The 72,089-nt window shown below is 44.9% G+C and overlaps 2 long non-coding RNA genes across 2 annotated transcripts; both read left to right on the top strand.

Annotated features, from left to right (window-relative positions):
- The first annotated feature begins 13,089 nt into the window (after positions 1-13,089).
- On the top strand, positions 13,090-15,800 carry LOC115069318. Its single transcript, XR_003848590.1, has 2 exons — positions 13,090-13,178; positions 13,515-15,800. It is a non-coding gene; the product is annotated as an uncharacterized LOC115069318 (long non-coding RNA).
- Positions 15,801-35,280: 19,480 nt separating this feature from the next.
- LOC115069317 lies at positions 35,281-49,877 on the top strand. The gene is made up of 5 exons (XR_003848589.1): positions 35,281-35,360; positions 39,934-40,019; positions 40,271-40,456; positions 41,279-41,504; positions 49,498-49,877. It is a non-coding gene; the product is annotated as an uncharacterized LOC115069317 (long non-coding RNA).
- The last annotated feature ends 22,212 nt before the right edge of the window (positions 49,878-72,089 follow it).

Raw genomic sequence — 72,089 nt, 5'->3', positions numbered from 1 at the left:
ATGGGTTGAGGGAGCCTCAATTGGGGAATTGACTCCATTGGACTGGCCTGTGGCCATGTCTGAGGGGTTGCTTCTTGATAAGTGATGTGGGAGGTCCCAGCCCACAGTGGGTGGTGCCACCCCTGGGCAGGTGGCTCTATGTAGCATAAGAAAGCAGGCTGAGCAGGGGCCAGAGGAGCAAGCCAGTAAGCAGCGTTCCTCCATGGCCTGTGCTCCAGCTCCTGCCTCCAGGTTCCTGCCCTGAGTTCCTACCTTGGGCTCCCTGATGATCTGGGAGATGTAAGCTGAATAAACCCTTTCCTCCCCAAGTTGGTATTGGTCAGAATATTTTGTCACAGCAATGAAGAACAAACTAGAACACACCACATGCATTTGGAGGTCAGAGGACAATTTGTAGGAACCAGTTCTATCCTTCCACCACATGGGTACCAGGGGTCAAACCCAGAGCATCAGGCTTGGTGGCAGATACCTTTACCTGCTAAGACATCTTGCCATCCCTGGACTATATTTTAATCCATTTGATATAATAAGGAGCAGGGTTTCCAAAAATGGGTATCCAAGGTCCCCAAAGTACTTAACATAGATCCCCCATTCCAAATGAGGAACCCGTCATTAATTCTAGATGAAGATGGGGGTATGGTAGGGGCTGACTATGCGGTTGGGCCTCTGAAATAACAGGGCTCCCCTGGGTCCCGGCCTGACAGGGGAGGTAAGGATGTAGGACAGGAACTCAGAGGTGGACTGGACCTTAAGGATGCTGCCTTAACTCTGGCCCACAAGGTGATCTAGCAAGTAGACTTTTGTGGTTTCCGACTGCAGAGTGGGAAATGGAGAGAGAGAAGGAAGCCCTCTCCACTTTTCAGTACTGTCATCTGCATTGGCCAGTCACAGCTATGGAGTGACACCATGGTGTTGTCCTTCGGCCTGGGTACCTCCACTGCTACTGTGTCTAGAAGTCAAGGCTATTCCCATAAAGACCCTAGGTGGCTTTGACCCGAGGTCTGGGGCCAGCTGGAAACCTGCCGCCATACCAAGATGCAGTTCAGGGAGAGCCCAGCAACATCAGCAGCAACATCAGGAACTTCCTGCAAATGTGGTTGCAGGCTCTGTGCCAGGCCCATTGAATCAGGTTTCTCCAGTGCACCAGAGGCATGAGGGATATCCTGAGGTTTCTTGGTCTGAGGAGCCACTGCCAGCACGTCATGACCTGAGGGAAGTCCCTTCCACTCCTAAGGTCAGGCCTAGGAGGATCCTGCAGGAGCAAAGCCAGCTCTCTCTAGGTTGTAAGCCAGCCTTCAGCTTGGGTTCATATGTCCTCAGACACACTGTGCATCAATGTGCAGATAAGAAGCAAGTCAATTCCAGAGGGCAGGTGAGCTCACACTCAGGCTGTGGCGACTCATGCCATGGCAAGCTGCATGTGTTCTTCTGAGGAGGCACCCCATGCAGGTGAGTCATACGCCTATACCTGTCCACGCCTTCATTACCTCAGATTATCTGGATTTTCTTTCCACTTGGCCCCAGAAAGGAACAGCCACACAAAGAGTTTGTCAGATCAAAGTCACTGGCCCTACATTTGAGTTATAACAGTATCCACATGTATGGTGTGTGTGCATGCGTGTGTGTGCATGTATATGCGTAGGGGAAGGCAGTCCCTACCTGCAGCATGATATCCCTAGAAGGATAGGCAGAAATCTGCCTCTACCTCCCGGCTGATCTGCAGGTCAGGGCATGAGAAAAACTTCTCACATTCAAGGCCTTAAACATTTGAAAATAATAGAAAGAAAAAGTTTTGAATTAAAATTTATGACTGAGCCTGCCTGTCTGGGAGGAGCTGGCTTAGTGGGCAAGGCTGATGTCAGCCAGGCTGCAGGGGCCAGAAGAAATCGGCCACCAGCACAGCAGTCAGTGTGGAGGGATGGCTCGCCCTGGGGTGGCTATGTGGCCCCTAGGGTTTCCTTGCCAGTGTGCCCAGTCCTGGCAAGATATTGGGATGCTTGGATGCTTCTGTAAGGGTGTTGAAAGATTCGGGGGCCACACTGCAGACCAAGATGACTCTCTGGGGGTGGAGCTAGTCACTGAAAGATGCTGAAGGCTTGCCAGGTGAGCTTAAGTGATCCCAGGCCCAAGAACAGCCAGGCAACTCCAAAGTCTCAGAGGTGGAGGAAAGGGGGCCGAGTCTGTGGTTTCTACTTCCACTGAGCTGGGAGCCAGTACAGGATGCAGTGGAGTCTGGAGGGGTGACTCTTAGCATTCAGCTGCTCGGGAGTTTTGCTAACCTTTGGGGGCCCAAGACCATTAGGGAGATGCTTCTGTGGAAATCATTCATGGGAGCAGTGCTAGGCCAAAGTTATACCCTTCCCTACTGGCCCCCGAGCCTGGTCAGCACTTCATCTCCATCAGCAGCACTCCATCTTCCCCCAGCGTCTTGCACTGATCTGACCTCATCATAACCTGTGTATTAGGTTTCTGTTGCTGATGTAATACAAAGTTCTACAAGCGTCATGGCTCTGAGACAACAGCAGTCTACTATCTTACAGCTCTAGGGGTCAGAAATGCTGATGTCAAAGCATGGACAGGCTTCATTGCTTTCAGGGAGGGAAGGAGAGATGGAGGGAGGGCGGGAGAGAGAGAGGATTGTGTTTGTCTGTTTCCTTGTCTTTTCTGTCTTTTAGAAGCTGGCTGTATCCCTTGGCTCACAGTCCCTTCCTCAGGTCACTGTGACCTTTATCTATTTCATGTCTTTTGATAATTGAGACCCTCCTGTCTCGCTCTTCGGGGGATCATCCTGTGGTTACATGGTGCCCATTAGCATTATCTTTCCAGATGAAGATCCTTAACCCCACCTACTAAATCTCTTTTGCCATGGGAGAATGCATTCATAGCTCATGCGAATTGCATGAAGACATTACGAGTCCTTCCTCCACACCTTGACAAGAGCTACCTGAACTGTATATGCAATATTGTACCCATTTGGCAAATAAGAGCCTGGAGGTGTAGCTAGAGGCTGGCAGGTCCTGGATACTGGAGGCATAATTCTGTACCTCCTGTCACCCTGTATCTGCCACCTCTTGAGACCTCTGCCCTCTCTCCTCCCTCCCTAAGCTCCACAGGACTCCTGCCCTCCTGGTGGTGGTTACTTCTGTACACTTATGTTAGATGGCTTCTTGCGTACCCAGCTGCTCATATAGAATCGCTATCCCCAGGCCATTCGGGTATCAGTGTGGGCTCAGGAAGTCAGGCAGTCTATCTGGGTTGCTACCCATGATTCTTAGGCTTCTCCAAAGTCTGTGACTTGGACATTTGCCCCACAAACCCAGATGACGGGCACGTCTCTCTCCTCTGTTCAATTTGTCTGAATTCTTCCACCATTAACACTCTTCTACATCCAGCGTGGTCTTTTCTTCTCAACCCCACGAGGACACAAAGCATGCTTGTTTCTCTGCAGTGTCTGTGGTATTTAGGGGATTCTGAATCGAAGAACTGCTTCCCAGGCGCCTGAGGCTCATGGATTATAAGCAGATACTCCCTGGCTTCTAGAAGCTGTGGCTGATTGCATTAATGCTTCCTTCTATGGCCTTTTGCACATTCCCATTCACTGAGATGCTATATCCTTTTGTTCTGGCTGTACTTGGCCACATGACTTGCTTAGGCCAGTGGGATGAGAATGGATGAGGAGCCATGTCCAAGCAGTTCTGAGCACAGTTACACGACTGGGCTCTACTTCTTGTTTTCTTCCTTTTTTTCCTAGGAAAACAATATCTCAACTACAAGGGTGATCCTTCAGTGTGTCTGCAAGTGAGAGGACTCAAGGAACATAGTCACATTTTAGCTTTGAAGGTAAGCAAGATTGCAGCTACTGTTGTAGCAAAATAAGATGGGGGATTTTTGTTACTACAGCATAACTTTGTAAGTTCTGACTGATACAGAAATTATTACCAGACACCTCAGGACACCTTTAGTTTTCTTTCCTCCCAAATAGAGACTGGAGTTGTATCCCTGGCCCTGCTACATGCAAGATGTGATATATTTTTTTAAAGATTATTTTATTTTTAATTGTGTGTGTGTGTGTGTGTGTGTGTGTGTGTGTGCATGCGCACTTGAGTGCAGGTGCCCAGGAATGCCAGAGGTAACTCTGGTGCTAGAGTTATAGGTAGTTGTGAGCCAACTGATGTGGGTGCTGATAACTGAACTCAAGTCATGCTCTTAACTGCTGAGTCATTGTTCTGATTCTGTTTTATTTTTATTTATTTATTTTGTAAAATTTTAATTGAATTTTTGTGTATTTCATATAAAACATCTTTTTAAAAAAACATTTATTATGTTTATTTTGTGTATGCGTTTATTGTTTGCATGTAGGTAAGTGCACCCACTTAGTACAATGCCCATGGAGGACAGAAGAGGCTGTCGGATCCCCTGGAACTGGAGTTACCCTGGAACTGGAGTTGTAGACAGTTGTTAGCTGCCATGTGGGTGCTGGGATTCAAACCTGGGTCTTCTGCAAGAACAATCAATGTTCTTAACTGCTGAGCCATGTCTCCAGCCCCCATATAGAACATCTTAATCTTAATCATCTTTATACCCCCTCCCCCACTGGCTCTGTCCCATAGCTCCCCACTCCACTGGAGTTCATACAGTCTGTCATTTGCGTTAAGGTCTGTTATGTCAAGTTAGTACCCCCAGATGTCCCTCAGTGCAAGTTCATCCACTGGGGTCTAGTCAGCCTATCTAGAGTCCCTCCCCTTAAGATCAGCTCTTCTTTACCCAGCCGGAATCAGCTGCCAATAATTCTTCTACAAAAATTGGGGCTTGTTGGTCATTTCCACAGTTCTGTGCTGGGGTGATGTCTGCTTGAGTTTGCATAGGTCTTGTGCACACTGTATGAGTAAGGTCCCAGCACTCACATGGTGGCTAACAACCATTCATAACTCCAGTTCCAGGGGATCTGACGCCTTCTTCTGACTTCTGTGGGCATTGCATGACATGGATACACTTACCTATATGCAAGCAATACATTCATACACATAAAATAAAAATAATAAAATAAACAGAAAATAGTATGGTGCACATGTCAGTGTTTTGTGCAACCATCACCCTGCCTGAACTTTATCACCCTCCAAAGGAGCTCCCCACCCATCAGCTCTTTCGTTCCAATTCTTCCATCCTCACCAGCCTCCCAGTGTTTCCGACATCCATTCATCTTCCTCCAGTCTCTCTGGACTAGCCTGCTTAAGGTGTTTAATACAACTGGAACAAAACGGTAGGAAACCATTTCTGACTGAATTCTTGCATTGATATTTTCAAGGTTCCTCTATCTTGTAACAAGTAACTGTACTCCACTCATATTATTCAATGACTAAATAATATTCCATTATGTGGAATATTATTAACTAACATACCACATATTAGTTAACCAGTCATAATATTCCATTATGTGGACATACCACACTTTAGTTACCCATTCCTCAGCTGATACACACTTGTGTTGATTCACTTTTGGGGTGATTATAAATAATTCTGCTGTTAAGCCTGTGAGATTTTAATTCCAGTATTTTTACCACTTTCTTTAGAACATCCAAGGTCAGGGTATGTAAGATGCAAAGATGTACAACTCAAAGGGTTTGGTCTGATCAAGATGTCTGATCAAGGGCTGGGGAAGTAATTTCAGTCAGCAAATTGACAGCCATGGAAGCATAAGGACCTGAGTTCAATCCCTAGCACACTTGTATAAAGCTAGGTGTGGTGGTGTGTGCTTGTAATCCTAGAGATGGGGAGGTGGAGACAGGCAGATCCTTGGGATTGCTGGCCAGCTATCCTAGCTTAATCACCAAGCCCCAGGTCCCAATAAGAGACCCTGTCTTAAAAACAAGGTGGGGCCTACAGGGCGGCTCAGTAGGCAAAGGAGCTTGTTGCCAAGCATGATGGCCTGAGCTTAGTCCCCAGAGCCTATATAGTGGAAGGAGAGAACCGACTTCTACAGGTTGTTCTCTGCCCTCCATATGCTCACCACGGCATCACGTGTCCATACACATACCCACACTTTCAAATAAACAGAAAGGAAGGAAGGAAAGAAAAGAAAAAAGAAAAGAAAAGAAAGCTTGTCTTTAAAGAAGAGTCCTACAAGCTTCTGGGACCTTACTCATACAATCCTACAGCAATGTTGTCAGTGTGCACAAGACCTATGCAAACTCGAGCAGACATAACCTCAGCACAGAACTGTGGAAATTGGCAACAAGCCCCAATCTTCGTAGAAGAATTATTGGCAGCTTATTACTGCTGGGTAAAGAATTGCTGATCTTAAGGGGGGACTCTAGATAGGCTGACTAGACCCCAGTGGATGAACTTGCACTGAGGGACATCTGGGGACACTAACTTGACATGGCAGACCTTAACACATACACATGAACACACGAAGATCAAATAATACTGTACTATGATAAATCTAGGGGTTTGTCTTGGGTTGGTTTGAGCCCTGGTGGCCACTAGTCCATAAGCAATTTGAGTTGACTGATCTTGAAGAATCCACACATACATGGGAGGGATGGGTAGCACCACATGTCCCTTTCGGGGATATTCACCATTATGAGTGATGTGTGAAGGATGCCTGCTTTTCCTGCCTAGTCCCTCCTGAGGAATGGGGGCTGGCATTCTCTAGAAAAGAATTTGGAATCTGAGAGTCTCTTTCCGTGAGTGTTAGAAGCTTGTTTACCAAGCCCTCTAGTTCCCGGGTTGAAAGGCTGATCAAAAGGACGTGAGATAGTCTCAAAACAATCCAGGACTCAGTCAATATTTATAGCCAGGGGCTTCAGCTCAGGTGGCTTCATGAGACTGTTTGAGCTCCACTTACCCAGTGTACATTGATCATCTGCAGGAGACCTTTCGCTTGCTGGCTCCTCCATCTTTATTATACTGTGCAATTGGGAATACACTTGACTTTCAAAGGCTCAACTTGTGCCATTCAAAAGGAAAATTTCCACCTTATTTTTAAGCCCTATCTTGTTCTCCTGGAGTCTGAATAAACATTACTCAACAGCCGAAGTTACTTAAGTATCAATCATTCCCACTTCAAGGAGAAGGTAAAAGGAACAAAGATGTAACGGCACAAAAAGATTGAAATTTAACCTCCACTGCTGGGCGAATTCCAAGCTTGTTCAGATTAAAGAAGCCCTAGAGAGCCCGTGTTACCTCAGGTTCGCTGGCGTTCTTTCTCTCAAGGATTACACTTGACAATGAAATGAGGTACCCCGGAAGCCCTAGGCATGTGGAAAGCTCTGCTAGTGTAAGAGTATTTGCTCTCTCTTCATTCCAGAACTTTCCATAAAGCTTTAGTGTTCTGTCACTAAACCCTCCTTTTAATGGTCCAGCTTTCCGCCACAGCACCCTCCACCACAACTTTCTGGTCCGTGACCTTCCACCATCTCTCTCTAAGTCCATCCCTTCTGCGCAGTCTCTGAAAACAAACTTTAAATGCTCTGTGTAGAACATTTGGCCTCTAAGGCATCTAATTCCTCTAATCTCATTGACTTCCTCCTTTGGGACTCTGAGATGTACAAGTTCTCTGCAGAGCAAGGACTGTGTTTTTCTAGCTGTGCCTCGAACTGCCTGTTTTCTAGTCATCTGGGGAAGCTGGTTAAGCACATTCATTTTGAACCCCACTTACCTCTCCTGAATCTGCATATTTCACAAGCTCCTCGGTGGGTCTCCTGTCCTTTGACATTGGGGGTCTGATATGACTGAGAGGGTGGCTTTGGACTTAGGAAAAAAGCCCTTGCTGAATTATGGGATTTGGTCTTTACTTTTAAAAGAGTTTCTTTGAGGTGTGTACACGCACTGTGAAACTCACTCCCATACTGTGTACAAGTCAAAGGTTTCTAGTTCATTCACAGAGGTGAGAAAAGGGCACTGCAATCCATTAGTGTAGCAAACATTTTTACCACCCCCAAAGAAACTCTGAGCGGTCACTTCTGTGTTTGTTACTTTGCTCCTTGCTGTGACAAAAGACCTAACAAGAAGGAAGAGTGTTTGTTTTGGCTCAGTTTGAGGGTACTTTCCACTGTGGGGGACAGGAGTCCGAGGCAGCTGGTCATGCTGCATCCATAGTCAGGATGCAGGGAGCAATGCATGTTGGTGCTCTGCTTGTCTTCTCATTTTAATGCAGTCTGGGACCTCAGCCCATGAATGGTGCTGCTCACATTTAGTGTGAGTCTTTCCATCTCAGTTAACCCACTCTCTCAATGACATGCCCACGGGTATGTCCCCTAGGGGATTCTAGATTCTGTTGTTGATGGTCAGTATTAACCATCACACTCCCCAATTACCCTTAACACTGCCTCCAGCTCCAAAGCAACCACGAGTCTTTCTGTCTGTACGGCTTTGCCTATTTGAAACACTTTCCATCAATGGAATCATATAATATATGACCATTTGTGTCTGGCTTCTTTCACATGGCATAGCATTTTCAACACTCCATGTTATCATGCATCAACACTTCATTGGTTCTTAGGGATGAATAATACTGCATTGTATGAATGGACCACTTTTTAATTTATCCATTAGTCTATTGAACATTTGGGTCATTTCTAAAATGGGGCTGTTATGAATAAAGCTACTCTGAGTATTTGTGTACAACTTTTTGTATGGATGCTTGCTTTCATTTCTCTTGGGTATATATCTGTGCATGGAACTGCCGGGTTCTGTGCTAAGTCCACCCATGGCATTTTGAGGAACTGACACATGTTTTATGAAGGCAGTACACCATTTCACACTGCTCCCCCCCCCGGAATGTGTGAAGATGATAACTTCCATACATTAGAACACCCCCCCCATCTCTTTTTAAACCACAGCCATCCTTGTGGAAGTGAAGAGGCATTTCACTGTGGTTTCCATTTATGTTTCCCTAATGAATGCAGGTGCCCAGCACCCCCTTCCACTCATTGGCCATCCCTGTGCCTTTCTCAGAGTGGCTGCATGGTTTCAGAAAGCATTTAACCCTTCTGAGCTTCATTACCTTTATAGATCAAATGAATGTAATTGACTAGGTGATTCAAGTGAATGGAACAATGGCATTGGAGTTCCTGACACTTAACAAAGATTAACTTTCCACACCATTGATTTAGAAACATACTAGCCTACCCAGGTTGGAACCATGATTCCCAGAATTCCCCTTCCTGTATGGTCCTGGGTTGAGTTTAGCCACAGGAGGTATCTGTGGGGCCTTTGGAAGACACAAGTGGCTTGATAGATATTTTGTGCTCTTGAGCTGGCCCAGTGCCCCAGCAGCTCATGTATGTGGCTGCTGTTCCACTGCCCCATGTTGTTGTTGGCCTGGGGTGTGATGTGCACCTGGAGCTGTGTCAGCTCCCTCAGGATCTGCTCCCTCAGCTTCTTCTGGTCAGGTATGTGCATTTCTGTGGCAAAGGGTACAGTTACAACAGGTCACTCATGCCATCAAAGCCAGATGGGACCTTGGCTTAGGGTCCAGTATGTCTTAGTGGATTCTAGTTCATCCTTGCTCTTCTGTTTACATCCAACTGTTTTGTTTTGTATTTTCTTCTCTGCTCATCTGGCAAAGCTAAACTGACTTCAGGTTAAAGAGTAGAGACAACCTCCTTGCACAGGATTTTCTACTGCCTTCTGGTACTGTACATGGTCAACTTTCTTAAGAAATCTCAGATTCCCCACCACTCAGTTACTTTACTTCTCTTCCTGGATCTGTAATATGCAGTCGCTAAGGGCAGTTACGGTATCTCCTTCTCAGAAACCAAACCAGGGACTCAGGAAATTTGGTCTCCCCAGAGACCAAACATGGCAACTTCGAAGTCTTCCCATATCAGAAACCTCAGTCCCAGGTTCAGGAAGCCTCCACTTGCTCCTCTGTTTATGTTTCCTGTAACCGCACTATCAAGGCCATCAACCACTCATCATCTTACAGTTATAGGGGGTCGTGGGCTCCAAATGGGTCTTTCTGACCCTCAGACCACTCAGTCAGGGGAAAAGACATTTTCTGGAGACATGACTGGGTAGGTTTGGAGGAGGCTGCTAGTCCAGAGCTCAGTGGAATGGGAGCTCCTCCATCTTGTCTTCTAAATTATGTGTGGTTCTTCAGCCAGAACCTTCACTCCCTCTCCTCCCACTGCTCAAGGATACCAGGCTCTTCCTAACTGGATTTCCAGGTGTAAGCCCTGGGAGGGCCTTGTCCCCACTTCGTGATGTCCACACGCAGTTTCACTTTCCTCATAAGCTCAAGTTGAGACCAACATCTCCCCATTCATAACTTCACCCTCTGCCTCTTCCCCATGCTGGCCCCCTTTTCTCTCTCCTTGTCATGTGTAAGCTTAGTCATCTATTTTCTTGACCCCTCTGAAGTGATAAAGTCACCCCTCTGCTCCATCAACCACAGATCTTCCCAACCAGTTCCAATCTACAAGCAGGAAACACTTGGTTTTTAGATGTTCTCATACTGAACAGTGAGCATTACTGCAAAAGAGCTAACTCATGGAGCCACAGAAGGACAGGCTGTTTACTGTCCCAGGTGTTTATCACAAAGGGACATGAAATTGAAGGCTCTGGACAGCCGAGCTATTGCCCAATGTACTAATGGGAGTAACATTTACAGCCCTAATAAGCCCCCAATTTATGGGACTTTTTAAGGTCAAAACAAGGTCAGGGGAGAGTTGACTGCCCCACCGTGAGTCCAAAATCATAGGTAAAGAAGACAGAGAGCACAGGAAAGGGATTTCAGATTTAGTACTTTTTAAGGTCAAAACAAGGTCAGGGGAGAGTTGACTGCCCCACCGTGAATCCAAAATCATAGGTAAAGAAGACGGAGAGCACAGGAAAGGGATTTCAGATTTAGCCTCTGATGTTCCTACTCTACAAACAGGCCACTACCCAGCTCTGACCTTGGCTTTCTGTCTATGTCGTGCAGATGGTTCTAGGCTAACTTTCTAGCTATTTACTACAGATTATCTACTGGAAGTTCCACCACACTGGCATGCAGCAGATTCAAGTTGAATCCACCCCATCCCCCGCCCGCCCAGCCCACTCCCTATGAGCATCTTGTCACCATCATCTCTGAACTATCAGGCCCCTGGTGTCCTCATCTGGAACGCTGCCACAGCTCTTTTCCCCTCACCCTGGCTCTGAAACCCCCAGTCTTTGGCATTCACATCCAATAGATCCCAGCCTCTGCTGCCTGACGCAGCCGATGGATCTCTGCTTCCTGTTCCTGGTCCTCCCTACCCCGTTCTACCTTCCAACCCAAAGACCAAGTTCCTGCTCCAGCACTTCTGTCCTCTGCTTCAACTTGTTGCCATGAAAATGTGGAAAGTGACGTTCATCCTGCACCTGCTTTTCCTTCAAGACCTACTGTGCTCTGGTCATGAATTGTTTGAACAGTGATCAAGACAAGACTCACGGTACCTTAGGGAAGTCACCCTGACATGGTGCTCTAGGGTGAGAAAAGGAGTGACGCCTGGAACCCATCCTATTCTGAGAGTCAAGAAAGATCCCTGGTACTGACAGGGTTAAGAGTAGATTTTGCAATTTGCAAGCGTATCTCTGCTAGCTATATTCCCTGCCTTGGTTGGTTCTTCACACATCCCATGAAGAAACCACAGAGAGTTCTGGCCTCTTTCCAGACAGGTCAGAAGCCTGCTTTAAAACCCTTTTATTCATTCCTCTTATTACCCCCATGATATTTGGTCCTCTCCTCTATCTGTCAAACCCTTACTGAATCTCCAGGAGCCATGGAAACACCACTGTCTCCCTGAAATCTTCCCAGACTTCCAGATTCACACATAATCCCTCTCTGCTGCTCGTATCATTTTCTAAATTGTGTGCTGGAGTAGACTGTATGTGTCTTCTTTGTCCCACTGATCTCAGTGGATACAGGACCACCTTTGCCCATCATTGAGAGACACTTACCAGGAAGCCTTATGTGGAGGTAAGACTGAGGTGAGTTAAGAAAGAGGCCTAATGAGACCTTCTCCCCCAGCAACACTGAAACTCAAACAAGCCACATGTGGCAGACCTGGACATGTGTGCACTGCTTCCTTGTACTGAAATCTTGCCTCTTCACCTGCTCCCTCACCTGTCACAGGCAGGTCACATTCACCTGACCCACCCACTGTAGGTATGAAGCCAACACTTCCTGACTCCAGTCCGCATCTTTCCCTCACCCACATAGAGACGGAATGAAAGCTCTCACAGATTGAAGGCCATCTTTTTCTCTCTTGCACACAGGGAAGGAAAATGAATTTATTCTGAGACCTATACTCTCTGCCTTTCCTTTTGACCTGGCCTTTCCATTTCTCAACCGGCTGGCAAGCCTTCACCTCCTAACTGGGGCTATTTGGACTGGCCGTCAGCCCAATGCACATGACCTTCCACCCTGCCCCTCCTCTCGCACTTGGGCCCCTCTCTTTGCTTTGGAGAAAGTTTACAAGGTTGGTTTCCTTTAATCATACTGGGTTATCTTGATCGGCATTTTAACTTTACATTGTAAGTCATTCTGCCCTGAATTCTGACTTTGTTGGGGGAGGGGAGGGAGTTGGAAAGAGGCTTGTTGATGATGGCTATATTTTATTATGTGTGATGGTCATGGGTTAGACAGGCAGTGCATCAGGCTGGAGGCTGAGAATGGGAGGGGGAGAGAAGGACGCTAAATACTGAGAAATCACAGTACAAAATATTTTTCAAAGAGACATCAAAGTCTTTTTCCGTGGTGTATTGCCTTGACCCCATTTCACACTGGCAAAACACAAACTGAAATTAAAATAAAAATACCAGGCTGGCTCCATGCAGCCAATTGGCCTGCATAGCTAAGTCAACCGATTCTATTAAAGTCACTAAATGCAAACATTCCAAGATTTATTTTCCTTGCTTATAATTTTTCTGTCTTTCCACTGGTGGGCTGTTTATTTCTAATAATTTGGTAGGAAAAGCTTTCCTCATACCAGTGGAGATCTTATATGCCAAGCTACAAACCAGAGCACATTTTATTGCAGAATAAATCCCCTGGAAAACAGGCTCCAGGGGGGCGGCAAGTTTACAAGCATAGTACAATGGACGCCATTATAATTAGTTGCCCCCCAAAAGTCTTATTTTTCAGGGCAGAGATCTGAATCTGTCTCTTAGCACATGAATATCTCCGGACTAGAGCAAAAACATCACGGAGGGTGAGTCATAGACCAGCTTGGGGCTTTAAAGACTAACGCAGATCCTATAAATCTAACCCACATTCTTTTACTGGGAATGACTGACTTTTATGAAAACTGAGGACTGTAAATCAGAAAACTAAATAGCTTACTTTACAGCAGATAAACACAATTAATGCAGCTAGGGAACCCTACATTAACCCATTCCTGGTTCAGGGGCTGTGTTAGTGTAGGGAGGGCTGCGCATGGGCAGCACTGTTCTTCCCGAGCTGTTGTGGGGTGGAGACTGAAGTGGGAGGAGGTGGTAAAGGTGAATTCTCCCGCTAAGTGTGTTTCCCACTGGTCCATCTCTTCTAGGAGCAGTGCCTGCCTCCAGGATCTGGCCCCGGTTATTCCTAAGGCTCTGCAGAAGTGACACGGCAGAGCTGCTCTAGCAAGGTTCTGTGGGGGTGCCTGAGTGGGAGTCTCGGCAGCCTGGCTTCTAAAACCCCTAGATGCCTGGAGAGTCACCAAACTTCTGGGGGCTTGAACCTTCTTGCAAATTGGCAGCTTGTGAGGCTTAAACGAGCAGTTATGGAGTTCTCTCTCCTTGCCCGCCCTCCCTTCCAGCACTAAGGCTCGAACCTGTGGCCTCAAACATGCTAGGAACCCATTCTACCACTGCAGTACATGCTCAGCATCACCCCACACCCCCGCGCCGCCCCCAAATCATTTTTATTTTGAGACAGTTTCACTAAGTTGCCCAAGCCTTGAACTCACTCTGTAACCCAAGCAGTCCTGAAACTTGAGTTCCTTCCGTCTTGCTCCGCCCCCTCCCCCAGCAACTGGGATTGCAGGGCTGCGCCACCAGGCGGTGGGAAGGGGTTCTGCATCTTTAAGGAGTCAAGGATGCTGAAACTGTGGAGCCGCGACAATCCAGTGCTCAGTAACAGCACAGGCGCAGAGTGCTGGAATTTCAAACCACGCCCACATCTTTTCTCTTCCATTCTTCGAGAAGACAAGTTTGCCGCTTTACATGTTCCTTGTTTGAAATTATTGCTGCCATCACCGACATCCTAGATTGCTCAGTCTCCTTCCAAGCGCCCTGCAGCTCCAAGCCGCTCCCTGGCACCTGGATGAAGGCGGAGCCCCGACTCCCCAGTCTCTGTGGCTCCTGGGGCTCCAGTGGCCCTGGCTCGGATCCTGCTGCTGCGGGGCACTTCTCTCCGTGGGGTCCAACCCTGGCCTGGCCGCCTAGTCCTGGCTGGCCTCGTGCTTTTGTGTTTAAACAAGGCAGACCCTGTGTTGTCCACTCAAACTTTTAAGGAATACAGGACCTGGTGACCCCGGGAAGGAGGAAAAGGGCATCTATCATTTTTATGTGGCATTTCAAAGGAGGAGACTCCTTGTTGGCTGGGAGACAAAGGCCCTGGCGGGGTTAATGGAGGAATCCCATTTAATCATTAACGCTTAGTACTAACCGAGCCTAAAAGGGGATGGAGGGCCCTGGGATAGCTCTTGCTCAGCTTTAGGGGGATGGAGACGCCAGGGGGGTCTGGTGGGATCAGGTCAGGTGGTGGCCCTGGGGTTGGGACCCAGGCCCTTTCTGCTGAAGCTAGGGTGGGACCTTGAGGATGGGGGTGGTGACCTAGCCCTTCCCAATCACTCCCTTTGACCTGGGATGATGTCAGCACCTATTCATTTTCTAAGCCAGAGAGTTGACATCCCAAAGCCCTGCACAGCCTGATGGTGTGGTGGGAATTCAGGGGTGCAAAGCCCCCAAAGCCAGCTTCTCTGCTGTGCTGCAGCCACTGTGATGGGCCTGCCACCTCATATCTCCAGTAGTGAGCTGTTCAGCTCCACTGGTCACCAAGGCCACCCAGCCACCTCCTCCCATCCCACACAAAGCGTCCCCAACTCTCCACCTGTGCCTCATTTTAATCATTTACCTGCTGCTGGGAGAAGGTGCCTCCTGCATTGTTTTCCCAAGTGCTGGGACAAAGAGAACCTGAGACCTGAAGAAAGCCACTTCCTCACCAGCCATCTGATGAGGAGGAGCTGAGGGCCAGGCAGGCAGCCTTGAAGCCCTGGGCGTATCTAGCCACCCTCTTCTCATCTGGGCAGCAGGCTTAGGTCCTAAAAAAGGGATTCTGGGTGGAACTGTATAGCATTGTAATGTCTGCTGCGTTTCCACTTACTTTAATTTTTAATGTTTTGTGTGTTGTTTATTGCAGTTTACACCATAGTTACTGCTGACTGGATATTAAATTGAATGACCTTTTCACAAACTGAGCAACCTGGGAAACTCACATTCTGATCCAGTGGCAGAATTTAACCATTTTCAATGTAGAAGAGAGCTCTCTGTCCCCACCTAGTCACTGTCTCCACTCTCCAGGGACTGCCCTCCCCCCTCACTTTAAGCAGCAGGGGCTAGCTGTACCTTATCAATGCATCACTTGTTTCAATAGAATTATGGGGCACCAGCTTCCTCCCCTCACCTGACCTTGGGTGATTCACCCATCCATGTGACTGTGCGGTTGGGGATTAATTGTACTCCTTGCTGTGGAATGCTCAGTGTATTTATATTTGAGTTCACAATCTATATAGAATACCCCTATCTTTATCAATGCTTTTTTCAAATGATTAAATAAAAACATAAATGGCCTCTGCAGGCACTGCTTACATGTAATACACTTACATACATGCAGGCAAAACACTTATATACATAAGATAAAGAAATGACACAACTGTCCTGTGGAACACAGATGTGTGGCAAAGGTCATGGAGATGGTCCCCGTACATCATGATGATGTGGTATCTCAGACCTGCTAGTTTAGGGTGATAGGGTTACTGGCCCTGCACCCATCCCCAGCTTGTCAACTGGGAACTTAACTATACTTCCACATACACCTGTTTTTTTCTGCAATCCTGCAAGTCAGGCACCATGGTGGCGTCCCTCACTTAGACTCCCTGGTATGTTTAGGACATAGGGCTCCAGCAGGTGTGAGCTCCTCAAAGCCCTCCTGTAGCAGAAGGCAGTGAGCCTGCTTCAGGGCTCCCACAACACATAGCTGACCTTTCATATCCCCTGTGGGAAAATTCCACAGTTGGAGATAAGATCTGGTTGTTAGAGCCTTGCAAGGGGCCTGGGAACAGGGTAGAGGAAACCCAGGCAGCTGTGGCTCAAACCAAACAGCCCATCTAGGGCTCACCCATCTGGATTTGGCAGAGCCTGTTGAGGGGAAACCCTCCTGGTAAGGGTACCCAGTTGGGATCCCAGGGGTCTGGAAGCAAAGGATGCCTGGGAGAAACCTGAGCTCCTGCCTTGGACTCATGGAGTACACGTTTCCCCTTTCTCTCCCAGGACAGGAAAAGTAATTAATAAATTCCAAGAGGCAGTAGTTTACCTCGTTTACCCGCAGAGTGCTCTCAAAGTCCTGTTGACTCATTAATCTTAGATATCTGATCACCCTACATCAGGAAAAGTAATTAATAAATTCCAAGAGGCAGTAGTTTACCTCGTTTACCCACAGAGTGCTCTCAAGTCCTGTTGACTCATTAATCTTAGATATCTGATCACCCTACAAGGGATGGTCCCCTCTTGGTAGGTAGAGAAGAAAGAGTTGTATTCTCTCCTAATAGCCTAGTTGCCTGTCTCTTCAGAGCTTGGACTTTTCACAATCCCCTCTCCTCCCTTAATTTCCCTCAGTGTAGCCCTGATGGTGTTACCTGTCCTCCTAGGGTGGTGGAGGAGAGCTGCTGGCCTCTACCTGCCTGCAAAGAGGACCGAGGAAAGTCAAACTTTGAACTCAGTTTCTTGCTTGGTTTCTGACTCCCATGTGGAGTGGGTACTCTTCATCTAATTCAGGCTTTTCAATGGACAGAAGAGAAAAATCCAAATGAAAGCACAACCAGAAAGAGGCAGAGCTCTAGCTTCACCCAAGAAAGGGTACTCAGGCTGCCTTGGGATGGCCAGCTTCACCTGAGTGTGAGCCTCTAAGGGCTTGTTTTCAATGCCGTCTATTAGATGCTTCTGTAGGCCTGTTTCAACACCCTCAGCAAAGGCCTCAAATCTGGGTTGTAACAAATACTGGTGGAGGGTGATGCTTCTGCCCTTTAAGAAGCCTGGCTTCTGGCTCTCAAAGTGCCACCTACTCTACTGTGTGACTTTTCTGTTACTTAGAACAAGATCTGATTACATTCCAAACAGCTATAGGAAACACTTGGGTCTCTCTTCACTCGTGTCTCTCTCTCTCTCTCTCTCTCTCTCTCTCTCTCTCTCTCTGTCCCTTCCTCTCTCTTTTTCCCTTCCTCCCTCCATCCCTCCCTCTGTCCATCCCTCTGTCTCTTCCTTCCTTCCTTCCTTCCTTCCTTCCTTCCTTCCTTCCTTCCTTCCTTCCTCCCTCCCTCCCTTCCTTCCTTCCTTCCTTTCTTTCCCAGGGCCTTGTGTGTGCTAGGCAAAAGGCTTCTTGTCTTGATCCCAGACTGGTCAGCAGTTGCTAGACCTTACTTGCTTGGGGCTTTCTTGAAAGTTCCATATCCTAAACTGTTTTGGTTTTAAAGCAGGAAGTTCTTGTCTTTTTGGTTGTGAGTCTGAGCTTTTAATGAATAAACAAAACAAAATAAAACATAAAACAGGAAGTTCTATGTCTTAAAAAAATACCCTTTGTCTCAAACTGGGACAATTGGTCAACCTACTTAAATGATTGTATCATATTCTGCCCTGGTTATATTCTGCCTCATTCTAATTAGTGGCAGCATTTGTTAGAGGATGTGGCCGTGACTTCACTTAACTTTTCTAAAAATCCTAACAATAATGATATTGATAATAATATTGAAAACAACATGTGGTCCTGCTCTCGAGCTACACAGCACTGAGACACAGCATGCTCTCTGATTTGGGTGCTAAAAGAGAATGGGGAATGTGTGAACAAATGCAACGTCAGTCCAGGGAATTCTTGCTGCTTAGACATAATGCTGCTAAGCTCCTTTCTCCTCAAGACCAAAAACCTCATCAACTACTCATGTCAATGCCTTAGGCTCACTGTGCTCCCCGACCAAGAGAACGCATGCTGTGCGTTCTGCCAGTCTTTCAAGAGCTGCCTTAAAATCACATTGCTCAAAACTTAAAAACCCTGTTGGCATCCTGTTCAGCCTCTACCATCTAAAGCTGCTAAGGCTGAGAAGGTCGGGTGTACTCCATTTTCAGAAGTCTAATACACTTGCCTAGTATTCCTCTTGGGAAGCAGACAGACAGCATTCTGTGAGGAGGTATCTGGAAGCACAGAGGGATCACTGTCTTTTTCTATGAGCTATGAGTATTTACTCCTCTGATAACCTGCTCTGTGCTGGGTTTGGTATTGAGTACCGTATACGGTTGTTTTATTTAATCTTTTTGCTTTTTGTTTTTACACCACTGGGAATGGAACTCACAGCAGTGTGGCTGCTGGGCTAGAGCTCTACCATTGGGCTACATCCCCAGCCTTCATTTCATCTTGATAATGGTTCTAAGAATGTTAACTCTGGGTGTTAAGCCTTGCTTTGGAAATGAGGCTACTGAAGTTTAGGGAGGTTATGTCACTGACAGACAGTGAAACAGCTAGTTATTGATAAAGCAAGGGATTAAGACCTCATCACAGCTGGGGATGTAGCTCAATGGACAGAGTGCGGCCTAGCAAGCATGAAGCCCTAGGTTCGATCCTTAGAATCACATAAGCCAGGCATGGTGGTACATACCTGTAATGTACTCAGGAGGTGGAAGCAGGAGGATCAGAAGTTCAAGGACATCTTCTGCTAAGGGTCACCCACAACTCCCAAGCTGAATTTAAGGCCAGTTTGAGATATAAGAGAACCTATTTCAAAAACAAGCAAAACTCACAAAACCCCACCCCATCCAGCCCAAGAGCCTGAGACTTCCTAACTCTGCAGCTCCACCTGTACACTTGAGGTTTTTGAAGATCTCTAGGCCTGGCCTCTTTACAACTGTATCTCCCTGCAGCTCTGACCCCTCAAGCCAGGCTTTGACAGGCACTAGCCTGAGTCCCAGTGTCCTTCTCCCTGTGATGCCCTCTAGTTTCACCCGAGACTGATCTCGTCAAGAAGACTGTGAAAACCTGGGGCTGTAGCTCAGTGATAGAGTGCTTGCCTAGCATTATGAGGCCGTAGTTCAATTCCCAGTATGCCTCCTGCACCTCCCCAAAAGATTGTGGGCTCATGAGGCCTGGGCACCTCTGAACCCTTCATCTACTGCTCTTCCTGCTTTCTCAGAAGGGGTCTGTTTTCAGTTAGCTATGCCCCTTGTTCAGCTCAGTTCCCTCATGGTACCTATGAGAACAATTGAGGTGGACAGTTTGGTGAAGTTTATTTCTCACGGCAAAGCTAGCAAGGGTGGGGCAGGAGAACCTTAAGGAATATTTGCATTTGTGAGTTCCTCAGGAATTCTGTGGTCCCTCTGGGTGGGGCTCTCCCATACTGCCATGTAGCTGTGAGTGAGGTGGGATGATGGTAACACCTAGCTAAGGAGCCACCATAGAGGCTGCTGGAGCTCAGTAGTAGTGTGCTTGCCTAGCGTATGTGAGGTCCTGGGTTCAATCTCTAGAACTAGAGAGAGAGGTGGGGGGAGGAAGGAGGACACAGCTAGGGGCTTGTCATATTTCATGTCCTTTATTCTACACTTTTGATGCTTTGACATCTTTGACGTTGTGGGGACTTGCTGGTGTGGAAAGGACTACCCCTCTCAGGGCTAACAGCCCCCCAAACAGGAATTAATCTGCCTTTGAGCATCGTTTCATAAGGTCCCACACGCGGGACCTTCCTTTATGAAGTGCTTCTCCTTTGCACTAGGATATTTTCCCTAGTCCTTCTCACTCTAGGGCCATCGTGCGGGGCAACTGGGTACACCGTATACCCGGAGCCCACTGAAACAATTCCCATGGGCCAGTTTTGCGCAACTTAGCCCAGCATGCCTGCTGGCTCCCTCAGAAATCACAGTAAAGGCTCTTGTCCTCTCTCCTCCCATTCTGCCTCCTCATGATCCCTGTCCATTCCAGCAAGTGAGATTCAAGGGCCAGCATGAGGCCAGTTCTAGAGAAATGCTGTTCTGTGACCATGATGGTCAAAGCTGTACCCTCTGTGACAAGGGCAGGCTGAGTGGCTGTGCTGAGGGTGGTGGCTGGTGATAATGTCCCCTCATGCCACACTTGTCACTAGTGGAGTGGGGAGCTAAGATTCTAAGTTCTGAAGGGTCTAAACCCACCACACTGCTCAGCTCTGCTCCCTGGTGGTGATCACTGCTGAAGACGAGAAGTCAAGTGCCAGTTCCTGATAGGGTCTGTGATTGGAACATCCCAGGCAGAGGCACGTCCCCCATTTTCCATGTCTCAGATGTCCAGGGCAGGGCTGGCCATGCCTGGGATGATTAGGAGAGAGGCCGAGGGAGCATGAAGAGCAGAATTCAGATTCCTAGAACCCATATGTAATGCCAGGTGGTAATTCCAGCCTCAGAAGGTAGAGACAGGGAATTCCCACAGCAAGTTGGATAACAAGACTGACCATATCCTATCCATGAGCTCAGGGTACTTATTTTTTATGTGTATAAGTGTTTTACCTGCATGAATGTTAAGTGTACCAGATGACTGTAATGCCCACAGAGGCCATAAGAGGGCCTGGATCCTCTGGAACTGGAGTTAAGGATGATTGTTAGTCATCATGTGGGTACGGGGAACCAAACCTGGGTCCTCTTCAAGAGCAGCCAGTGCTCTTAATTGCCGAGCCATCTCTCCAGCTCCAGCTCTGGGTTTAATTAGGAGACCCTGCCTCAGTGAATAAAGTTAAAAGAACAATGAGGATAATTCCTGACATCAACCTCAGGCCTCTACATATATGCACACACATGTGGGCCATACACATTCAAACACCCATATACATATGCACACTACACACACAAAATTTGGAAAAAGAGAAAACATTAAAAAATAAAATGGGGTTCTAATCAGCACCCTGCCTGAGGGAGCGATGGGAGATAGTGCCTAGATCAGCCCTGACAGACTGTCAGTGGAAGGGGACTGGGATAGACTCACTTCCGGTAGCTGAACAGGTCACAACTGGTTTGCAGTTTGTTTTTGAAATCTCAGTCTTATTTTCCATGCAGCTAAATCCACATGTTAAATTGCATGTTTCTAGGAGTTTATTTGCATAACCACTAGCACCTTCAAGACCCAGAACAGCTAGCTGTGCAGCCTGCCTATTACTTGAAGTGTCCCCTTTCCAGTCAGCCTGCCCTGGGAACACTGACCTCTGACTTTTTCCGAGGATTTTGCCTTTTCCAGGGAGTCCAGTACATGGAATTGTGCAGGTAATGACCGGGTGAGACTGACTTCATTGCTTAGTTAGCATCATCACACACCTGAGACCCACCCAGGTGGTCGATCAGGTGCTTCCACGTTATTGCTGAGCAGTAACTGTTTATTGTCTCTGGGGATCAGTTTAGTACACAAGCGTCTCAGAAGTTGAAGGAGATTTGGGTTAGCTTCAGTTTGGGATCATTTGGAATAAAGCTATAAATATCTTTGCTCAGAGTTTTGAGTGACTGTGTTTAACTTGGGTAAACACCTCAGAGTGGGCTGGGCTGGGCATCTGTTAGCTGCATACTTAGCTAGATAGCAAGCTTCTGCACTGTCTTTCTGAATCGGTTGTGACGTGGTGCCGTCCCATTATGAGGGAATATGAATTCCAGCTGCTCCACATCCTTCCAGAACTTGCTATTGTCCCGAGTCTTTCTTCCTTAACTTTCCTTGTTAGCATTCTAGAGGTGATGTAGGCACTTACTGATGGCAGGGTCTGGTGGCGCATGCCTATTATCCCAGCACTGGGAAGGCTAATACAGGTGGAAGGCCATGAGTTCAAGGTCTGTGTAGCAATGGCATTTGGAGCAATTGAGTTCCAGGTCAGCCTGGGCTACAGAGTGAGCCTTTGTCCTAAAAATAAGCAAGCAAGCATGGGGAAAAGATTAGGGCAATGTAAGCTGGGCATGGTGGGTAGACATCTATAATCCTGCACTCGGGAAGCTGAGTTGGGTAAACACCTCAGAGTGGGCAGGGCTGGGCATCTGTTAGCTGCATACTTAGCTAGATAGCAAGCTTCTGCACTGTCTTTCTGAATCGGTTGTGATGTGGTGCCGTCCCATTATGAGGGAATATGAATTCCAGCTGCTCCGCATCCTTCCAGAACTTGCTATTGTCCCGAGTCTTTCTTCCTTAACTTTCCTTGTTAGCATTCTAGAGGTGATGTAGGCACTTACTGATGGCAGGGTCTGGTGGCGCATGCCTATTATCCCAGCACTGGGAAGGCTAATACAGGTGGAAGGCCATGAGTTCAAGGTCTGTGTAGCAATGGCATTTGGAGCAATTGAGTTCCAGGTCAGCCTGGGCTACAGAGTGAGCCTTTGTCCTAAAAATAAGCAAGCAAGCATGGGGAAAAGATTAGGGCAATGTAAGCTGGGCATGGTGGTAGACATCTATAATCCTGGCACTCGGGAAGCTGAGGTAGGAGGACCATGAGTTTGAGGCTAACCTAACCTACATACATTTTGAGGCCATGCTTCAAAAACTAGAAAAAAATAGGGCAATGTATTGGTTTCTCATGGCTTACATAATAATCTACCTCGGATTAAGTGGTTTACTCTTCAGAGATTTGTTTTCCCACAATTCTGAAGGCTAAAAGTCAGGTGTTGGCAGGGTTTGTCTCTCCTAAGGCCTCTTCCCTTGGTTTGAAAATGGGCATCTGGGCCTGGAGAGATGACTCCTGTGGTTAAGACCATTGACTGCTCTTACAGAAGACCCAGGTTCAAATCCCAGCACCCACATGGCAGCTAACAGCTGTCTGAAACTCCAGTTCCAGAGGATCTGACGCCCTCTTCTGTCCTCTGTGGGAACTGCACAACACAGTTACACTTATATGCATGCAGGCATAACACTCATACATAAAAATAAAAATAAAGTAAAAAAATAAAATGGGTATCTGTGCGTACTTCTGTTGTCTCTCCGTGTATCCAAGTTTCCCCCTTTTTATAAGGGTATAAGTCACATTGATCTAGGAAGCATGTTAAAGACATCCTTTTAAAGTCATGACGTCTTTTCAGGTACCTTCTGAGGTATTAGGGCTTCCACATACAAATTTCAAAGTGGTGGGGCAAAGTTCAAGCTCTAAGGAACTACATGAATATATCTCAGCCCAAGCATACAGAATAGAAGAAAGCTCCTTAGTTCCGATGGCTCAAGGCAGATTCCATCACTCTGGGCGATATGGGAAGCTTCCTCCCGTTGGCTGTGGGGAGAAAGCAGAGGCAGAATCTGTACCCGGCTGGGATCCCCATTTGGCCATTCCCTTCTCTTCTGGAAGCCACACTTGCCTGGTCTGTAAGGGGAGGAAGACAATTACCTTTGCCTCTGAGCCAGGCGATCGGGCGGCTCAGGTGCAGGCACCCCAGCAGCTAACATGAGCGAGGCCTGCAGCTTCTTTTATTGTTTTCTGACTCATTTTTGCTTCATTAGCTGAGCTGTAGAAGTTTCTAGCATTCTCCTTACCTCCTGGAGTTTGTGTTAAGGTCCAAGTGCTTAGTAAATGTCAGCAGTTGGGTTTAAAGATTCTTGCTAAAATTGGCTACCACAGACTTGAATGTGTGCGAAGATTTATATGTGATCAGAAAACTGCCAAGTGCTGTAGAAAGTGGCCATTGGGATTATTTGAAGAAGTCTCAGATGGCCCCATAACCTTGTCTCCATCCATGGGCTGCCTACATGTGCCCTATGTTATGATCTTCACTTATGTTCACATGTTGGAATTCTAACTCTCAGTGTGAAGGTTTGAAGAGACAGGGCCTTTGGAAGGTAGTTAGGTTATATTGGTCCTATCAGAAACATGAGTGCTTGCTTACTCTTTGCTTACCGTTCGAGGACACAGCAAGGAAACCATCATCTGCAACTGAGAGATGGGTCCTTACCAGCACCCAACCATGTCAGCACCCTGATTTCAACTTTTCCACATCCCGGAGTGTGAGAAATAAATAACTGTTTTTTAAACCACACAGTCTCAAGGTAATTTACTACAGTATCATGAACTAAGATTAGCACCCCCTTCAAGAAATATGTAACAATGTTCAGGACAGGAGTGGGTCTTGCTTATCTTTACTGAACATGTCATATATTTCTTGGAGGGGGTTCAAGGTAAGATGTAGAGAGCAGTAGGTAAAAGGTACGACCAAGTATGATCTTCAACATTCCAGGAAAGTCAGGCAGTGAGTGACTAATCTTATTGAAGAGTGACTCCAGGCTAGCCCCATGTCCCTCCCATAGTAAGCTCTTAATCTCTGGAGCGATATTTTCTTCAGTCGTTCAGTCTGACCCATCAGCTCCAAACCCATATCCCCAGCCCCTCTGCCTAAACAACTTGTGATTCTTCCTGAAGAAACTTCTCTTCACTCCTGGTCTCAGCTCAACTTTCTGCCCCCATGCCCTGTTCCTCAGACTGTCCGCTGTCTACAAGCCAGGCTCTGAGTGCTGAGCCTGCAGGTGTCGGGTCTGTAAAGTGGACTACCTTTGGCTGGCTCTTGGAATAATCCCTACTGATGAGGGTATAACCTCTAGCGGTGGACAATTCCAGGCCAGTATCTCTTGCTCTATTCTGGGCAGAGTTGTCATTCCTTGTCACTTGGAGACCTCCCCTTCTCCACGTCCACATGCTGCCTGCCACCTCCCAGGCTTGGAGGACTCAGCATCAGCTCCAGACTTCACCAGCACTCATAACTAAGGAGAATGTGATACCTAGAATGAGTAGGGATCCCATCTGTCCTTCAAGTCTGATTGGAGCATGCTTTATGTTTCAAGACCTCAGGAGTAAGAAATTAAGAAGTAAATCTCACAGCTCAGCCTGGACCACAGTGTTGGGTTGTGCTTATATCCCTGCTGTGCAGAGCCTCCCTTTCCTGTGCCTGCCAGGCCTGTTAGGAGCCCTCCCTGTCAGTTCAGCTCTAAGTGGCAAAGCAAATATAGTAATTCGGAGCCTGCACAGCAGAACTGCCTGAGGCCTTTGGGTCTTGATCCTATTTGAGAAATGTGGGAAAAGCAAGAGTTCCTGCAAAGTCAGCAGTCACAGCTCCAAGACTGCGATGGGGACAAGCTACTTTTCCAAAGCCACAGGCCACCTTGCTCCTATGGGGGCCTCAAGCTCCAAGCAAACCTGTCATCATCCCCAACTCCGGCCTTCTCTGTCTGTCTCTGCTCACCTCTTCCCTCCATGCAGTTCAATAAACCTCCCCCTGATACTAGCTTTCCTGGTCCTGGGCTGAGCAGCAGGCACCCAGAGGCAGAGAAGACAGGGCCTCACACAGGACCATCAGATGCATTGTGCTAGGGACCAAAATGAAGATTCATAGGCAAGATGAGAATGTAGTGCCCAATCTCATCCAGAAGGCAGAGAGGCAATCAGGGGAGGCTTCCGGCAGGAAGAGACACCTGAGCAGAGTGGGAAGTCAACCAAGCAGTGACAGCTGAGGGTACTGTAGGCAGAGGGGCTAAGCTTCCTTACCCTCTATTGCCCATCATATTCTGCTATATAGATGGGGCCTGGGAGGTACCCTCTAGTCACCCCCACAGCATGGCAGTAGTAGACACAGGATTTATATTGAAACACCACCTCAGCCTCTGCCTTGAAGTAGGGGATGAGCCTAGCCACGCTATTGATCAGTGCTCTCCATGGAGAATTCTCAGCTCCCTCCCCCACCGCTGGGTGTCTTCCTTTAACTGTACAGGCTCTGAGCCCAAGTCCCAGTGAAAGCTGCAGCAGGTTGCACCTAGACTGGTGGTGCAGCGAGGTGGGTGTCGTGGGAGCCTTGGAATCAGGCATACCTTCATCTTTGTCCCAGTACTGTCCTTTCTCAGTCACAAGGCCTCAGGCAAGTCCTGTACCGTCTCAAAGCCTCCATTTCCCAACTATAAAGCTGGGGAAACTCTAGAGCTCATCCCCTGGGGTGGGTGAGGGTGAGAATTATGTGGTGTTTGCCCTCAACCCAATGTCTGGTCTGTGTCAAGGCACAATGGATCTTTTCTTCAAAGGGTCTGTGCAAAGCCACTCATCAAGTGTCAGAAACAAAGAGTTACAAGATGAGCCATTTCCTGAATCAAGACAGAGGCTGTCCTGACCACTTGGTTTGGGGGCTCAGGAAAGCCAAAGATGTGAGAGGGAGGAGAGGCTGGGCCTGCAGAATGAGAGGTACAAATGAGGGGTGCAGGGCCTGAAGGAGGGAGGTCATAAGCATCTTGGGTCAGCCCCGGAGAGGAGGGGTGTGTGCTTTGCAGAGAAGGCCCCCTGCGGTTTCCCTTGGGTAGAGGGATCGCCCATACTCAGCCTGATGGCTGTTCTGAGTGAAGGGATGCTGGCAGAGGTCAGAGGGTACCTTCTTATCTGAATGAGGTCAGGAGTCAAACTGGTCCAGGGATCACTTAGGAACTACTTGCCAGAAGCCAGGCTCCTGTTGGCTGCAGTGGCCACTGAGCTGCAGGTCCTGAGCACCAACTCACTGTGCTCCTGTCTCTGGTTCACCCAGGGGCCGGAAAAGGGCAGGGTCTTGGTTCATCATGTGGGAAGGAGAGAAGGACATGTGTGCTTTATTAAGGACAAGTGTGAGCATCGAAGGACACTTTTGGCCTTGCCCTCTACACTGCAGAGCTGGGGCCAGGAGACTTTGTGGCTGTCATGTTGTCAGGGAAGTGTTTGCAGTGGCCCCAAGGGTAACTGGGCAACTGACTTCCATGGACAACCTCCATATGTGAACTCCCACTTTAGGGAGCTGTTCTGACTCCTTGTGATTTGTGGGTTGAGTAGAGCCAGGTCTTCTTGACTGGATCCTGAGGGACAACGGCAGCTCCAGGAGTAAGGAGTAAGGAAAGCCAGGATTCTCCGAGGCCACAGGAGACCTTAGGGCTAACTCCCTGGGAGAGTTCTTGACATAACACCCTCCTGGAAGGTGACTCTGTGGAAGCTGGAAGCTGGCTAAAACTGCAAGGTGTCACATGCCAACTTTGGCCAATTTGCTGTGAAGCCACAGCAAGTCTTTTCAAGAGTTGAAGTTTGCTTACGTGAGGAGCAAACCAGTGCTTTCTGGAGCGCCTGTTCAGATAAGGAGTGCTCCTGTCCCTCACTCTGCCCTCTACTGCTGTGGCATCCACGTAGACCCTAGTCCTGCCCAGCATGGTCCCAAGAATGTTGGTGATCTAGGGATAAGTGCCAGAAGGGAGGTAGGGATACAGACCAGGGACAGCCAGGGGCACTGCCCACAGAGCCTTGGAATCTACTTAGAGAAGAACCCACAACCCTTTCTGGAACGTGTAATATGACTCCCCTGTCCAAGGCACAGCCACTTCTGAGCGGGGAACCCACTGAGCCATGCATCAGGGCTTAGTCTTCCAGGTCCCCTGCCAGACTCAGTGCCTTGCTGTCCTTTTTAACTGAGTTGATTGAAGCCTTGCCTCTTTCTGAGTGAAATGCCAGGGACCTGGGACTTAAACAAGCTCTCCTTGTCCTTTGCTGGCCACTTAAGCGTCCACTGCATGGTTTCCTGGCATGCCCAAGGCTCTCCCGCTGGCCTTGGCTTGAGATTCTCCCTCTGCCTCCCAGGGCTTCCCACTTCCTGTCCCTCCAACTGTCCCAAGGAAAATGCAAACCTTCTGTGTTCAGCACATGACCTTCCATCAAAGTCCAACTTCTAGAGCAAAACATCTTCACTGTGGGTGGTTTTAGAACCCTGCCTGCCAGAGCTGCTGCAGTCAATGGAGACTGTGGACTTCCTTCCGCTTGGGAGAGGGCCGGCTATGCCTGGGTTTCTGCTCCAAACAAGGGTGAAGAAGGACAGAGCCCATGCTCAGAGCTTGTCATTACACGAAGCCTTGGACACCACAACCACTTCTCAGACTTCTTCGCCAACAGCCTGAGAGGTAGACTTCATCGTCCCCACTTTACAGATTAGCAAACAGGGACTCCAAGATGTCACGTGACTTTCCCAGCTCCACCCTCCTACCTGGCCTAGTCAAGAATGAGTTCTGTATTTGATCCTAGTCTCTTTGTCAGGCATTTGGCCATGGTGCCCCGCACCACCCATGGAGAGCTCTCCAACGATGACACAGGTATTGTTCTCAGCAGGAGTACAGTCTAATTCGGGAGGCAAAAAGCTGTAAACCAAGTATTCAAAATATCTGCATACTGGACTTGGAGAATTTCCTTTCAGGACACCACCTGCAGGATTTGCTGTGGGCCTGGAGCCTCCTTGTGCTTCCAGGGGAAGCTGTACCTGGGAAGTGGGGCAGGCTCTACCCTCAGGAGGAGGTGGCAGGCTCCTTATTGCATCTGTGCAGTCAGGACACGGGCAACTGGCTCTCATTTAGACTCATCTTGCCTTCTTCATTCATGACAGTGCCATTCACCCTCTGCTCCTCCCCCAGACACCCTGCTGGGCACACGTTTTCTGGACCCTCTTGCTACTCTAGTTCTTTGCTCAGGATTTCTGACATGCTTTGCTCCTAACCAAGGGGCCTCTCAGAATCCAGGAGTGCCAACTGCAGGCATCAGTCTGCCTCAGGAATGTGTCTGTAATACCATCTGCTGAGCACTTCTCAGTTCCAAGGACTGGCATCCCAGCAGGCTCCCGAGGCAACTCAGATGCTGGTGGTCTGGACACTGTGCCTTGGGAAGCTATGAATGGTACCAATGCAGACCAGATTCAAGCATTGCAGACGGTTGAAGCAGTGCTTTGAAAAAGGAGACTGTGGGCTGGAGAGATGGCTCAGTGGTTAAACGCCCTGGCTGCTCTTGGAGAGGACTTGGGTTCATATCCCAGCACCCACATGGTGGCTAACAACTGTCCATAACTCCAATTCCAGGGACATCTAACACTGTCTTCTGACCTGTATGGGCACTGCATGACACAGGTGTACTTATATACCTGTAGACATAACACTCATACACTAAAGATAAAAAATAAAAATTAAAAATAAAAATGAAAGATCTGGGCATCGTGGCACTCGCCTTTAATCCCGGCACTTGGGGAGTAGAGGCAGGCAGATCCCTGTGAGATTGAGACCAGCTGGGGTCTACATAGCAAGTTCTAGACCAGCTGGGGCTACAGGGAGACTCTGTCTCCAAAAATACAAACAAAACAACAATAAAAAAGGAGGTGGAAAAGCCACTGGAGATATGCAGGGCTGAGCTGGGGGTGGGGAGACACTGGGAATGGACGGAACTTCAGGTAGAAGCTGGTTATTTTACATATGTCACCACCTTTGGCCCCAACAACAGCCTTACAAGAGAAACCTTATAAACCCTTTTCACAAAGGAAGAAAGTGGAGGCTCCAGAGGTTGAGAAAGAAATCCGTATTTTCCTAGGTGTCAGTAAAGAAAGACCCAAAACTTGAAACTATATCTCTGTGATCCCAGAAACCTGTACAACCTACCTTGTTGTGCCCAAGTCTGAGCAGACACCAGGTGCCAGATGCCTTTCCACAGTGCTGGGCACAGTCAGGGCTCAAAGCATATCATTAGATGGAGGAAGAATGAACGAAGAAATGAGAGAACAGAACAGCTTTGAGAGGCTGAAGCCAGGCCAAGAGGTTCCCTGTATGACCTCATGCTCCAACTTCCCCTCCCACTGTTTCTTTAATCTGCAAGGCGACCCCCTTACGCTTGCCCTGCTGATAAGGCCAGGCAGCTCACCTGCACCTGTTATCCAAACCTGATACCCAAATAGGAAACTGGGGCAGAGATAAGGCTGTAGAGGGCAATGCCTGGAAACACAGCCAGGCTGGAGCCCGCCTTTCAGCTTGATGCCACAAGCGTTTACCTGGCCACTCCTAAGGAACTGAGCTCTGTGCCAGGCCCCAAGGATAAGGCAGGAAGCCACACAGCCCCCGTCCACCAATGGCTTACCAGGGAAGAAAGGCAGATGGTAAAGAAATAATTAGAAACTGGATGAAGGCTGAGTAGAAGGAGACGTGGGAAGCAGATGATCCCTGAATACCTCTCTGGGGACAGGTCCTGGGAGCTGGGATTGAGAGACAAAAAGGAGAAAGTACGAGCTAGTGATGCCAGGGATGATGTCTACGCCTCTCCATGCTGCAATCACCAGGGGGCAAGAGGTGCTTGGAGTTTGCTTTCTCCTCGTCCGGTTCAAGTGAGCTTTCACAAGCTCAAGCTCAGCTTCCTGTTTGCTCCTGCCCTCGGGTTTTACCACAGGCTAGCCTTCAGGAACCAGGGCCTAGTCCCTGTGCTTTTCACTAAGGCCTCCTGTCCCCTGTTCCTCATCTCCTCAGACGGTATCTGTGGAAGTCTCTGTGTGACATGGCATTTGATGAAATTGCAAGGATTTTGTAGGCTGGTTGAACAAAGCCATGTTAAAAATGAAGATACAGATGCCATCAAATCATGCTTTAAAGTCAAAGGCAATCAGTGCTCAAAACTTGATACTTCCCAGCCGTTTTACATTTTGTTATCAATGTCCTCAAGGATATTTGCATCTTTTGTGGCATGTAATGGAAATAAACACACGTTGGTACTGTGCATCTCAATTTATTTCTGCGCTTAGTGCTGTTACCTGGGCAGATGCCTTAATCCATTTTCTGTTACACAAAACACCTGAGGCTCAGTGTTTGGTTTTAAACAGGAGGTTTATTTAGCTCACAGTTTTGGAAATACAAAAGCATATTCCTGGCATCTGCTCAGCCCTGGCGAGGGCATTTTGCCCACGTCACAACATGGAGCACAGCATTGTGGCAGGGATGCATGCCAGAAGAGCTCATAATGGTGAGAGGGAGCAAGAGAGACCAGGGGACCAGGCTCACTTTGTGTAACAACCATGCTTCATGGGAAGGTGTACTGGGTGTACTAGTAACTTTTCCTACGACTGTGAAAAAAATACCCAACAGAAGCAGCTTAAGGGAGGAGAGGTGATTTCAGCTACAGCTTGAGCAATAAAGTCTGAGGTGACAGGAAGAGCTGGCAGAGGACTCATCCATGGCATTGGGAATATCTAATATGGAACCAACCAGGAAGCAAAGAGAGCCTGAGCCAGAACTGGAAGCAGGTATCATCTTCCAAATCCTACCTCCAATGAGCTCTGTGCACTGGCTATGTTCCAAAGGGTCTACAGACAGCATCACCAGCCAAGGACCAAGACTTGAAACACATGAACCCATGACTATGAACCCATGACTAAACGCTTAACACCAGGGGTCCCTTCCAATGGTGGTGCCCTCAACAACCTAATCACCTCACCTCCTGAGGATGCCGGGGACCAAGATATCACCACATGAAACTTGTAGCAGAAGTTTTAAACTGGCCAAAATAGATGTATTTATGTTATAGGATTTAGGGTCAGTGGTTGTTTGATTTGGTTTATTGTCTCAACAAAGTGGTAGAGAAACTCTAGTAACAGTTGAACTTAGGAACATTACACAGAGGAGGCGAACTGTGAGCTGCACAGACAACTGAAGGAATCAACTTCTAGTATTAGAACAGGCTCAACAGAGAAATTGCTTTAGACAAGTGAATGGATTTCCAACAGACACCTTCCTTGTTCCATTCTTGTCTGATGAAAATACCAACCAACCTTCACAGGTTGCACATTTGTTGAGATTGAATGCATTTGTCTGAAATGTGACTGCCTTTGGTGAGTAGGACAGCAGTCAAGTATTGGGTTGTGGTCTGATTTTATGACACAATGGAGTCTCTTTGATAATGGATTTTGAAGAACTAGGAAGTCAAGAGTTCATATAGGCGTATGGAATTTAAAATGAAGATGATCACATTTTATTCTTTGTAAATTATGTGTTGCAATTCTTTACATCTGTCTGGTCTTAAGACACATATGTCCGCGTGCTTGTGAACCTTATTTTTGAAAACAGTGTTGCTTTGACTCTTCTGCTGTGTTTTTGCCCCTGCACCGGATACATTTGGAGGAAACTACTCATTTCTCTTGACTATTTACTTCCTTTCCCTGACTGCTCCCAATCCCTTTTCAAAACAAGTTTTCATTTCAAAGGTAAGATTTATCTGTCTCCCACTCATAACATGAAAGAGAAAGGGGGAGGGAGCAATATCTTCTGAGCATTCTCCTGATCCACGGAAAATACGTCTTTGAGGGACGTTAGCTTGGAGTGCTGGCTCTACGACAGACTCATGCCTGGGCCTCTGTCCCCGGCATCTTTTTTGTAGACTTTCTATTAGAAAAGCTCAAGGAGTCCGTCCCTCTCCTGTAAGTTTTGCTTCAAGGCCCAAATCATTTCTTCTAGAGTTCTAGAGGTTTCTAGAGGGTACAACGAGGACTTAAGGTACTTGCAATCAAAGATACCATAGACTGTATTTTCACCACTTCTGTTATTCTAGGCACCATAGACTTCTCCCATTGAGATGATAGATTATACATTAGATCTCTCTAGAAATTCAGATATGTGGCAAAGTCTGATGGTGGTCAGGAGTCCACAGTAGCCCCGCTGGCTTTCAGCCCAGAGACTGAAGGAGCATGGAACAGGCCTGAGTTACTACAGCTGCCGAGCATCTGGCACAGCCTGGGAATTCAGTGCAGGTCCATTTCATCCTCATTAGAGCCTCAGGAGGTGTCTCCTACATCCCTGCTTACGGCAGGTGAGGACAGTGGGGCTCAGAGAACTCTGTAGTTTGCTGGGGTCCTTCAGCAATAAGTGGAGACCTAGGATTCAAACCTGTATACCCTCCTAGCCCTGCTGGCTTGCTGTTCACCAGGTTGTACCCCTTGAGTTGTCAAGCCTCATACTATGGCATGTCTTTAGGTATTGGGCCTCAATGGAGTACATTTGTTTAAAGAAATAACTCTTTTGGGTATCAGAAAACATGATTAAAACATGAAAAATAAGAGTAAATAACTAATTTCTAGGACTTGGTTTTCTTGTGTGTAAAATAGGTTAAGTAGTCTAAAATATATGCTCAAAAAATGGTTTAGCAGTTACGGGCACTTGCTGCACAAACAGGAGAATGGGGTGTGGATTCCGGCATCTGCACATCAAGCTGAGTGTCCCATGCATGCCTGTAGCCCTAGCTCTGAGGGGAGCAGGGACAAGAGGTTGGGTGGGGTTTGCTGACTTCCAGCCTTGATGGAAAATGCAAGCCTCAGGTTCAGAGAGATCCTGCCCCAAAGAAATAGGTGTGGAGTGATAAGTCATGCCTTCTTCTGGCCTCCATGTGCATGCATAAGCACACACACTTGCACATAGATCATTGTGCATGTACACACACACAAGCACACATAAAATGATCTTAGAAAGGAAGTCTAAGTGAAAAATGTCTAATGTCTGCCACATGGATCTCTGTCGAGTCAACACTAATTAATTGTATTAGTCAGGGTTCTCTAAAGGAACAGAACCAGTAGAATGAATACAGGGATCTATCAGAGTAGCTCACAGGACAGAGTCCGAGTAGTCCAACAAAGGCTGCACCACACTGGAGAGGTTGAGAAGCTGTACTTGCTCAGTCCACGAGGCTGGATGTCTCAGTAGTCCCAATATGGTGCTGAAGGTCTGATGAATTCCGAAAGATCAGCTAGTCTTCAGTCTACAGCAGCAAGACAGAGAGAAGGCAAGCAAGTGCTCTTTTCAGCCGTGGCCTTTTATACGGGCTGCCATCAGAAGGTAACACCCACATTTAGGGAGTGTCTTCCAGCTTCAGATGATCCAATCAAGGTCTCTCTCATTTCAGTTAATCTCAGATCCAGTCAGGTTGACACCCAGGATTAGCCATCACATTAATGATAAAGAAGATGACTTTGGTACGGCACCAGAGGATATGCCTGTTCCATACAGTATGTCCAACAAACAATGTCATTTGTTTTATTTTCTTTTATTAGAGCTACAATGAGTGCCCTGCTTCTAGAACATCCATTTGTCACAAAAGTAGAGTCCACTAGCCATATTTAAAAAAAATTATTGATTGATTTTATTTGATGTGTATGAATGTGTTACATGCATGTACGTAAGTGGCCTGTGTTCTGCAATGCCCAGAGAAGTCAGAAGAGGGCACTGGATACCCTGGAACTGGAGTTAAAGATGGTTGTTAGCCACCATGTGGGCAACCGAACCCAGGTTCTCTGCAAGAGCAGCCAGTGCTCTTAACTGCTGAGCCATCTCTCCAGCCCATTCACTAGCCACCTTGACTTTCCATGGCACAGTGCGTAATGAACTAGGTGTCTGTGGACCATTTGGAGACTCTGTATTATCTGGGGGACAGAAAGTGTCCTCAGTTCCAAGTGACTAACTTCTTTATTCTCAGCTATTCGCGACATATTCATTGAAAACCCACCTGGTACTCAGGGTCCTGCATAGCCTGGTATGAGAGCCTTAGCTTACACTCCTACCAGTGTGGAGTCCTGGAGACTGGTAGATTTTGTGTTCATTAAGAGTGACTGTCCACAGCATGAGGGTCTCTAGGACATACAAGATGCCCTCGCTTGAAGCCTATCTTACTTTGAACATGCCTCTGTTAAGCAGATGCGATCATTTCATGGTGATGGCAGTTTAATGGGGCGCTCTGCTGAACCCTGAGATATTGCCGATATTGCTTTCCATGGATCAAGCAAGGCAGATCAAAGTGAAGAATTTTCAGAATCCTCCCTCAGGAGGAAATTCCTCTAGGCAAAGCTTTGAGGTTTTCACAGTCCTGAATATGAGCCCTGACTTTCTTCTGGCAACAACAACAAAAATTCCTTTTATTTGTGCCAAGCCAGAATATATTTCTTCCCTGAAACTATTTTATAGACTTCATGTCATTTTCTACTTTCTGTTTCATCCTTGTAGTAATTACCTGCATTTAAGAAAATGTAGGCCCAGAATACAAGAGGCAGGCTTAGGCAGATAAGCCCTTCAAGGCAGCCCTGTGGGGAGCTGAGTTGTGCCTGTAACTCTTCTAAACCCCAAGACCACGTGGTTAAATGACGGCGCAACAGTGTATTCAAGGATCCAGAGTCTGGTGGCCGAAAGTGTAATTCAAAAGGAATTCCAAACCTTACTTGAGCTTCTAAAACTGCAGCCGGCATTTGAATTCAGAATCTAGTTCACCAGTTCCTTTCTCCCACCATGCCAGGTTCCTAAGCATCTCTCTGTGTGGGCCTCCCCTGCTTTTCCAGCGCTCAGGTGACAAGCACAGGATTCTCTCTGGGTGAGCCAAGGATGGGTGTGGAGAGGAAGGCGTGAGTAGTCACTCTCCTTTGAACTTCAGCTTGAGGTTTGCTATGATTTAAATTATATCCTTGTTGCTGATTTTGTGCAGTTTAAATGGATGTTACAACTTGATCTATGAAGGCAGCCTGAATCCAGCTAGTTCGGTGGAGCAATATTTATTTCTGTTACTTTACGAGCTTTCAGTAGCCCACATGGCAAGGAAACTCTGAGCCCAGTAACAAGGCGAGAACTGACACGATGGGATAAATGGGAGAGTCCCTGTATTCTTTTATTTGCATAGGCTCAATCCATTGTAATTAAGATTAAACGAAGTAAAGGAAGGTGTTACTTCGAATGCAGTGAGGCAGCTTGTAAGGAGCTTAGAAGAAATCACTTTCCTAACAAGTAAAAAGCTGAACAAATGTGAAAAGCAGCAGCATTTCTTAGATGCCTCAGAGGATGAGGACACAGCTATGTCTAAGCTGGAGACACAGGCAATAGGCAGATCTAGACAGACGTCCTGGACAGAAATTCCCAGGCAGCCCCCTCTGTGGGAGCAATGTAAAAACTAAGCAAACCTCAGCTGTGGTGGGGACTGTTGAGAGAAAGCCCAGCCCAGCACCCAGAATTCTAGATCCTGTCATGTTAGCCACCGAAAATGCAGGAGAGGGGCTGGGGATGGAGCTCAATTGGCAGAGTACTTGCCTAGCATGTGTGAGGCCCTGGGTTCGATCCCTAGCACTGCTTGTAGGCCTGGTTGATCCACACCTACAGCTGACGCACTGGGGAGGTGCAGGCAGGAGGAACAGATCTTCCTCAGCTACTTAACGAGGAAGCTTCAAGGTCAGCTCGTGTTAGAGACCCTGCCTCGGAAAGATTTTAAAAACATAAAATGTACAAGAGAAAGAATGACTTCCTCAGACCAGAGAAAACGGGGTCAGATCTATAGAAGGGAAAAAAGAGCACTAGGAAACTGATTAAGTGAAGGTAAAAGAAAACCTTTCATTTTTCTTATCCCGAAATGACATAACAGATTGCTCAAAATGATATCAATAAAAAATTTGATACTATATGCTTGTATTATATATATAATTTTTATTTTAATATTTTATTTTATGTGTGTGTGTATTGCCTCCATGTATGTAAGTGTACCAGTGTTGTGCAATGTCCAAGGAGCTCAAAAGAGGGTGTCGGACCCCCTGGAATTGGAATTACAGATGGTTTGGTGGTTGTTAACTACCATGTGGGTGCTGGGAACCGAACACAGGTCCTCTGCAAGAGTAGCCAGTGTTCTTAACCACTGAGCCATCTCTCCAGCCCCATGTATTAGATACGTATATTTTATATATGCGTATAAGTTACTGGAAATACTCATGAAGTGGAGGTGTTATTTGATAGTGGACCTAGATTACTTAACAATACATAGTGCAAAATCCAAGGCAACTATTCAAAAAAAAAATAAGACAAAAAAATAAAAGAATGAAAAAAGGGAAAAAATGATTTATATGTTCAAAAGGGAGAAAATGGAGTCAGATAAAAAGTTCAATTGTAACAGCAGGAAAAGTGTGGAAGGAAAATATGAAAAAAAGAAAGGGAAGTAAGCAGAAACACTATCAAACAGTACGTGTTAATTCAGCTACACTAACGATCATTTTAAACATAAGTCATCTAAACACAGCAATTAAAAGACAAAAATTGGGCCTGGGAAGATGGCTCAGTTGGTAAAGTGCTTGCCTTGAAGCATGAGAACCCGATTTCAATCCCAGAATCCATTAAAAAAAAGCCAGGCGTGGTGACAAAGTCTGTAATCCCAGGGCTGGGGAAGCAGAAACAGGGTGGTCCCGAGGGCCTGCTGGTCAGCTAGTCTAGCCTTGGAAAGATCCAAGTCAAGCGGTCAGGGACCCTGTCTCAAAAACAAGGTGGATGGCTTCTGAGGAGCAATACCTGAGGTTGTCCTTGGACCTCTATATTCATGTACACACACACACACACACACACCAGGGCTTGCCAACATGGATCAAAAAACAAACTCCCTGGGCATGGTAGCGCATGCATTTAATCCCAGTTGGGGAGGCAGAGGCAAGAAACTATATGTGAGATCAAGCAGCCTGATACTCACTGTGTAGACCAGGCTGGCCTCCATCTCAGAGATCCACCTACCTCTGCCTCCCCAGTGCTGCAATTAAAGGCGTGCACTACCACTGGCTTTGTCACGGTATCTTATCACAACAACAGAAAAGTAACTAATGCAGCTTTCCAGACAGGACTGCCAGCTCCATACCAGGGAACTACTGTGCCTTATCTGCCATTCTGAAGCATTCCACAAAACCTATCTCTAACAGATTTTTCTCATTTAAGAAACACTCATGCCAGGCATGGTGGCACACGCCTTTAATTCCAGCACTTGGGAGGCAGAGGCAGATGAATCTCTGTGAGTTTGAGGCCAACCTGGTCTACAGGGGGGGGGGGGGGGGGGGGGGGGCTACAGGGAGACCCTGTCTCGAAAAACAAAACAAAAATCTCCCAAACCAAAACCAAAACAAAACCCCCAAAGCTCAATGAAATTGTGTCTATAAGAAACCCCGAAGATATACATGGATTAATGAACTAAAGGGATGGAGAAAATTAAACATATGGACACTAATTTACATAAAGCAGAAGCAGCTTGCTTATTTCAGAAGGAACCAGCTTCAGGACAAAGAACATGATTATGGATAAATAGAAATACCCCAGGAAGACAGAGCAGTCCATAACGTGCATGTAGCCAGCTGCAAAAACAAGCAGCAAATTGACGGAGCTGCACTGAGGGGCAGACTGATCCACTGTTATAGGTGGAGACTTAGCGTCCCTTTATTAAAGATAGATCCAGCAGGCAGAGGATTACTAAGGACGCAGCTCAACTCACAACATCACCCATCAATTTAATATATCCCAGACAACAGCAGATTGCATGTTTTTTTCAATCTCATAAGGAATACATGGTGAGACAGACCAAATTTTGGACCATTAACAGATTTCAAAAGAACAGAATTCATGCCATGTCAGCTCTCAGACCACAGTGGAGTTGAACTAGAAATCAACGGTGGATAGCTAGAAAATTCCATAATGTTTTGACACTGAACAACCCATTTCTGTATAGCACATAAGGCAAAAGAGAGATCTCGAGAGAAATTTAGAGCATTTTGAAGTAAATGAAAATGAAATACAACTCACCAAGGCTTGTGGGAGGCAACAGAACTGGTACTTACAGGAAAGTTTGAAGTGTTGAGTCTATTTTTAGAAAAGAAGAAAAATATAAAATCAATAATCTCAGAGTCTACTTTAGATAATTAGAGAGTTAAATCCAAAGTATTCAGAGAAAAATAAATAATAAACATGAAAGCAGAAATCAGTGAAATTAAAAGTAGGAAATCAGGGGTTGGAGAGATGGCTCAACAGTTAAGAGCACTAGTTCTTGCAGAGGACCTGAGTTCAATTCCTAGCACTCACACGGCAGCTAACATCCATGCTAACTCCAGGGGAATCTGATGCAGTCTTCTGACCTTCGTGGGCATTGCACGACACAGGTGCACTTACATGCATGCAGGCCATATGCTTAAAATAATAAATAAAATATTTTTTAAAAAATAGGAAATCAACACACCCTAAAACTAGTTATTTGAGAGATTAAGAAAACCTGGAAATACCACTGTGAAGTCTAGGTTCAGTTCTGTCGCTATGTAACTTCTGACAAGTCTTCATCTCACTCCTTACCAATTTTGTCTTAAAGGAAGATCATGAAGGAGGTAATTGCAAATATCCCAGGAACCTTAAGTTTTGTGATGCTATGTATTACTTTTTAAAAACCTGAACCCATTAGAATTCCAACAGAAATTCTAAATCAGAGATCAGTAACAGCTATAAAAATGAAAATAGACTCAAGTTGAACATATAATTAAACATCTTTCAACCCAGTTTCATATGCTCTAATAACTGGCATATTACTACATGAATGACATTATCCAATCAAAAATGAAATACAGTAACAACAAAAATCCAAAGAGAGGCGGATGATAGTAAGCTGATATTCTTTTCCTGCCTTTGATGACAAGAAATTAGAGAGATTGAGAGAAATTAGCAATGGCAAGGTAAAAATACTTCCTGAATTTGTTGAGAACAGACCACCTGAAATCAGAAAAAGTTACATAATTCATCAAACTTTGTATGTGGCAGCACTGAAGATTTGAAATAGTCACTGGCTTTAAGAAGCCCCAATTCCCAGGGCTAGCAGTTCTAACCAGAGTACAATGTTCTGAATCACAGGTTGGGAGAAGCATCAGGACCATAGAGGATGCTCCAAATTGGTGGATCCACACGCACACAGGTATATGTGTGTCTGCGGTAGCACCAGGAATACACCAGTGAGGCTGGAACATGGAAAACAGGGCAAAGAATGTGGGTGGAGGTGAGGATTTACAAGGTAACTCCGGAGTACAGGAGCAGAGTAGCCTGGTGGGAGAAAATGGTACAGCTAAGGGAATAAAGAAAACTATCAGGGACTTTAATTATACTTTTTATCTTGTATAATGCAGACACCAAATCAGCGGATGAGATGCTACCCTGACAATCAGAAGCCTCACCTCTAGTGGCTGAACTTTCCACAGTCCCTTCCTCCTTGGTAACTTATGAAACGGTTAAGATAATGACATAACCTGGCTGAATTTGAAGAAATACTTCATTTCTATTTGGGGGGGGGACTTTTTATTTTATTTTATTACTTTTGAGGGTTTCTGATAATGCTACATTCTGCATATACAAAGGGTACAAAATGAATTTTTTTCCAGACTATTTCAAAGGGTGCTGCCAGTCTATCATTGTCTGCAAAGCACTTTCACATACTGTTACTGTAGGTCATTTTGTCTCTTTAAGGTAAGATACCATATGTCCTAGTTTTGACCTGTACTGAAATGGGAGGAAAGAAGGTCCTCTAGAAGGTTCTTAGTCTCATTCATAAAAGGATTGAAGAATGGACCCAAACGGCAGAGAGTGGACAGACTTATTGAGACCTACATGACTGTGGCTGGTCAGAAGTTCTGTGGAGTTATGCATTACAAGGTGGGATTCCAGGCAGGAAAAATTCACTACCTCATTAACACACCAGGTATTCTGCCCATCTATTTAGCATAACTTAAGGTGAACCCGCCTTCCTAGGGGTGGTTCTATCACCAGGTGATTGACCAGTGAAACTGGAAAGGTGGGGAGGACCCAATTTTCTAAGATGCAAAAAGCAAGACTTTGCCATCTCCAGTCAGAAACTTTGGAGAAGACATCAGGGACCTGCGGTAATTGTATGGCTCTAGGGAAGAGTATCTAGCCACTCATGCATTCAGACCAAGGAGGAGAGAGGGGAGACAAGACAGCAAGAGAAGTGATCAGAGAGAGTGGCTGATGAGAAATCCAACCACTTAGATAGATGACTGATATAGATAGATAGATAGATGGTAGATAGACAGACAGATGAATGGATGAATAAAGGATATTTAGATCTCTATATATAGATATATATTTATTAATATCTATTATAGATAATAGATATTAATAAATATAGGTGATAGATGGTAGCTATAAATAGATGGAAGACAGATATAAATAGATGATGATGGATGGGTAGATGGATGACATGTAATAGATATTAATAGGTAGATGATAGGTGATAGATGGTAAACAAATGATAGACAAAAATAGAAGATAAGTAGAAAGATGGGCAGATGATGGACATAAATGAGTGATAGATGGCTAATGGAGGATTATGAATGTATAGAGATAGTCATGGAATTTGCGTCATCTACTCATATCTTAGAACCCGATTCACGCCTAATTTCTTTCCTCTCATGCAGTGAAAAACAAAAATGTTCCCATCATGGCTTTTTTCTTTAGGTCCCTCCTTCCAAGGTGGTGCTGGATCCAACCCAGTCTAATAGAAGCACCAACAAATCAAAGTGGCATGACTTCATCTGTGAATACATGGGGACCCTTAACGCCTCCTGGTCATCAACCCGCAAGAAAATGAAAGGTCATGACCAGGAGTTTCCTTTGGAATTCTGCTCAACAGCACATCAGAGCCTGGGTCCTTGGACCATAAGTGATGCTCCATTTGCAAGTGGTGAGAAGGGGCCATAGAGTCCAAATTCTTTCATGATGCTAGTGCTTTGGTGTTTGGGGAGTTACACCTAACTTTTAGAAGAGTTAAAATTTGAAAACAAATCCTGGTCTGTGTACACAGCACATTCTTTTCAGCAGAACAGTCATCTCTGTGAGATATTTTATAAGGAGCTAAGACCATACAAAGTACTAATTAATAACTTCTCCCACATTTTTATTTTAATTATCAGGTTATGTGGGACTCTGACTTGTCTAACCGCTTCTTTCTGGTTCTGTAATTTGCTTGGCTTAAAGGTTTAACCCCTGCCATAACTACAGGGGGGAATGAAGAGTCAAAATGCAAGAGTCAGAATACACTGACTCCATTTTGGCTTGCTGTTTCAGGCAAGCCCGGGCAAGCCCAGGCTTGTTGTAAATCTCCAGTTGCTAGCCCCCCCGCCCCAAAGAAGCTATAGATTAAGCAAGCCCGGGCATGTAAAAGCCTTATAAGGTAAAAACCGAAACTTCTGGCCCTACAGATAACAGTCAGCACATTCCAGTGCCCTAAAGACAGCCCCTACCAATAAGAATCCTCCCCGTACTCAGAACATAGGACCATCCAATCATTTTAAAGTGCATCTGGCACACGCGGGCTTCAGCAAAACTCCCTATAAAAAGCTTGCCCCACCCTGGTTCTGGGCTCTCAGTATGGATCCGCTGCCTCGGTAAAATCTGAGGGCCAGAGCTTAAGCCCGAATAAAGGCTCTTTGATGTTGCATACACTCTGGACTCCTTGGTGGTCATTGGCAGTCATGAGATCTGGGCATAGCAGTTATCTATTCTTACCCAAGGTGCTCTTGAGAAACAAGTGTAGGATGAACAATGAAATAAACTACAGATTCATAAACTGAATATATTTAATGGCCCTGACCTTTAAAATTTTTTTTGACTGATTTCATTTTTAAAAAAAATATTTTATTATTCTTATTTTATGTGTATGAGTGTATTGCCTGCATGTAGGTGAGTGCACCCATGTTGTGCAATGCCGTGGAGGTCAGAAGAGGGCTTTGGATTCCCCTGGAACCAGAGTTAAGGACAGTTTGTAGTTGCCACGTGGGTGCTGGGAATCGAACCTGGGTCCTCTGCAAGAGTAGTCAGTGCTCTTAACCTCTGAGCCATCTCTCCAGCCCCAATTTCAGTTTTTAAAATTATTACATTTATAGTGTGTGTGTGTGTGTGTGTGTGTGTGTGTGTGCGTGTGTGTGTGTGCGTGCGTGCGTGTATGTGTGTGTGTCTGTGTCTTTGGCAGCATGCATGTGGAAGCCAGAGAACAATTTGTGGGGAGCCAGATGGCTCCTTCTACCATCTAAGTTCCAAGGATATACACACACATACACACACACCCCACATTGTACACATACGCAAACGTACACACACACACACACACACACACAATAAAAATACCATGATTGCTAAATAGAATATTTCTGTGACCTCTCTGCTGCCTGCAGAATAAATATGTATCTTCCTGTAAGAAGCACAGAAGCATGGTTTGGCCTCTCTATTAGCTGTTGCATATACCGATTAAATTTAGAAATTAATTTATAGACACAGCCCATCCCACCCTGCTTTTCACACATACATGTGTGCCCACATTGCCCATGTGAACTCTTAATATTGATCCTACCAAGTCATGAGACAGGTGCATCAGAGTGAGAGCTCCTTGTCTGTCACACAGCCCCCTCAGAGTGATGTATGACCATGCTTCACACAGACTAGAATGACTGTAGGTGGCCTTGTGTCTGTTCTTTTTGCAGTGGTAACTGGAGAGGCAAAGCCACAAGTGGCAAATGATAGCCATCCAGGGTTCCACACAGGAAGGCAGGGACAAGACAGGAGAGAATGATGGGATGGGCAGGGGAGGGGAACTGGGTAAGACTTGCAGAAAATGCTAGTACAATATTAACTGACACATGGAAACAGAGTAAGTATAGGGCTAAGCTGAGAATTCAAGTGGTTTTCTTTTAAGTCTTAGTAACTTCAAAAAATTCATGATCAGGATTCAAAGGACTCTTTCAATCTGAAAATCAATGAAATTTAAAGAATTATTTCCCGCCTCTGGTTTCTTTCTCTGCTCTTTTTTTGATCTCTAATTAGAATGAAGCTGAGACCCGGAATCTATCCCTAGGACTTTCCTTTCTCGAACCATCTTTTTGTCCTTTTCAACTGAGTTCTAGAATAACAAAGGAGAGGTTTAGCTTGAACCTTCATTTTGCTAGTTCAATTTTAAGATTAAAAGGACAGCTGATCCTGTGGCCATCAGGGTTTAACTCCCAAGGTCCCCAAGCATCTTATTGCAACAGTGTGTTCTTGTTTTACAGATGTGACACCTTCTCTTAATCCTCTGTAAGTTACAGTTTTAGTAAGTCTTCTGTTTGTTCTTTTAGGTCAGTTTACTCAGGTTTGGGCTTTTTATTTATTGCTCATGTGTTTGTTATTGAATTTGTGGTTTCTCTTCCATAGCATGGGTTTTCTCCAAATGTCATGCTTGCTTGATTGACTATTATAGTTTGCATTTGTGATCCACTGGCTGGCTGATGCTCTTTCTGTGCTTTCTGTGGACTGCACTGCCTCTGATGATGAGATGAGACTAGCTGGATGCAAATTGTATGCATGGCAGGTGCTGGGAGCAGCTCATTTCACTTTGGAATCTGGTTTCTTCTTTTTTCAAAAGTTTCACACATTTTCACCATGTGCTATGATCATATTCACCATCCTTACCCTCACTTATGCCCCTCCCACTCCCAGTGAACTTCCCAACTAGTCCCTCTTGTTTTCAGTCTAGTTTTTAATGATCTGTTGAGTTTCAGAAGGGTTGCTTACAGGACCATGGGTGAGGGGTTATTTACTGGACTACAGCACTGAAGAAAAGACCTCTACCTCGCCCTGGTAATGATAGCTCGTCAGGGAGGGGTGGGGCCTCACAAGTCCCTTCCCCATTTGTGATGGGATCTTAAAGGACCCCGTCTTCCGCAGGTGATCACAGTTGCTGCATGCTTATGATTGCAACAGCTATGTCATATGCAGATGACAGGTTCATAACTTTTTTTTCAGTACTGGGAATTGAACCTAGGCACACAATACACATGTATTCTACCACTGAGCTACAGCCCAAGTCCTTAAAATTATGTTTTTAAATTTTGAGGCAGGGTCTTATAAGTTTCCCAAGATAGCCTTGGATTTTCTCTGTAGTCCAGTCAAGTCTTGAACGCATGGTTCCCCTGCCTCTGCCTTGTGAGTAGCTGGGATTATAGGCCACTGTTACTAGGCACAGTGTTTGTCATCCTCTTCTGGTTTCAACTTTTACTAAAAAGTACATCCATATGACAGTGAAGTGACTCAAATAAGACCAGAAGTCTTGTTATAAGCAGAGCAGTGCCTATTGTCCCACCCTCATCCTTCTTCCCAGGAAGAGGCAGCCACTTGCAACTACTTGGGATAGTTCTGGGACTTTCACCACTTGATTTTATAGCCATCCCTCTTATGTATGAGGGATTTGTTTTGGGTCCCACCATGAACACCAAAATCCACAGACTCTGAAGTCATTGTAACCTAGGCACATTCTCCTGTATAAATCATCTGTAGGCTACTTATGATATCTAATACCATGTAGATTCTAAATAAATAATTATTCTATTGTATCACTTAGGGGATAATGACATAAATGTCTGATTATGTTGGGAATGGATATGGTTTTCTATACATATTTTCAGTCTGAGGTTAAATCAATGGATGCAGAACCCACAGGTACGTGGGTGAATCATGTAGAACTGGATTCTCCACCCTCCTATTTCAAGCATCAATCAACCAGTCAATCAATCAAAGAAATCACATTATCAAATACAAGGGTTTAATCTCAATTTCTACCCACCCTACTCACAATCCTACCACTCACAGACAACACTTACACAAATAAGCATGCTCACATCATTTCTGCTCCTCTTTACTTGAACTATTAATTATTATTACATTATTAATTTTAGTTATCTACTTATATGGTGTTGTTGTTATTGTAATCACTTAGATGTTATTCACAACTAAGCGTACAGTTACTGTCATTTGGGGGGACTTATTTCTCCTATTATTTACTTTTTTCTTTTCTTTCTTTTGCTTCCCTTTCCCCCCTCCTTCTTTCTTTCCTTCTTTATAAGAGATCATTTGCTAGTTAGACTGAGACTTTGTGCTAATGGCATAAAGATTTCATTGTGGATGGGTCCATTGGCTATTTTATCAATTCTATCTTGAAGAAATTTCTTCTGGAAGTTCTGACCCACACCAGGGTGGGTTGTTTATCTTCCATCCCTGAAACATGCATGTCGTCCTGGGGCCGTTCTCCAACTGCCTCCTAGAAACCTGCTTTGTCCCTTTCTTGTATTGGACCCTGATCAACAGTCAGTGCTTTCTTCTTTTTTGCTTGATGTTCTCATTTTTGTGACTTGTACAACCCAAGAAAGTATGCATGACAGGCAATTGAGATGCTCACAGATCTAAAAAGTATGATAACTTTTGAATGAGTTAATACCTGGGAAGCAATTAGAAAAAAGAAAAAGATAATGCAATGCTGTTGGGTGATTGCATCTCCTAAGAGTTCAGGTGTTGGGAGATTAGTGAGCAAATTAGTTTGCTGATAGTGTTCTGAGGTGGGTCCTGGGAGAGGCACTTTGGGTTAGGTGAGATCATAAGGAAGATTCAGCCTCCAGAACCAGGAGCTGAATAAACTCCAACCTTTATAAACTGTTCAGTCTTGAGTATTTTTAAAATGGCAACAGCAAACAGACCAACATAATCAATATCCAGATGACAGGTTCATAGCTCTCATCTGGATTTTCCTCAAAATTTTTTGAAAAATTTCAGTGAAAATGAAAATGTAAGCTGTATTCTGAAAGAATAGATTCACTATAAATATCTCTGTTGAAGGATTTCTGTCAAGGATTTCTAAACAATTCTTTATACTTCAGGAATAAAAAGATAGTTCAATGCCTGAACAGACACTTTACAGAAGAAGGTAGATACAAGGAATCAATAAACGCAGTAGAAGTTCCCTAGGATCATCAGTCAGCAGAGATGAACAACTGGAGAGTTCTCTCTCTCTCTCTCACACACACACACACACACACACACACACACACACACACATGTTCACACACACTTGCATACACTAGTATGTTTGGTTTAATTGCATGCATTAAGATTTTGATTTTGATCATTTTAAGAAAACATCTGTTGTGCCTTGACATTGGCCAGGTACTGGGCTTAGAGTAAGTATGAAAATTTCATACTTATCCACTCTGATAAATAAGCTCTATTATTTTCCAAACATTCAGAGTTTATGAAAGTTCAAGGGAGTTGCCTAAGGACTGGTGGTTGAGAATGATACTGGGATTTGGATGGAGTTGTGCCTGGTTCTAAGGCTTCTGGGACAATCATCATGCTGTATTATATCATGCTGGTCTGAGTGCCACCTGATGTAGCCTTTCCCCGGAGGATGGATGGGTTCAGCAAGATGCTCAGCAGTAGTGTAGGAGGTAGCTGAAAACTCCCCACAGAGCATGGCCAAAGGCATGGTCGGGATCATCCCCCAGTTCCAGGGCAGAGGCCAAGGTAAAATCTCAGCATGTAAATCCCACAGCTGCCACCACCAAGGAGAACAGTTTATAGCCAGCAGTGGAGCTTCCTCCCCAGGCTGACAGGCCAACACTTCTTGGCTCTATGGGCAGGACTCCAAATCAGAAGTGGATGGGAATACAAGAGCTGTGCTCAACACTTGGAACAGCAGACAGCTGGGCCAATGTTCTAAGAACAGGAAAATTACCTGAATCCATTATTTGCATGTTGACAAAATCTAGAATCACCTAGGAGACAGACTTCATGGAATACCAGTGAGATTAGGTTAGTTGAGGTGGGAAAACCAGATTAGGTTAATTGAGGTGGGAACACCCCCCTAAATGTGGATGACCTCATGTTCCCTGAGCTCGGATCTTAGACTATATGCAAAGGAGAGAGCAAGCTGAGCACCAGCATCAGTTGTTCTCTGCTGCCTGATTGCATGCAGATACAACTTGGCTAGCTGCCTCAGGACTTCTTCCCCGTGATGGACTGTGTACCCTTGAACTGTGAGCCAAAATAAAGTCTTTCTTCCTTAAATTGCTTTTGTCAGGGTATTTTATCACAACAGTGAGCAAGTAACTAATAGAAAATATATGAAATTGTCAAAGAATAATAGTAACCCATCTCTCAAATGAAAAAATGGAATGGAAGTTCTGAGCCTGAGGGTGAGTTCTGAAAGCGATAGACTTCTTGCAGGATAGTGAGGTCGTTTCTTTTGGGCCCTCACAATCCCTAGAAAGGATCCTCCATCTCCTGACTGAAGGATGTAGTTTGGCCTCCCATAGTTCTGGAGACAATCCATCATACTTTGACAATCAACTTACATAACACTCTCTGATTGAGCTTGGTCTCACTTCCATGCCCCTGGCTGGGGCTCAAGATTTCAGCTAACATAGTTGTGGTGGTGGTGATAAAGTTAGGAAATGATCTGTCTTTTAAACACCTACTGTGCTTTACAGCCTCCATTCTTCCTTCCAGAGGTGCCTGAAGAGGCCATGGTAGCACCTCCATGTAAACCTGGCTGCCTCCTGGCCCTACCTGTGGTGCCCTGGGGATTCAGTTGCCTAGTGTCAATCAAGGGCTCCTCTTCTCCCTAGCATCCAGTTCTCTGCTGCAGTTGCCTCCTCCCCTCATTTGATCTTAGAGACTGACAACTAAGAAAGAAATACATTTACAATAATTTTAGAGGGGTTTTGTAAAGGGAGTAAGAAACTATGGGTGTCTCATCCTCCATCTTTACTCCTCCTTTCATTGGGGTTAGTAGCTACCTGTATACTGCCTTGTTATTCTGGACCTCACGTTCATATCCTCATTTGTTTGGCTATGAACATTGGAAAGCAAATCCTCAGTGAAGTACACACCTGTAGGAGCTGCAGGGCCCCTTCTTTTTTGTGCATCCCTGGCTCCTGGGCTCCTAGCACCCTCCTACCTCTGCCTCCCCTGCACGTGAGCAAGGTTTGACTTTTCTGTGCACTTCTCTCTAGCTCTACACTGATCTGATCCACTTGGGTTCTTACAGGTGCTTAAAAAACTCTTGTCTGATGATGGCGCCCTTTAGCATTGTTACTCAAGTTCGTTACACTTTATGATTATTCTAAAGCATATGTGTCATGAGATTTGGGGGTGAGCTGGGGATTGTTACAAGTGGCCATTCTGCCATCTTACCCCATCCTGAAATTTGAAATATATTCAATCTTTTAGTCATTTTTTGCTAGTTGCAGGTAAGACTAGGACAACATAGCACTTAGAAAGGTCTTTGTCACCAAGATTATTCACCCATATTTCCTAGGACTGTTGCATTATTTTTCATATCCAAATCTCTTTATTTTATTTGAAATTCTATTTGTTATTAGGTGTAAAGAGGAATCTACATTTTTTTCAAATGTTTCCTCAAACATTAGACACTGACTGTTTGATTCCAGTAATCTCATGTCTTCAAAGTTTAGTTCTCTTTGATATTTCTGTTTTCTCTCTTTCCTGGAAATTCGTCTACATTTGTATTCTATGAAATATATTTTAAAATAATTTGGACAAGCTGAAGATATTCCACTAGAATTTGAGTGTGCCTGCATTGTCTTTAGATTCATTTAGGGAATGTTGGCGTTTTAATGAGGATAAGTCACATTTAAACTTCTGGGACAAATCTAAGTTATCCAGCCAGCTGAAGTCATTGTTTATTTTAAGATGCAATAAAATTGTCTCAACATCCCAAGTCACACCTGATAGAAATCCCAGCATGCTTCCCAGGCTTGCTGGGTTTTCTCAGCAGTGGAGAGGTTGAGCGTTTATTTTTCCCTGAGTCAGTTCTATATTTCTGATTCCATGGAATTTTTTTGTTGTGTTTTTAGTTTCATGGAATTTTTCATCTCCAGTTTAACTCTGGCTCCTGCACATCTGTCCACAAGACCCCACCCTACTGGAAGTCATCTGATCTCTTCCTTGGCACCAACTAAAGGCTATGAATTCCATAGATGCGCAACATCCAGGTTGAGTTACAAGTCAACCTGGAAGTCAGAACATCTGGGCCAACAATCAGACTCCACCCTCTGCAGCTGTACACTGATGAAGTTACTTACTGATCTCTGCCTTAATGCCTCATCTGCAGGAAGGGTAGATAGGGCAATGGAAGTTCTGTGATAATTAAATGTGAAGTGTTTACTGCATTGTTTGGAAAGTCGGTGCTGTTATCATCACTCTCTATCACTACCACCAATCTCTATCATCATCACTGCCACCACCACCACCACCATCACCACCATTACTATCTCCATCATCACCACCATCAATACTGCTAGAACCACCATTACTATCATCACCATTACCACTAAAGCTACCACCACTGTGACCACCACCACTACCATATTCATCACTACCACCTTCTCCATCACCACCACCACCACCACATCACCAAAACTACCACCTCCATAATAACCACTACCATCACTACCACCACCACTACTGCAACCACCACCACCTTCATCACTACCACCACCACCATCGCCACCACTATCATCACCACTACTACCTCTGCCACCACCACCATCACCATCATCACTATCATCATCAAACACCTGGAGGCTCCAGGAAAGAGTTACATAACAACACAGCATAACAAATGATTTTAAACTGAATATCAGATGTGCTTACTGTGGTTTCGCATATATATATATATATATAATTTATGTGGGAGGGTGATGGGTGTCATGCCATGTATGTGGAGGTCAGAGGGCAACTTGCCAGAGTAGATTCTCTTCTTCCACCATGTGGGTTCCAGTAACTAAACATGGGTGTCACAGTTGGTGACAAGCACCTTTATCTGCCGAACCATCTTACTGGCCCTGTGCTCAATCTTAAAAATCACTCTATTTGCTCTTTGGAAGGAAGAAGTTTCTACTCTGTCTCTGTTTCTGTCTCCTCCTCCCCCCCCCTCCTCTTCTTCCTCCTCTTCCTCCTCCTCCTCCTCCAAAATTCATTGAGCTCATCAGGCTATCTGATGAAGCCAAACCAGGGATTTTGCTCCCAAGAAAAGCCAATTTTAACTTCTATTTCATGTATAAATTAATTCTAGTCAAGTCTTACAGATCAAAAAATCACAATCATTTTCTATACTTCATAAAGTTAAGGCAGAACTTGTAAAAGTTAATATTGGCATCATTAGAACTCTGTGGTTTCTTTATACAGCACATACCTTATATGTTATTAGATATAAGTTGTTATCATTCATGGAATGTTTATTCACTGATTTTCTAACTGGTTATTCTTAGTATGAAAGAGCATCATTTTGTATATTTGGCTTGACACTGGGATCACATCACCACTGTCTCGTGTGTTTTCTAATAGTTTTCTATGTCTGTTGTCTTGAGTTTTCTCTGGCATATAAACATCTTATCTGCAAATACTGGAGAGTTTGTTTGCTGGTTTCTAACCTTGACTCCTTTTGCATTGATTTATGTGCTGGCTTAGACATATGTGACAATGCAGAGCTTATAATGATGCATGGGTACTGGAGGACTCTACTAACTAGTATCTTGGTTAAGACATAAATGAAATGAATTCTGCAGTTTTGTGTTTGTGTAACTCTGATGGGTCTTCTTAGCATGCTTTTCTGGATTTATAAATACTACTAACAGCATCCATTCTTGCTCTCAGTTTAGAACAGCTTCCGTAATTCCTGTTTACCTGCTTCTCAATGGTTTGACTTTTGTGAGGCATCAGGGCTGACCCCTTTTCACAAAAGGCTGCTTGAAAATCATGTCATTTTTTCCCTTTTAATTTCTTGATATAAGAAATTAACTTTTCTAGAAAAATTATCGATATCATCCAAATTTTAAAATGTAGACACACAATGTTGTGCTGGTTAGCTTTGATCAAACTTAGATATACCTGGGAAGAGGGGACCACAACTGAGAAATGTCCTCCATTGGACTGACTTGTGGGATATCTGTGGGGGCATTTTCTTCATTTATAACTGATGTCTGAAGGTCCAGTCTGAATTGCAGGCTAGCCTGGTCTAAGTGTGTGTGTGTGTGTGTGTGTGTGTATGTATATATATACTTTTTGTGTTTGTGCTCTTAACTGCTGAGCCATCTCTCTAGTCCCCATTCTCCCATTCTTGTTCCCTCTTTGATGAGGGTAGGTAGTAGCTTTCCATTCCTATATTTTCACATCTCATGAGTTAATCGATTCTACTGCTTTTCAGCTCCCCAGTAAAAGCTCGATTTCATGTTTTAGACGTCTTGTTTCCTTCTGCTTTAAAGGACAGCTTCAGAACGTACACTTTGGTGTGCAGTCGTCTCGTTGTGGTTTCAGCAAAATAGGTATTTGGGAGCCAGTGGAATCTTTCTCAAGTGCTTGGACAGTTCCCCTTTACTTCCACTTGCTTACTTTCAGTTTCATTGACTTTTGTTTAGAAAGTGTAGTCTGTCTCCTCTAACACTTAAAAACTGTATTATTTATTTATTTATTTATTTATTTAGTGTATGAGTATGTTGCCTGCATGTTTGTCCATGCAAACAGAGTTTCGTTTTATAGCTAGGCTAAACAGTCTTGTTTATAGCTGTTGTGGAACGATATGTCAATGTGCCTGTGTCATGCAATGCCTGTAGAAATCAGAGGATGGCACTGAATCCCCTAGAATTGGAGTTAAGGATGATTGTTAGCCACCGTGTGGGTGCTGGGAACTGAACCTGGGTCCTCTGGACAAGCAGCTGGTGCTCTTAACCACTGGGCCATCTTTCTAGCCCCTTCTCTAACATTTTACAATATGCTGAGGTTGTCCCTGTGACATAATGTAGACTCTGACTCACTCACAGTTTAGATATGTTATAGTTTCATAAGCACTTGAAAAGAACATGCATTCTCTATTATGTTACCCCAGCAAACACATAGTATGCACATATTCCTTCTGTCATGAACTGAAAGGTATATGCATTTCCTTTTACTTGTCCTATTCACTGATCTGGCGTTTACCCCACAAAGTGTTGTCTCTAGATCACTGGGGTCATCAGCACCTGAGGCACTGTTTTAAAAATACAAAATCTTGGGCCTACTCCCAGTCTACCAATCAGAAGCTGTGTGTGGAAGCACTATGTATTTCAAGATGACCCACTGGTGATTTGGATAGATAAGGATGTACATTCATATTTGAGGCTCTGGGAGAAGGTGATAGAGGTGCGTCTCATTTTGTCTTTGTCCTGAGAAAATATTATTCTTTTTAAACCACTGATGACTTGAGAAATGTCCATGATATATTACTAAGTCAAAAGCAGATATCACCCCATATTTACAAAAGAATAATTCCATGTGCTCATAAGAAAAATTTCTCCAGAGGGGGAAAAGACTGAAGGCTCTCAGGAGCGTCAGGCAACATGGACCAAAATTCTAGCTCGTCTCCAGAGAGCTGCGTGATCTTGGGAAAATTACATTGCTTTCTTCTATGTATGTTTAGGAAATTTTTTAAAAAGTACTGCTTTTAAAATGAGAAAAAAATAACTGCTACATGCTCTCCATCTTCCATGAGCTTCTCTGCCATGCTTTGGACTGAAGTCCCCTGAAACCATGAGCCAAAATAGATCTTTCCTACCTTAAGTTTAATTGTCAATGTTCTGTCACAGAAATGCAAAAGTACCTAATGCAGTCAAGACGATGGTATCTGTTTATGATAAACCAGGATTGAGCCACACAGGATGTGGGGAGCATAGCTTCTTGTTAATGCCCTTCAGTCTTTGCTTTCAACATGTGATAGAGAAAAGAATTTCATTAAATGGCCTTTTTAAACTTTTCAAGGCTAGGAGTTGCCTGAGCTGTTGGAGAGCTTAAGAGATGCAACCCTGAAGCGGGAATCAGAGATGGGGACCCTCATTTCTATGTAACTCAAGTGCAGCTCCAGGGTGTCTTTTATAACCTCCCCAAGAAGACAAAAGCCTGGTATAACAATAAGCTTGCCAACTTGCTGAAAAGTTTATCGTCCCGTTTCACAGCTGGATACCTTCACCCCAACTCAACATCTCTGGGCTAAACAGAGTCCTTGTTTTATAGCTGTTGTGAAACCATATTCTTGGAACAATGACAGCCTCTGACTCCTTTAAAATCATGGCCAGTTGAACCCACTATGTCACTGAGATTGGCAATAAAAACAGGTTGGATATGAAGCAGATACACCTGCCTCTCAGGCTTCACTCAGGTGCCAAAAGATAGACTGATGGTGTGTGTCCAGCTCTGTGCAGAGTGGAAAGAAAAGAAAAGGTCTTCCTTTGGGAAGTGGAGCCTGGGGAAGTGTAGAACAGATGAACAGGCTACCCTTCCATCTGACAGTGAAATGATCCAGTTTCCTGGGACTGTGATTGTGCAGGGAATTTTAACCTCACTTTAGTCAATACATGAAAAAATATGTGATCCTGGCAGGAACTCACGTAGAAGCAGCATCACCCCAGGTTGCATACGCGCTGTCATTTCCTTAACACCGTGGTATTTCATTACCTGTGGGCCATTTATCTTGTTGTCTGTTTTCTCTCTTTCCTATACCTTCAGTGGGTCGATGGGCTCCCATATTACTGTCCACATCACTGTTTATTTCCCATTACTGCAGTGGAAGTTGCTAAGTTCCTCATCTTGAGTTCCCACCTCAACTCTCTAAGGTAGGTACCATCTCTAACATGGGTATCATCATTACCATTCTCCAACTTGGGGAAACTGAGGCTCTCTGCCTTGTTCAGTAACTTGCCCAGACACATATACGATGAAGCTGGAATTTTGAAAGGAAGCCTGTCCCACGCCTAAGAGTTGCTGTCAAATTGATTGCAAAATTTAGCTTCTTTCTGTTTTCATCTTTGATTTCTCAAGTAAGACATCTCAGTGACATCACAAGCCTAATAGTTGAGGTGACTGGTCAATGCATAACTATTTGACAGAAACCATCTGCAACTTTCCAGTGTACCCTTAGATTTTGGCAAAATCATCTAAATGAAAAAACATTCCAGCTTCTCCCACCAAAGTGCCTCTGTCTCCCTTTTAACTGACTTCACTCTTAGCTGAGCAACACTGATAGCCAGGGAAATCAGAGTCAGGCCTGGGTCTGTAGCCTGACCCTTTGGATGTGTGTGAATTTGTCCAAAGTGAAATGTTAATTCTCAATGTGTGATTTTACATTTTGATGCGAGTACAAGGTTGGAACCAGCTGCTTAAAAATAAATAACTTTAAACCCCATTGTGAAGAGAGGTCCTCAGGCAGGAAGCCGGTTGGGTTCCCGCCACTGGAGGAGACAGTGGGTTCCTGCTAGATGAACTGCTCCTCCTGAGCCACACAGAGCCTGGCTGTTGGTCAGCAGCTGTAGATGTGCCGTGAGAGCCACATCTGTTTGTAAATCTTCAAGAGGAATGGGGTTGGCTTTTCCATTCTTCAAATTTGGAGAAGAAAGGCAAAGAACAAATCACTTCCTGTCAGTGGAGCCCTATGTCTCCAGCTGTGGCAACTTTTTTCTTACTGGAAAAAAAAAAAAGTTTTTTAAAAACATGCCAAAAAAGGCTGTTCTGGGCTTTGGGATGGGAGTCTAGAAATACTCCCTCCAGGGAAATGCTCACAAAGCAACCAATTACTCCGAGGACTCTTTTTGGCTCTGTCTCCCCATTGTACATTGGGCACATTCTCATACCTCTTTGTTACCCCAGAAGACCCAGAAAAGGATCCATTTGCATTCTGGTTTATACCCTCATGGAGGGTTAGTATGAATGATATCTTGTGCCCTCAGTGGAACACTTTAAATCAACCAACAAACTCTGGATTGAAATTGACAACATTCTGACAGGGATTAGTTTTCCCAGCGCATTCAATGGCTAGTTCATTCACCAATTATATTCTGATTCCCTATTATGTGCCAAATGTCGCTATAGACTCTGGGTATTTCAGGATACAGGACCTATCGCCTGTTTTCAAGCCCAGTTTTATGAAGAAAAGTAAATAATGAGAAGGCAAAGGAGTGACTTATATCAGAGGGATGGGTGAAACAGTGGCTGGCTAGACTGAGGCCTGGTAGGGAAGACAGGGCCAAAGACAGCCGGCTTCCTGGAGGAGGTTAAGATGAGTCCAGGTTTGGAAAGACCTGAAAAGTAGCAAAGTATTTAGAAAGGAGGCTGAAGAGAGGGCTCAGTGGTCAGGAATTCTTACTGTACAACAATGAAAATGGAGATTGGATCCCAGTACCCACATAATAAGCCGGGCATAACTGCAGCTCCCTGGGATCCAGCACCCTCTTCTGTTCTCAGCATATGCACAAGTACTGCCTGCCATGGCGCACATACATGTGATACTCTCATACAGACATACACACATAAATAAAGCGAATCTTATGAAAACATATATATGACAGGAGGAATGACCTGTATAAAGGCAGGGCAGTGAGAAGGGAGGTGCATTGTGGGAGTTGTAGCTCTGCATGGAAAGCAGTGGAGGCAGATGAGATCATGGCCCAGAGGAAGACCCGGGTACCATGCTGGTTATGACATCATGGCTTCTGTGAGAAGTCCCTGGAAACATCTTAGCACTGAGAGGAATCTCCTTGTGGCCATAGAGCCCATCAAAACGCGCTTCCATGTGGGAACTTTCCCCTTGATCGTCACTGGTCACCATCTATTTTGTATTTCCCAAAACACACAGACACACGCATATATCCATGCAGACATTTCAGACAGGTCCCTTTGGCTATGGCTAAATCATCCAAAGTTACAATGCTGCTTGGCTGTGGAGTGTAGTCGTTGTACGTGGGACACATCTGTACTGACTCCTTTCACAGCACAGAGGAAGGGTTCTCCACCCAGCGCTTTGGGATGTTCTCCTGGGGTCCTGTGCTGAGCTGGCGAAGGGAGCTCCTCCCCTTCCAGCTCCTTTCTGCTCTTTCCTCTAGAATATCTGACCTTTTAATCTGCTCCTCCAACAATGCCTCCATCTCCCTTCTTATTCCATCCAACCTCTTTCTTTTCCAACTAATAGTAGGCTAGTATCCTCCTGATACCCATAGGCCCCTGCCTCAGCAGTATGTGAATAAAGAAGGCAGGCACAGGAAGGGGAGTGTTGGGTCTGAGGGCTGAGCTGGGCCTAGTGAAAAGATCATCTAGCTCTGCTTGCATTTTCTAGGCTTTCCTTTGGTACTTTCACTATTTCTGAAAAAACAAACAAGAAAACAAAAACCAAGCCCATATATCTTACAAAGGAGTACTAGGTTTTTGTCAAGGGGCCCAGAATAGTTCTGTTTGAATAATTCTAAAATTATTGAGTCATGTGTGATTTATCTCTCTCTCTCTCTCTCTCTCTTTTTCTTTCTTTTGCATTTTGTTTATTGTTTGTTTGAGACAGGGTTTCAAACTCACTAAATAGCCAAGAATGGCCTTGAACTTCTGATCCTCCCATGAACACCTCCCACGGGCTGGGATTGCAAGTGTGTAGCACCACGTGTCTCATTTATGTGGTACGAGAGATTGAACCTAGAGCTTTGTGCATACTAGGCAAGTAGTGCTCCATCACCTGAGCTACAGCCCCACATGCATTTTCTTTATGAAGCTCTTTCCCATCCATTTCACACTGATGGAAGTGTCCAATCATCTTTCTTAGTTCTCTATTATTATGGGGCTGGGGGGTTGTTGACAATGTTTATACAGGGATTGAATTTTCCAAACTCATTCAGTGGACAGTTAATTTATTCCACAAACAATAGTTTAAGCCCCTATAATATGCCAAATGCTGCTCTTGGTTCTGGGGATTTGAGGATAAACGATACATTACCTGTGTTCAAGCCTACATCATTCAAAAAGATTGAAAAACGAAGTAGGCAGCTGGGAGGCTGGTAGCGAGGGTTACCGAACATATAGCAATCTCATGTGGTTCATGCCTGCCAGGTTCTACCTATTGGGTTCATCTTCATGCATGCATCGTTCAGTATGTGGTTACACACGGACTGTATCCTGTTTGCTCAATGAATCAATGATTCCTGACACTCACAATTAACTTGTAAGTTAGGCCTGATTGTTTCCAATTTATAAACAGGAGGACTAAAGTTCTTGGTTGAGTAACTCACAGTTACTTAACCAATAGATTGTTGATTCCCATTTCTAATTCAGGTCTTCCTGGTGCTGTAATTCATGTTCTTTCCAGGAAACTATGAAGTCAACAACCACCTGTCATGTCATTAAATACAGTCATGTGCATAAAGTAACCTTAGCAGGATGGAGAGATAGCTCAGCAGTTAAAAGCACTGACTGCTCTTGCAGAGGACCCGGGTTCGATTCCCAGTACCCACATGGCGGCTATGAACCATCCTTAACTCCAGTTCCAGGGGAATCTGGTTCCCTCTTCTGACGTCCGTGGCATTGCATGACACAGTGCACTCACATACATGCAGGCAATACACTCATACACATAAAATAAAAATAATAAATTAATTAAAAAAAGAGTAACCTCTAGCACAGACACCAAATGCCACTGTGGATTTGGATGATGCTTATAACCCAATGTATCACTTCCTGGTTGCCTCCCTCCCAAGAATTGTCTCCCTGATCCATATCCAGTGCTAGACTCACTCACTCAGCCATCCATGCATCCTACAAATATTCATGAAGTTTTGACTATGTGCTAGACGTTACAGACAAAGATGATGCCAACAGCTCCTGCCCTTAAGAAGTACTAGAACTCACCATGGTGTATTAGTCTCCTATTTGACTACCTTAAGAACAAACACAGCCTTAGGAGTATTTTCATTTCCAGCTCCTGACAAAAGACCTGTCTGAGAGGAGGCCCTCAATAAATATTGGCTATACTGGATTGATGTGGTGTCTAATAGGATGATAGATGCTCTATACAAAATCATGCTTCTTGGGACACAGGCATGCTTTGGGAGACATGGGTATGGACTAATTCTTTCAGATCATTGAACTGTAATTTAATAAATGGCACGATTGCCTTAATATAGAGATTTGCTAGAGGAATTAGATTCATTTTCTTCTTTCACTCTACAAAGCAATTGTCATCATCTTTAATACGATAAGCCAATAAGAACTCATTTAACTATTTTTCTTCTTTTTAAACTAGGTTGTACACAGAGATGATACAGAATTTAAAAACCACAAAATGGTGTAAAATTAAAAGTAAGTGCTCCACCTCTGGCTTTCAACTCTAGAATGTGCAGCTGCACCCAGCTTTCTTGAACCTACTTGCAGACGTGTCCTGTATACACCCAAGATTCATGCCTGTGTCCGGCCCACGGCCCCCTACATTTTACACACTGCTGTATGCTCACTTTGTTCACTGATTTATGCTATGCCCTGAAACCTTTTTATGACCTTGCACGGATACTGATCTCACTTTTAAACGGCCTTTACATTCATGTTACTGTAGCTTATCTGGAACCCTGCTGAGGCTCACTTAGGCTGTTTCCAAATGTTTGTTTCATTGCTTACAAAGCCACAGTGGATATCCTAATACATATGTCAGTTTGCACACCTGTGGTATAGCTGTCAGATGAATTCCCAGAAGCAAAATTTAAGTAGATTAATTTCACTTTTGAAATTTAAATTGAAATGCATTAATTCTTGTGTGCGCGCACACATGTGGACTTCGGCAGTCGATGTGGTGTGTCCTCCTCGATGGCTCTCGGCCTTATTTTTTGAGATAGATTTTCTCACTGAATCTGAAACTCACATTTCTGCCAGGCTGGCCAGCTGCCCAAGGATCCTCCTCTCTCTGCCTGCCCAGGGCTAGGATTACAGGTATGTAGCACCCCACCCACTTTTCCTGTGGGTGCTGGGGACCGAGTTCAGGTTTTCACGTTTATGCAGTCAGCACTTTACTGACTGATCAATCACCCCAGTCCTCAAATGCATTCGTTATAATAAACAAAGTTAGGTAAAAGCCAAAAGTAGTGCTGGCCAAAGGACACATGCCTTTTAAGACAGGCATAGGCCAAGTTCTCTGCAGCAGCTGTGCCAATGTACCCTGCTACATTGGAAGCTTCACACTGCTTTCCTCTAGCCAGAGATCTGAACTGACTTTTCAACAGCCAGTTTAACATTAAGACAACGATTCTCAGGAAGACAGCGGCATGGTGGCCGCACATTGTGACTCATCTTCAACTGCTGCTGTTACTTGAAGTGAAAGAGATGCCTTGTTTTATTAATTGCATTTTTATATCAACACTCATTCCAAAGTGAGCTTGAGACTGACCATTTAATAAACACGGGAATCTGGGCAAGAGTAATTTCACATCAAGAGAACAGAACACACAGAAAAAAGAAGAAAAGTTAGAAAACAATATTTCTTTAAGTCCAAAAAAAATTTGCTAATTTTGGTTCACAATGTTAACTTTAAACTTCTTGAAGGTCAGGGCAAAAATATTGTAATCAGTTAACAAATGGATCAATTTTATAAGGAAAAACATACCCAAGAAGATCAAAAGTTTTTATAGCTTTTAAATCTAAGAGAAATTCCTGTGGTTTATTGCAGAAGGGATTCCAGGTAGTAAAATAGATCATGTCCTCAATAAAAGCTTTAAAATAAAAGAAAAAGTGGGATATGATGACTCAGATCTGTGAGCCCAGCACCTAGCAGGCTGAGGCAGGAGGATTGCTGAGTTTGAGACCATCCTGGCTTATAATATGAGACTGTTTGAAAAACAAACCAAAACAGGGTCTGGAGAGATGGCTCAGTGGCTAAGAGCACTGCCTGCTCTTGCAGAGGACCCAGGTTCGATTCCCAGCACCCACATGGTGGCTAACAACCGTCTGTAATTCTAGTTCCAGGGGAATCCTACACCCACTTCTGACCTCTGTGGGTACTGCATCACATGGCTGCACTCACACACATGCAGGCAATGCACTCATACACATAAAATAAAAATAATAAATAAAATATTTTAAAAACGACAACAAAAAACCACAATGGGAAGGAAGGAAGGGAGGGAAGGACCAGGGACCATGGAACTATTGTGCTGTCTTCTCAGAGGGCTTTCAAAGACCCCTCAATGGTCTCAGTGGCCACTCTTCTTTGAACACAGCTGTAGCTCTAGAAGCTGAGGGACATTGCTGTGGGTCACGGGTCTGCAGGTGGGGTGTTTAGTCTGGGTTTGGGTAAGCAGTTCTGGTCTTGGTGGAGTTTTCTCGCCAACCAGGAGGTCACTTGGCTGTTGTGGGGACCAATAGAGCATATTGACTCTGTTCACCAAGTCTGTCAGCCTTCAGCATATTATTGCACTTGAATGTTCTTGTGACCCACCAGAGCTCCAGGAGCAGAAGCAGAAGGGTGGGAACGCTTCCTCAAACCCCAGCACGCACTGCTTCTGCTAACACCCTCTTGGCCAAAGGGCTCCATCACATGGCCAAGGTACAAAATCAAAAGCTAGAGAAGTTAGGGTGGTAGCACATGCCTTTAGTTCCAGCACCTGGGAGGCAGAGGCAGATGGATTTCTATGAGACCAAGGCCAGCCTGGTCTTCATAGTGAGTTCCAGGCCAGCTGGGGCAATGGGGAGACCCTATCACAACAAACAACCAAAGAAAATAGAATCAAATCAAATCAAATCAAAACAAAACAAAAGGTAGAGAAGCAGACTCGAGTATGAACTGTGGTCACATGCAGAAAGGTGTGCAGACAGGGAAGAGTGCAGAGGACATAGCTGGCCCCCTAGAACTGCAATTCACTGCAGGAGGCAGGAGACCAAGCCTGGGAGAGCCAGGAAGAGGCTCCCTTCAATGGAGTGTTCAGCTGAAGCTAAGGGAAGGTCTGCTTACTGTGAGTGTGAATGTGACCACCATCTAAGAAGTAGAGACGAGGGAGCGGAAACTCCAGTGCAGAAATAAGCCAGGAAGGATAAAGTGCCTTCAGGCCATCACCAGGTCCAAACCAGTCCTCAGGTCCCCACCCCCATGTCCGTACAGCCTCCAAAGCCATGTTCATGTGTGCTATTATCTGTCCAAAACATGGATGTTACACCCAGCTGCTGGGGTTCAAAGTTCAGCAATGGATGATAAGCTGTGTGACGTGGAGGCAAGTGTCCTCAGTTCTCTGTGACTCAGTTTCTTCACCTAGAACATGGTGGTGGTGATGGTCTTCTCTCACACTTTTGAGATCGGATGGGTTAATGCAGGAAAGGACTTGGTGCCTGGTACATAGATGTATGGTAGTAAATTTTTTTTAAAGAATTATTTCTGTCATTTACATTGAGAAGACTCCTGATCAACAGAGTGAACTGGGTGGGGGGATTTCAGTGGATTTGAGGAAAGACAAAGCTATCTCACATAGTTACTGGGCTCCTGGGTTCACCCCAAGCTATTGACCTGCTTTCTAAAGCCAAATCTACCAACCAAGACAAAAGCAAATTATGTAACTTTAGCTAGGATTACCCTAATCCAGATTTTGCTCTATGACTGCGTCACCTGGGGAAGAGTCATCTGAGTCATCATAATTAGAGGACTTAGTACCCGAAAGCAATGTACAAGGACACCAGAGCACCCCAGATGTGGGGTGAAGTTGGCCTGCACCAGGGACCTGACAGACAGGCTGGGCAAGACTGCTATGTGGATTCATAGTGTGGATAAATGATTTCTGGAGTCTCTTTTGCAGGCACCACCTCCCTGCGCACTGGGCCTCAGTGGGTAACTGAAGCTGGTGAAGGCTTACACTTGTAGGGTCTGCCTGCCATCGGGACTCTCCTCAGATCTGCAGAGCAGCAGTTAACAGTGTGGCTGAGGGCTGTCTGACTGCAAGCAGGAATAAAGCCCAGCATTGTGCCGGCCCTACACCACCATTCCCTTCCCAGAGTTCCCGATGGTTTGTTACCCTGGGATCGGCCTGAATGTTCTCTTTGTCACAGACCGTCTTGTGCCGAGGTGGGTTTGCCTTCTCTGCAGTAGTCTGGGTTAAATAAATACATTAAGGCAACATACTCGGCTTGACACTGGAGCCAGCCTCAATAACTCAAATAATTCATGTGGCAAAAGACAGAGCCACTGTGGTTTTGAATTCATTTAAAGATGGATTTCTTTGTTCTGTTTCTTTGGTTGAGGATGGGGAGGCCACACTCTGCTGGCCATTTTTTCTCCATCAAATCTGAGAGTTTAAATCCTGGACAGATGAGCACTGAACTCAACCTTCAGCCAGTTACCGGGATGCTGTACTGACATCACCACATAAATACACACTCGAAAGAAAGCCGCGATTAAGCTCAGTGCTGATTTTTATCACTTTTCCAGCACACCAGCAGTCAGCTTGTTCGTGAAAGCCCATAATATTTAGAAATGTGCTGTGTTAGCCCCAGAGGCTTAAATAAACTAAAACCAGGGAGTGTTTTAATGTAACGAATTACCTTTATATGTGATATTATGACACTAACTGATGCTCAATGGGGCCAACACTGGGCACAGGGTATTCTTTGGGGGATTTTATGTATACTTCTGTATCTGAAATAAGTTTCAGCTCTTTTTTTTAGAGTAGAAAACATTTCTATCTCAATACCATTGCATATGTCTAGAACACTCAAGAATGGGTGAAATTGTACATTTAAAAAAGCCTAAAATCTTTTAAGGCTTTTGTGCTTGGGCCAACAGGAGGATGAAACTGAGGGAAACGCCAGTGTGACCTCCTTTAAAAAGAAGCAAGTTTAGGGGCTGGAGAGATGGCTCAGCCATAAGAGCACTGGTTGCTCTTGCACAAGATCTGGGTTTGGTTCCTAGCACCCACATGGTGGCTAATAACCATCTGTAATTCCAGATTCAAGGGCTTCAATGCCCTTTTCTGATCTCCATGGGCAGATCCTTGCATGGCATGGGTGCACTTATATACAGGCAGGCATATATGCATTCATACATGTAAAAAAAAAAGCACCAATCCCAGCACTTGGGAGGCAGAGGCAGGTGGATCTCTGAGTTCAAGGCCAGCCTGGTCTACATAGTGAGTTCCAGGACAGCAGGGGCTACAGGAAACCCTGTCCCAAAAAGACAAAAAAAAAAAAGAGGCAAAAGTTTTGTTTTCTAAATATAGCAAAGATTTTCAACCAGGGGACACTCTGCCATGTTGACATATCTATGTGTGTGTGTATGTGTCTGTGTGTCTATGTGTATGCCTCTTTGTGTATGTGTCTGTGTGTGTGCCTCTGTGTGTGTATGTGTCTGTGTGTCTGTGTGTATGCCTCTGTGTGTCTGTGTCTGTGTGTGTGTCTCTGTGTGTGTGTGTCTGTGTGTGTGTGTGGGTCTCTGTGTGTGCGTGTGTGTATGTGTCTGTGTGTGTGCCTCTGTGTGTGTATATGTGTATGTGTCTGTGTGTGCGTGTGTGTATGTGTCTGTGTGTGTGCCTCTGTGTGTGTATGTGTGTATGTGTGTGTGTGTGTCTGTGTGTGCGTGTGTGTATGTGTCTGTGTGTCTGTGTGTATGCCTCTGTGTGTCTGTGTGTGCGTGTGTGTATGTGTCTGTGTGTCTGTGTGTATGCCTGTGTGTCTGTGTCTGTGTGTGTGCCTCTGTGTGTGCGTGTGTGTATGTGTCTGTGTGTGTGCCTCTGTGTGTGTATGTGTGTATGTGTGTGTGTGTCTGTGTGTGCGTGTGTGTATGTGTCTGTGTGTGCATGTGTGTATGTGTCTGTGTGTGCGTGTGTGTATGTGTCTGTGTGTCTGCCTCTGTGTGTCTGTGTCTGTGTGTGTGCCTCTGTGTGTGCATGCGTGTATGTGTCTGTGTGTCTGTGTGTATGCCTCTGTGTGTCTGTGTCTGTGTGTATGCCTCTGTGTGTATGTGTCTGTGCGTGTGCCTCTGTGTGTGTGTGTGTCTGTGTGTGTGTGTCTGTGTGTGTGTATGTGTCTGTGTGTGTGTCTCTGTGTGTGTATGTATCTGTGTGTGTATGTGTCTGTGTGTGTATGTGTCTGTGTGTGTGCCTCTATGTGTGTGTGTGTCTGTGTGTGTGTGTGTGTCTGTGTATTTTAAGCAGGGTGATATTGTATGAAATGAGTGGAAATCACAAAGCCACTGTCTATCCTACCTCATATCCTACCTACACTGATGATTCAAAATGCCAGGTGGTATGTTAGGAAGCCAAACGCAGCATACGTGGGGGAATGTGGCCTACATCGTAGGTACACTCTAACAGGTAAAAGTATTGTGACCATCTTAAAGAGGTTGTAGAAGCACTAATCTCTCCTTTCCGCACATTCTCTAGCTGTTACGCGCTGTTTCAAAATTCTCATTCCCAGGGCTGGGGAGATGGCTCAGTGGATAAGAATGCTTGCCATGCAAGCAAAAAGAGCTGAGTTCAGGTCCCCAATATTCATGAAAAAAAAGCTTTGGGTGTCTGTAACTCCAGCCCTGAGGGTGGTAGAGACTTGAGGATTGCTAGAACTTACTGGCCACCAGCCTTGCTTTGTGTTCAGTGAGAAACCCCCATCTCAAAGGAGTAAGGCAGGGTCAAAAAGCAGGATACCTGAAGTCCTTCACTCGTCTCGTCTCTGTATGCACTGACTCATGTAGCTACAGACACACAGGTACATACACCACATATACACACACTTCATACAAGTGTATACAAGCACATTTCCACCCATACCCACACACACAATTCCCATCTCCACTTATTGTAAGCATATTTCTATAAAATGACTTACTGAGAGGGCTTTCCTGACTCAGAATCCAAACAATAAAAGATGCCATTCACATTGGTTTGCTTTTTTTGTTTTCAATTTTTTATTTTTGAAATGACTTAAACTCATAGTTTCTAAAACAGTAAAGAGCATCCGTCAACCCGCTGCTCCCAGAGAACATCTCATACCACGTGGTCTAGCCAGACAAACTGACATTTGTCAAAACCAGGACTTTGACAGTGGTTCAACACTGCCACATGCATCTCCTTATCTATAGTTTCAGAGAATGTAGTCAAATGCAGTCTGGAAATATGAAATGGAAAAGTCCAGAAACACAATTCATGACTTTCAAATTGTATGTCATTCTGGATACCATGATGAAATCTCATCCCATCAGCTCTGCTCTACCTGGGATGAATCATTTTATTGTGCAGAGTGTCCATACTGTATATCTTACCCACCTGAGAGTCACTCACATTAGCCTTTTCTGTTACCAGAATGCAGTCTGGTAGTCAGGTCATACTTATTTTATTTAAACGAAACCCAAGAGTAGGGATCCGGGCAACTCAGCATACAGAGAAGTCATCAAGTGCTTCCTTTATGGGAAAAGATGAAAGTTCTAGATTATGAAGGAAAGGATCATATGCTGATGTTGCTAAGAAGGAAAGAATCTTATATTCAAGAAATTGTGAAAAAGGACAAAGAAACCCATACCAGTTTTGCTGTCACATCTCACACTACAAAAGTTCTAGGCAGAGTGCATGGTATGTGCTTAACGCAGATGGAAGAGGCATCCAAACATAAATATATAGGGGAAGACCACCACATGTGTAAGGTTTGGACGGTCCATCATTTCAGATATCCATTGGGGGTCTGGAATGTGTATCCCTCTGACAGAGGAGGGTACTGTGTTAAACCACAAACCAATTTGAGATTTACCACTTTGCTCAAGGTTTATATGATAAGGCATGGGAAAAAAATGTATGTATTCCAACCCAAATATTCATTTTCATTCCTTTGGAATGGCTTTGCATGGAAAGTGTTACAGTGTTGATCTTTCTGCTTCTAAATAATGCTCACTGTCAAGGTACAATCTGATGCAAAGAAAGAAAGTCATAGGAGACAATCAACCTCCACCCTTTTCCAAACAAAGACACAAAGAATGCTTTCCGGGTATTGCTCATCCCCCTACCCTAGTGTGTTAGTGCAGGTGAGAACATGCCAAAGTACACTTGTGGAGGCCACAGGACAACCTCAGGTGTTTAGCCCTTGCCTTCTACCTTGTGTGAAAGAGTTGCTTGCTGTTCACTATAGCTTATGCCAGACTAGCTGGTCATTGAGTTTCTGAGGAATCTCCCCATCTCTGGCTTCCATCTCACTATAGGAGTTCTCACAACTGGCTTTATGTAGGTTCTGAGGCTCCTAAGTCAGGTCTTCATACTTGTATGGTAAGCAGCTCATCCACTGAGCCATCTCCTTAGCCCCTAGTGCCTTTTCATGTTATTTTAATTTATCAGCTTACAAGCCTTCTGAAGGCTCAAATATTAGGCATCAGGACAAAATGTAATGCCCTTTCCAGCACTGCTTCACGTCCCCAGCGTCTGCAGCCACCTGCACTTTCTGTCCTTCCCCTGCAGGATATATTTAGGTGTTTGGGAAAAGAAGTGACAGATGAATGCTCAGCGCTAAACAAGATCTTTATAACAGCTTCCCTAAGGGTTGGGCAACATTGTGGAAGAAGGGGTGGCTAGCACATAAGAGCCAGAAAGTAGAGAGAAGGGCTGCGACTTGTCATCTTCTGGACAAGACACAGCCTTTGCAGTCATGAACTCACAGCAGCTGAGGATGCCTGCACAGAATCTACAAAAGACTGGGCCTGTCAACTGTCAGGCATGGATAGAGGAGGGCTTTGGGAACCCTAACCCTTACTGCTGAACGTTTGCTACTGATAGATACAGGGAGCAGGGAAATCATTGCCTTCAGTTGTGTGCCCACTAATGACCTCACCAGGGCTCCAATGGACACTTCCAATCTAATGGTCATACAAATGACCCTGGCAAAACTAAATGGGTCACAAAATAAAACCAAAAGTCATAAATCTGGGAAAGTGTCTGGTTCAGGGGAAGATGAAAGTCAGGGAAAGAGAGTAGTCAGAGTGCATTAAATACATGTATGAAATTGTGAAGCAAAATTAATAAAAAAGGATAATAAGAGACTCTTTGCCCATGTGGTGGCACACGCCTTTAATCCTGAAACTTGGGAGGCAAAAGCAGGGGGATCGCAGTGAGATAGAGGCCAACTTGGTCTACATAGTGAGTTCTAGACTAGCTGGGGCTACAGGGAGACCCTGTGTCAAAAAGATAAAAAAACAGAGAGACTCTTTAAAATAAAAGTGGAATGCTCTGCCAGGCACGCCCGAGGAAATGTACTGCCTTTATTGGGATGCCACCACTGCACTGTACCACTTCAGATGGGCCCAGTGCAGATGAGACACTGTGCATAGCCTTTGACCTTGGCATCCCTTGAAAGCCTTGGAGAGGAGATAGTGTGGGGACACAGATAGAGTTCATGAAGCTGTTCTGTCCTCGAAATGAAAAATGCGCACATTCTCACATAGACAATCAGAAATAATGGTTACCAGATGCCTGGGCATTCCCTGAGCTAGGCAAATTGACACAAGTAGATGATGACATGTAATACTGAGCGAAGGATTGTGAAAGAACTTGTAAGGAGCTGGGTAGAGAAGCTGTGGTGGCTGATGTCAACTGTCAACTTGAGGGAATTAGAATCACCGTGGAAACACACCTCTGGGTGTGTGGATGAGGGTGTTTCCAGAAAGGTTTAACTGAAGAAAGAAGACCTACCCTGAGTTTGGGCAGCACCATTCCGAGGGCTGAAGTCCCAGTCCCAGACTGAATAAAAGGAGAAAGTGACCTGAGCACCAAGCATTCAGCACTCTGTGGCTCCTGACTACAGGTGCAATGTGACCATGCCTCGCGCTCCTACTGCTGTGACCTTCCTGTCATGATGAACTGTACCTCCAACTGTAAGCCAAAATAAGCCCTTCCTTCCTTAAAATATTTTGTCCTGTTCTTTTTTTTTTTGGCACACTAACAAGAAAAGTAATTAATATAGTGGCACATGCCTATAATCCCAGAACTTGGGAGGTAGCGGCAGGAAGATCAAGAGTTCAAGGTCATCCTTAGCTACATAGTGAGTTCAAGGCCAGCTCAGTTTACTGAGACTATTTCTATCTCTGTCTCAGAAAGGTATGATTCACAGACAGACAAAATCATACTATATATAAAACTTAAGCATATACTCACAGGTAGTGAACACAGTGCAAGGTGTGGGAATGAGAAGTGTCCAGATCAGGTTAAGTTGCCTCTGGCTTCAGGGAGGCCACAGGAATCAAGTGAGGAGGGTGAACAAGATGCCTTTGACTGTGCTGGCCACTTGTTTCTTAAAGCTGGAGGATAGCTACATGAGAGTTCTGTCATCATTCTCAATATGGTTTTTGTGTATCTTCAATGTTTCAAGATGCTCAAGATTGAAAATAAAGTCTATTCTTGTAAAAAAAGGGTATGGAATATGGTGCAGTGGGTTGCGACCCTGGAGACGGAGCTGAATGAGATGCTTTCACTTTGATACCATGGGCAATCTGCCTACCTTCCCTGTGCTTCTGCTTCCTCACTTGTCAAGAGCACCTCCTTTGGGTTACCTGGGAGGCTTAAACAAGACACTGTTGGAAGCTCATTTACCACCATGCTTGACATAATCATCTCACAATGAATGAGAGATTTTAGCTACTGCACAATATGTGAGCTTATTTGATCATTGTGATGACTCACCGATTGACAATAGAGCAAAACCATGTGCAAATAATACAGATACTTCCATCTGCTGACCACTGTAATGTAATATTTAAGACACAGAATAATGTCCTTCTTCCAAATCTAGATTTATGAGTCAGCCTTACTTGAATAACTAGGGTCACTCCATTGAAATATCTTGTGGAGAGACTGTTGAATTTTTGTTTGGATTCTAGCCAGTAACCATAAAAATTCTTTGCCACTCAGTAAGGCTATGTATTATAGCCATGTAGGCATCCTGGATATCAGAACTTTCACTTTTTGGCTGTGCCTGATAAACTTGAACATGACACCTTCAGCAGTTTTAAGATTTATGGCAACAAATTCCAACTTCCTGGCCCTGGGCCCATGCAAGTCATGTTACTCACTACCATATAACATTACCCTTGGTAGCCAACTCACAAAGCACGGTGCCTAGGACAATGTTGGAATTCATTACCAAGATACCAGAGAGGGAGTTGACTTTAATAACAGCCACATTTGCATCTCTTTGCTCTCCAGTGGGAGACTTTCCTTTACCATGTTAGCCCCAAGTCATTCTGCTAAACTTTAAGAGAACCTTGCTATCTTAAAACTACAGTCTTCTGAAGTTGGCCATCTGATTGCTAGGATTTCTGCTTCACAAACAGCAGAGAGGAGAGGATTACAAAGTGAAACTCCAGCTGGCCTAAGAAAAGTAAATGCCATCTAGCCTTACCATCTGTAGGGCTGTAGATCCTGAAAACTTTTCTGTTTTTAAGAAAAAAAGCATCTTTTAATCCTTAAATAGTACAATACTCCCAGAATGTTCTTGAGCCTATAAATTTACTTTTTACATGTAGGTCTATGAAGTACAGCCTTGTTGATTCAACATCTGGAACTATTCAGGTGGTTTGTCTCTGCCGAGTTTATGAACAATAAAAGCAAACCACTGGATGATTCCTGGATATTTAAACTCTGGCCATAGGCATCTCAGCCTCACTACTGACAAACACAAGATTTTAATTTTCTCCGTTGGAGCCAAATGCAACAAACGTGGTTGTGGATAGAAGGCTAAGTGTCCTCCTCAAAAATAGGCTACTTGTCTAAGATACAATTTTTTCAACTGGGAGGCACATACTCAGAATCACCAAACTCCTTGAAATTCCTGGTCCACCCTCAAATCCAAGCATAATTTTACTTCAAGAAATGGACTAAAGTGGACCACTTTGTAGTTACAGTGCCCCTCAACTGAAAAGACATTTATATAGCTCCTGTAGCGATACCATCAACCCCACTCCTGGAACTGTTTAATCATTACCTTAAAGAAACTAAATAAAGATTTCTCTGAAGTGATTCCTCAGCTTTCTGAAGTTAATATTAGATTTAAAGAAAAGACTCAGAAATGTCATCAGAATCAAAGATAATGAATCTTTGAAACCAAGTAAGAGACAGAAAAAGCCAACTACACAGATTCAGTCAGGAATTATAGAAAAAGCTGTGGCTGTGCTATGAAAACATCACTTTGTAGTCACAGTACAATTTAAGATGGTATAAAGAAGGCTATGTACTAATACCACCAAGTGCTGAAGCACAGGATTAATTAAAAATCTGGACACCATGCACCAAACCAGCTTAAACATGGGCCCACCAGGAGTAAGGCTGACCCACATGACTGCAAGTCTCTCAGAAAAAGAATCACTTTCATTTGTCTCTTCATCCTTCATACTAGGTTTCATGTATGGTAAGAGTCTAATTCTAGAATGCAGGTATTAGTACTGGATTATGGCTTTATTGAGAAGAATTTTATTCAAACTGTGTGACAATTGCAACCAAGTGCCTTGACTTCAATATAAAACACCTCCAAAAGAAACTGAAACCTTCCTCACAACTTATTGAGAGAGATTTTCCGTTATGTCGATTGTGTTCAGAAAGGTGATTTGGGAACACAGGTACACCCTACCCAGCAGCCAGCATAACCTTTACAATGTATCTCATGTCATCATTACATCATGTCAGGCTCACTGCTCTTCTTTGACTGTACAGACTTACCAGGGCCCCTTTACAAGGGTGAACAGTCCCCGTAGGACCTGTCTCCTGCAAAATTACCACTCCTATCATCACCAGGCACCAGGCATAGGGGTCTCCACTCCATCCCACTGAAATGCCAATCCATGTTCCCACATGGCCACGTATGTGAGCTTCCATCTCCCTTCCCCACTTTGCCACCTGGTCAGTGCCAAATGTCCCAACACCAAAGACACTTGCTTAGAGGGACCTCCTCCAATGGTTCATCACCAGATGGGCTGTCTCTGGATGGGAGTTCTTTGTAGCGTGGACAGGTCATGTTAAGGAAACTGAAGGCAGGCTCTTCTAGAAGCCATGGATGGTCCAGGTAGAAGGCGGAATGTCCAGATGATGGTAGCTGGGATAAGGTGCAGACTAGGAGAAAAGATGAATAAAACTATTCCCAATTTTATAAAGCATCTTCAGCAGAGCATGAAGCCTAGTACCAAAATATTTGGACCATAAAACACAGTAAGGGAAGAGCTTTAACAGAGACAGCCCAAGCTTGGATGTTTCTCATGAATGGTTGGTCCTATCTGCTGTCACTTCCTCCCTCCCACAATTAAAGCCAGAGTCCCATTCATTCCTTCATTATGTCTTATGCCTTACTTCCTCATTTTCAGTAAAGTTTGATTGGATTTTTTTCTGTTTCCCTTTAAAAATTTTTGTGAGTGTGTGTTGTGTATATGTGTGAGGTGAGTTTTTGTGTGCTGTATATATTTGTGTTGCACAAGCAAAGGCCAAGGCATCAGGAGTCTTCCCTATGACTCTCCACCTTATTCCCTTGAGGCAGGGTTTCTCGCTGAGCCTGGAGCTCATGGCTTTGGGTTGGGCTGGCAGCCAGCACACCCCAGTAGTCTTGTTTCATTTCTGCTCAGTGCTGGGGTTACACCTGGGTTTCATATGGAAGCTGAAATCCAAATTCCAGACTTCATGCTTACCCAGCAAGC

The sequence above is a fragment of the Nannospalax galili genome, unplaced genomic scaffold, assembly GCF_000622305.1.
Source record: "Nannospalax galili isolate Female #2095 unplaced genomic scaffold, S.galili_v1.0 scaffold31, whole genome shotgun sequence".
In the NCBI taxonomy this organism is placed as follows: domain Eukaryota; kingdom Metazoa; phylum Chordata; class Mammalia; order Rodentia; family Spalacidae; genus Nannospalax; species Nannospalax galili.
Note: the sequence above shows the minus strand (reverse complement) of the source record. Positions and strands in the feature narration are given on the sequence as shown.